Genomic DNA, 59,972 nt, shown 5'->3' with positions numbered 1-59,972 from the left:
ACATGGGGGGAACACACAGTACAGTGGCACCTCGGGTTACAGACGCTTCAGGTTACATACACTTCAGGTTACAGACTCCACTAACCCAGAAATAGTACCCCGGATTAAAAACTTTGCTTCAGGATGAGAACAGAAATCGTGTGTTGGCAGCGGGAGGCCCTATTAGCTAAAGTGGTGCTTCAGGTTAAGAACAGTTTCAGGTTAAGAACAGACCTCCGGAACGAATTAAGTACTTAACCCGAGGTACCACTGTAATGCCCTCTATTCAAAGAAAATAACTCCTGATCTTTTTGGTTAAAATAATACTTAGACCAATCATTTTATCAAGCTCGCTTGATAAAGTGTGGCTGAGGGGGGGGGGAGAGGGAGGGGAGAGAAGAGAAGAGAAGGGGCCTGTTTAAAAATACTGAATAAAAAATGTAAAAAGTTGTGCCTGAAGTGAATACATTTTTATTTTTTATATTTTTTTTGCAGCCAGCGCCCAGTTTACTGTAATAGAATACTTAGGCTTTCCATAGCTGTATTGAGGCTTTCATCAAGCTGAAATAGTTGATGTCTTGTGTGGTTTTATTTCTCTCCCTCCAGGCGCAAACGCTATTTCCGGCGCTCCTTCTGGTGTGGAGGAGGCATGCCCAGCTTCCCATTGGCTGCAGGAGCTTCCTGCAACCAATGGGAAGCCGGCCAGTGTCACGGAAGGCGGTCCCTGCTCTGCTCTGTGCCAGTTTAGCGCGGTGCATGGGAGCCAACCGAACGGGCAGCAGGGGTCCCTGAGCAGGTGGCGGGGGTCCATGGGCTGGTTAAATGACCCCCATGGGCCGCTTGTGGCCCATGGGCCTTAGGCTGCCGACCCCTGTTATACAATAATCCTTTGACAATAATAAAAGTTTCCTGGAAGAGCGGTTGGCTGTTAAACCACTCTGGACATTGTAGCTCTGTGAGGGGAATAGGGGTCACCTAACAACTCCCTTAAGAAACTACAGGCCTCAGGTTTCTTTCAGGGAAGCCTGTTTTAAAGTGCTATATTTCTGCTTTAAAATTTCCCAGTAGTGATGTATGAAAGTGAGAGCTGGACCATAAAGAAGGCTGATCGCCGAAGAATTGATGCTTTTGAATTATGGTGCTGGAGGAGACTCTTGAGAGTCCCATGGACTGCAAGAAGATCAAACCTATCCATTCTGAAGGAAATCAGCCCTGAGTGCTCACTGGAAGGACAGATCCTGAAGCTGAGGCTCCAATATTTTGGCTACCTCATGAGAAGAGAAGACTCCCTGGAAAAGACCCTGATGTTGGGAAAGATGGAGGGCACAAGGAGAAGGGGACGACAGAGGACGAGATGGCAGGACAGTGTTCTTGAAGCTACCAGCATGAGTCTGACCAAACTGTGGGAGGCAGTGGAAGACAGGAGTGCCTGGCGTGCTCTGGTCCATGGGGTGACGAAGAGTTGGACACGACTAAACGACTAAACAACAACAATGTGTAGTACAGATGGAGGCCTCAGCGGGGAGGGAGTTCCACACGCTTTTAGCAGCATTCCCCAACCTGCTACCGTCCAGATGTTTGCACTACAATTCCCATCATCCCTGACCACTGGTCACACCGGCTGGGGCTGATGGGAGTTGGAATCCAACGACATGTGGTTGGGTAAGGCTGCCTTATAGTAAGCAGGGCTATATTAAAAACATGCTTTTATAGAAACGTCTTTACATTCTTGTATGCTTCACAGGAGGATGAAACCTCTCACATTTTTGGTGTCTGGCATCCGTTTACTGGGGGAAATGAAGTTCTTTACTGGGCCAGTAAAATGCGATAACCTGCCTCCCACCACCTCCATTTACCCCAGGGAATTGTGGGTCTTCTCTATTTGAGGTATTCTCAGGGGAGCAGACATTGTTGCCCCACCCCAGCTATTGTGGGTGATGCAGCCCAGCGAAGCAGAATGCTCATCCTGTCAGGTGTCTGAACCCCCTGACCCCCGACTTCTTTTGTGTGGGTTGTGGTGGTGGGCCCCACCCTACTCGATTTCCTTTCTGCAAAATCTCAGCTTCTGCTGCAAGAACCGAAGCGGCGGCATTGTGCCACATTCTGAAATTCAGAAGAAGGAGAGTCGAAAAATGTTGGCCGCTCTGTTGTTCTCTCTCTCCCGCAGGCCGATTAGTAATCGCACCATTCAGAGTTGGAGTTAGCACATTATTAGCAAAAATACGATCTCCACAAACTTGGTCAGATGTCAGGCCTAATGAGGAGAGCAGCTCATTCTCAGGGGTCTTACTCCATTAGAATCAGTTGCTGTCACAGCCATCTAAGTCCCCTCCTCTCTGGGGCTTTCCCCTAGCAATCAGAGACTGGGCCTGAATGCAGCCAAGCTGTCCTCTGCTCATTTTATGCCTCTTCTGGTTCTGGGAGACAAGCAGGGAGGGGAGCTTGTGGCAGTAGGAGCGGGAGACACCCGTGACTCTTCACCAACCTGACTCATCTCTGCCTCTTGTCCTCTCCCCTCTCCCCCTTCCGCTTCTGCCTCTGATTCTGGACGTCTCTCTGCCACAGACTCCCCTTGCTCACTAAAGCCTGTTACCTCTTCAGCTTCTGACACCTCTTCTCAGCCTTATCCCTCTAACCGCACATCACCACTCCCTGGGCTCTGAGCCCTCTTTCCTCGGAAGGTTCCCCAGCTGGTTCCCCCACCCCCCACAAAAAGGTGTTTTTGGGGGGCACGGAGGCCAACATTTTCCTGGGGGAAATAGTGCTGCAAAATCAAACAAGATCACAGCAACCAAAATGGCCGCCATTCTCTCATGATAAAGTATAGGGCATGGGTAGGCAAACTAAGGGCTGGGGGCCAGATCTGGCCCAATTGCCTTTGAAATCTGGCCTGCAGATGGTCTGGGAATCAGCATGTTTTTACATGAGGAGAATGTGTGCTTTTATTTAAAATGCATCTCTGGGTTATTTGTGGGGCATAGGAATTCATTCATCCCCCCTAAAAAAATATAGTCCGGCCCCCCACAAGGTCTGAGGGACAGTGGACCAGCCCCCTGCTGAAAAAGTTTGCTGACCCCTGGTATAGGGTGTTCTGGCTTTTCCAGGACACTTGTGGGGTATGTATTTGTTCCATCCCCTTTTGCTTCTGGCCCCACTTACCACTGGCTTATTGCCCCCAGAGTGGACTGTGGCACCCAGATTTATGCACATACATGCAGCACAGAGCAGCATAATTCCAGATTACAGTGGTACCTCAGGTTACATACGCTTCCGGTTGCATATGTGTTAGAGCTGCTTCCAGATCCCAGCTCACAGAGGATCACGCTAGCCAGTGTTCACTTTATAAAAGTCTTTATTGAGTTACAGTTTCCATTTCCAAGCTGCAGCGTGCAGCTCTACGTCTTAGAAGCTAGACCGGCGAAGCTCCGTCTGAGTCCCTGCCTCCTGTACACCAACTTAATACCCTAGCCTTACTCCACCTCTTCCGCCTTTCCTTCCTTCTCTGGGTCCCTCTGCCCCCGTGGTCTCTTCCTTCCTGGACTCTTCCGACGCCGACCCCCCGGACCCTTCTGCCTCCTTGCGGCGGGCTTTGGGACCCGGCTCCCTTTCCGGGCTGCTTACTGTGCCGCCTTCCTGCGCATTTGAACTTGGCGCGCGCGCCCAACTTTCCACCTTCCTCTTGACCGTTTCCTCGCTCCCCGATGGAGGTGTGGCCAATCCTGACTCATGCCCTCCCGCCTGTGGCGAGTCGCCGGATCCCGATATCTGGCCCCCTTCCTCCCTACTGCGCCCTGTTGGGGAAGCTGGCCCCGATTTCCAACTGCTGCTCTCTGAGCCCCCTCTGGTCCCTTCTTCCTGGGGTGTCTTCCTAAGCCCCCCCTTGTTCTGACCACTGGCGCTCCTTTCTGTGAATCTTCCGATTCACTGGAAAGACTTGGAGATCTCGGGCCGCCGTCATCGCTCATGTTTCCTTCGTATTCCTCCCCTTCGCTCTCTGTTTCCTCCCTTTCCTGTGCCTCAGCTCCTGAACCCCTGACAATATGCTTCAGGTTACAGACTCCGCTAACCCAGAAATAGTGCTTCAGGTTAAGAACTTTGCTTCAGGATGAGAACAGAAATCTTGCTCTGGCAGCGCGGGGGCAGCAGGAGGCCCCATTAGCTAAAGTGGTGCTTCAGGTTATGAACAGTTTCAGGTTAAGTACGGACCTCCGGAACGAATTAAGTACTTAACCTGAGGTACCACTGTAGTTGAGATTCGTGGAATAGTGGGCTGCCCCATCTTCGCTTCTAGTAAGCCACAATTTAAAACAAAAGTAGCTACATGAACCCTTATCCGCCACAATTCAATGAATGCGACCATGCCACGTGGGAAACATTCCGTTTAGGAATTAAAACAAATGACATCTCCAAAGACAGGAAGAGAATCTTTTTATGTGCAACAGCTGCCGGAAGGTTACTGATTGCAAAAAATTGGAAATCAGAAGGAGTACCAACACTCCTGGCAACATAAGACTGGCAACATAAATTTTTTGAAATGATTGAATTAGCAAAAATGACGGCAACAATTAGAATGCAATCTAATCAAAAGCTCAAACAGGAATGGAAATGTGTAGAAGAATACATGACCGAACGATGCTCTAACAAGAATTTATTGATATGTATAGACTGATTTCACAAAATTAAACGTTAAGCAGATATATAAGAATGAATGTTTAATTATTAAGATAGAAAAATACAATCTCAATAATAAAGTTACAAAATAATAACAAGGAAGTCACGCACGGGTGGAGGGAAGACGCAGGGCAAGAAATAAGAAATGGATAAATGTTGGTACATAATGAAATGTGAAAATGCGAATTTACAAATATAATGTATATGTATCATTATGTAAAGATTTCATATACGTATTGCAACATTAATAATAAATAAATAAATTTTTAAAAAATGAAGGGAGAAAAAAAGAATGTGACCATGCCACACCACCCATTTATCACTCAGTGGCTTGTCACTTGATGGCTGCCGCATCACGTGGTAGCTTACGAATGTGAAAAAATCATCAGAGAGAGCGAGTGTTGTATAGTGGCTTAATAGATTGGGCTATAAAGAACGTTTGAATGTTGCTGTGCCCTGAATCCTGGCTGTGGCCTTGGGCTAGCCACTTAGTCTCAGCCTCAGTCCTCCCACCTGTGATATGGGGATAGTAATAGTGACTTAACGTACAGGGCTGCTGGTCTTTGAGCTGTCAAGTGCCTAGCTGAACAGCAATATGTGTTTTTTAAAAAGTTCCTCATGAAAGTGAAGAACAATGGACAGACACACGTCATCGGAGAGGGCATTCCAAAAACAGGGAGCCACCACCCAGAAAGGCTCTGTCACAAAAATTAACACCATTTGGGTAGCTCCCATCAGCTACATGCATCCAAGGGCTCTTTGTGCGCTGCTTTTTAAAGAATACAGTGGTACCTCGGGTTACAGATGCTTCAGGTTATGGACGCTTCACGTTACAGACTCCACTAACCCAGAAATAGTACCTCAGGTTAAGAACTTTACCTCAGGATGAGAACAAAAATTGTGTGGTGGTGGCAGCGGGAGGCCCCATTAACTAAAGTGGTACCTCAGGTTAAGAACAGTTTCAAGTTAAGAACGGACCCGTACAGGTACAACTCTCAGGGATCTGGGATTGGCTGGAGCCACACATCAGATGTGGAGTTGGTGGCAAATCCAGGTGTGCCGCTGTGTAATGTGTGAAACAGCCCTGTGAGTGATGAACACAGGCCAAACACATGGTGGGTATGAATGTGTGAACCGACATTGTGTCTAAATTTGTGTGTTGGTGCTCCCAAAAGGTGGCTCAATATTGTAAGCAGAACGTTAGCAACTGGATCCCCCCCCCCCCAGGAAAGGTTAAATCCCAATTAAAGGGGATGAAGTGTGGGGCTGTGGGCTGGCTTTTGGCTGGCTATGGGTTTATCCGCTATTCCTCTGGGGGGAAACCACTTTTCGGCACTCAGTCGGAGCAAACGGCAATTCGGGTTTTCTCCTGATTGATGTTTGCTCCGATTTAGCACTAAAGAGAGGGGTTTTATTTCCCTTCCCCTGAGCAGTGCAGATAAGCAGAAGTGTGGACAAGCCCTACATTGTGTGGCTGCTGTGAAAAATGTGCTTGCGTAAGGAGCACCCATCTCATAACAAAAACCTATTTAATATAGATTTGAATCTCTGGGAAAAGCTTTGGAAGAGTGATCTGAAGTTCACAGCATGCTATTCTTTGAAGGAGAACTACCTGAAAATGATTTATAGATGGTATTTAACTCTGAGTAGACTTGCTAAAACGTGTAAGTCCGAATCAGATAAATGCTGGAGATGTAATGAGGTTGAGGGTACGTTTTATCATATGTGGAAGACTTGTAAAAAGGTAAACGAGTATTGGGAAATGATATATAATGAATTTAAAAAAATGTTTAAAAGTATCTTACCCAAAAAACCAGAGTCCTTTTTGTTGAGGGCAATTCAGATGGAAATTCCCAGGTGTCAAAAAAGACCATGTATGCTATTACTGCGGCCTGTGTTTTCTTAGCCCCCAAACAGAAAACGAGCGAGGTCCCATCTAAAGATGAATGACAACTTAAGCTGATGGAATACGTGCAGCTTGCAGATTATTATTTTTTTGAAAATATTTATTAAAGTTTTACACATTATATCAAACAAAACAATACACACAAACACAAACAAAAAAAGAACAAGTATAATTTCATAACCTTATCTTCTTAAAACATATTTCACTGACCTCCTCATACCTCCCCTTTCTGCGTTCCCCTTTCAAAAATTTAGTTCAGCAAATCCTCTCCCTTAATTTTATCTAATTATCATCCTTACTTTCCTTTCACTTAATCTTTACAGCTGTACTCCATTTGATTTTAGAAGCCACATTATTCTAAAGTTCATAAATTTTACAATATTTCTTAAGGTTGTTCTTAAATTTCTTCCAATCTTCTTCCGCCGTCTCTTTTCCCTGGTCTCGGATTCTGCCAGTCATTTCTGCTAGTCCCATATAGCCAATCACCTTCATCTGCCATTCTTCCAAGGTGGGTAGATCCTGTGTCTTCCAATACTTTGCGATGAGTATTCTTGCCGCTGTTGTAGCATACATAAAAATATTCTATCTTTCTTTGGCACCAATTGGCCAACAATGCCCAGGAGAAAGGCCTCTGGTTTCTTAGGGAAGGTATATTTAAATACCTTTTTCATTTCATTATATATCATTTCCCAGAAAGCCTTAATCCTTGGGCACGTCCAGATTTAACATATAGAATAAGAGAACAAGAAGAACATACATTTAAAGAAGACTGGAAAATGTTTACTGAATATATGGGTGAAAATTGTGTTCATTTAAAAAGGCTGGCAGCACTAAGATAAATTCAACAGTGTAAATAAGTTTTGATGGATGTAACAATGGATTACTGAATGGTTCAGTTCATGTAAAATATTCAGGGATGTATGGTATGCAAAATGAAAGAGAAGAAGGGGAGTCATTGATTTAAGGTTGTTTAAATGAACGTTTTGAAATGTAAATTAGAAAATTTAATAAAAATTATATATTAAAAAAGCCCCCAACCATTTCAGTGTACCCTGGGGGGAAAGTCATCAGGCTGCCTTGATCATTCCATTCCATTGCTTTTCTGGCGACTGTCGTTCAAACTGGGTTTGTTAACCCAGTTTTTGTCTTGGATTGGCTAAGTTCAGCCTGAGAACACGAAGCCCGTGTTTCTAACAGCTCAGATAGCAATCTTGAGACTTCTCTCTTGCGGGAGCGGAGCCCGTTGTCCTCCGTAGTGAGCGCCTTCTGAGCTCTGCTTCTTCTGCCCCAGTGGTCGAATGGAAACATCTGCTCTGTAAGTTCTGGTTTTGCGCGCTGGGTCCCTGTTTCCTGGTGGAAGCAGAAGTTGCAGCTCGCTGCTTCGTGACATCTGTCACAAGAAGGTGTCAGATCGAAAGCGAAGACAGGCGGCCGAGGACGGATGCCTGAGCGCTTGGGATGTTGAAGACGCCCCAAAGCCCTTGGGACCAAATTGAATAAGTGGGAGAAGGTAAGAGGGGATTAAATGGAACCTGTGAGCCGCTTAGGGCCTGGATCTGTGAAAGGGTGGTGGGAAGGGCAGAGGATTTGGGAAAGCGCAAAGGAATGGGTGAATGAAGAGAGACACTGATATTAGGGGCAGAGAGAGATTTCAGTGAGTCTTCCTGTGAAATGTCTGAGGCTTCAGTCACCTACAAAGTTCAGAGGGCTGGAGCGGTGGAGCAACTGAGCTGTATGAGCTCGACAGTTTTATTTTATTTTATTTTATTTTATTTTATTTTATTTTGTTTTGTACTTCTGCAAGCCTTGGGGTTCTTGTCTGCAATTCTGGTGGCACTCACCACTTGCGTTTGCTGTGTAGCTGCTGTATAGACCAGCTGTCAGAGCACGAGACTCTTCATCTCAGGGATGTGAGTTCGAATCCCACGTTGGGCAAAAGATTCGGGCATTGCAGGGGGTTAGACTAGATGACCCTCGCGGCCCCTTCCAACTCTACAGTTCTGTGCCAGTTGTGACAACTGAGCATGCATTGTGCAAATTGGACACATACCATGGAGTTGTTGTGGTGGTTAAAAAACACCCCATGTAACTTTTTCAGCAATGTAGTGCAGCAGTTAGTCACGTGAGTTGCATTTCTAGGTACAAAATTATCTCAGACACGCTTGGTGACTGTCAGACGAGTCATTGTTCCCTCAGCTTCAGCCACCCGTCTTCCACAATCTCCAATATAGAGATGATTATATTACTGACTTACCTTCCACTGCAGTTGTGAGGGTTTGCTGAGATTTTGTACATGAAGCAGTTTGAATATTTGCAATGCTCTTTTTATCTGCCTGTGGGAAACCCTGTTGTTCCTTAATTTGTTGTTGTTTAGTCGTGTCGGACTCTTCGTGACCCCATGGACCAGAGCACGCCAGGCACTCCTGTCTTCCACTGCCTCCCGCAGTTTGGTCAAACTCATGCTGGTAGCTTCGAAAACACTGTCCAACCATCTCGTCCTCTGTCTCCCCTTCTCCTTGTGCCCTGCATCTTTCCCAGCATTTTTCAGGGAGTCTTCTCTTCTCATGAGGTGGCCATAGTATTGGAGCCTCAGCTTCAGGATTTGTCTTTCCAGTGAGCACTCAGGGCTGATTTCCTTCAGAATGGATAGGTTTGATCTTCTTGCAGTCCATGGGACTCTCAAGTTCCTAAATTATAGATCAATAATGGCAGAAAATGTTTTCTGAGACAGCCTGCCCCCTACTACCAATAATAATAATAATAATAATAATAATAATAATAATAATCCCATGCCTTTTACTTGTCTCTTTTGTTTCGTTCTAGAACACCTCATTTCTTACTCTGGCAATGCTTGTTTTGCATTGTGAAGGAGACGGTAGGTGCATTTCACTCCTTGGTGTCAAATGTTCTCATCCACAGGTTGGGATCGGGGCCAGCCCTGCCATTGGGTAGACTGAGGCAGGTTCCTCAAGGGGCAGGGGCAGAGGTGGGGCAGAGGGGTTTCGATTTCTGGGAATGGAGTTGAGAGATGACCTAACCTGGGGAGAAAAAAGCAAAAACCTGAGAGGTTATATTTTCTGAGAATCGTCTGGAAAAACAATCTCTCAAAGGACCTGTTGATGGCATTTTACCATTGTACTGTTGAGAGTATATTAACTTATGGTCTCTGTGTGTGGTTTGGGAGCTGCACGGTCAGGGAAAAAACAATGCTGTCCAGGGTTGTAAAGACTTCAGAGAAAATAATTGGGTGCACTCTTCCCACCTTGGATCAAATCTATGCTTCCAGGTGCTATAAGAAAGCTGCAGAGATAGCGCAGGATAGTGCGCACCCCAGAAATGATCTCTTTCAGCTTCTGCCTTCTGGAAGAAGGTACAGGGTTATAAAGACCAGGACTAGCCACCTGAGAAACAGTTTCTATCCAAATGCGATTCTGGTTCTAAACGCAGTATAAGGGGTCTCTATAGTATATTGTATTCTAAAATGGGGTTTCAGAGTTTTTAGGGGCTTTTGAATGTCTTACGTAGATTTTTCAGTTTCATTGTTCTCTATGGGACAATGACAATAAAGATATTGTATTGTATTGTATTGTATTGTATTGTATTGTATTGTATTGTATTGTATTGTATTGTATTGTATCGTTAATGCCCATTTAGAACACATGGCTTCCCCCCAAAGAATATTGGCAAGTGTAGTTTACTATCTGCCGGCCTACAATTCCTGGAGGCTTTTAACAAACTACTGTTTCCAGCTTTGTGCCTCAGTGTGGGGTCGGTGGCGCCATAGGAAATGTAGTTCTCCCAGGGACTGTGGAAACTGCACCTCCCATGGACCCCTGAGCTGGGATGTGCTGTTACCCAGGACGTCAGAGCCACAAAGGCGAGAGAAGGCACCCCAAAACTCATTCTCCTCCTCTGCTTGGACCCCTTCACCTCTGCTCTCATCACCAGCAGCAGTGCCTGTTTGGCCCCACAACCATGGATGTTTGGACCGTGAGTGCCATGCAGTGTGCAAGGCCCCGGCACCGAAATTTGTGGGTGCCTGGCCCCTTCATGGGGAATTTTGTGGGTTCCCAGGCACCTAGGTCCCTAGGGAGTTGGCACCTATGTCACCAAGGCATGGGAAATGAGGAGAGTATGTTTTTGGGTAGTAGCTTTTGACGATGAGGTAGGGCATTTGAGACGAGCAGGTAATTTTCTCAAGCCCTTAGATTGGCTCAGGCAAACGTCTTGATTTATTCTGCTGTGTTCTTTTGTGTGTGTTGTGGATGCTTTGGAAAAAAAAAAAGAAATCAGGTAATTTGTGTGAGCTAATCCAACAGGAGCTTGGGATAGGCTGCAGGACTTTTCAAAAAGCATTTTTCCTTGAAGGAAAGAACAAACTCAAAAGGGCACGCGAAAGGGCACGTTTTAAATCTTCCCTTTAAATATTCAAACACAATTTACTTAGATGAAAGGGCGTCATGATGAATTGCTGTCATTTCATGAAAGCTGAATTTAAAAATGTCCTAACTAGAATACAGTGGAGCCTTGGTTTTTCAAGCGTCTCAGAAGCCGAACAATTTGGAAGCCAAACGCTGAAATCTCCCGGAAGTAATTGCTTGCATTTTCGAATGTGCCTCGGAAGTTGAACGGCTTCTGCTGTTTTTCCATTTTTCCAATGGATTTTGCCGACCGCCTATTGATGCTTGGTTTTCGAATGTTTTGAAAGTTGAACGGTCTTCCGGAACAGATTACGTTCGAAAACTGAGGTTCCACACTGTGTGTGTGTGTGTACGTACACACACACACACACACACACACACACACACACGTACATCAGGTTAAGTACTTAATTCATTCTGGAGGTCCGTTCTTAACCTGAAACTTTTCTTAACCTGAAGCACCACTTTAGCTAATGGGGCCTCCTGCTGCCACTGCGCTGTTGGAGCACGATTTCTGTTCTCGTCCTGAAGCAAAGTTCTTAACCCGAGGTACTATTTCTAGGTTAGCGGAGTCTGTAACCTGAAGCGTCTGTAACCCGAGGTACCACTGTGTGTGTGTGTATACACATACATATATACATGCAGTCATACCTTGGGTCACAGATGCTTCAGGTTGCGTTTTTTCGGGTTATGGACACGCCAAAACCCGGAAGCGCCGGAATGGGTTACTTCCGGGTTTCGGCGGTCGCGCATTAGCAGAAGTGCTAAATTGCGCTTTGCGCATGTGCAGAAGTGCCGAATTGCAACCCGTGCATGTGCAGACATGCCGCTGTGGGTTGCGAACACTGTGGGTTGCGAACGTACATCCCTCAAGGATTATGTTCGCAACCCGAGCGTCCACTGTGTGTGTGTGTCATAGCTGTCAACGTTTCCCTTTTTTTAAAGGGGAATTCCCTTATTCCGAATAGGATTCCTCACAAGAAAAGGGAAAAGTTGACAGCTATGATGAGTGTGTGTGTGTGTACACACACAAACACACACATATAAAACAACACCAAAACGCCCACTCTGGAACAGGCTGGCACTGTCTCCTCTCTCTCTCTCTGGCTGAAATAATATCCTTAGGTGGCATCTGTTCACCAGATAGTCTGTGGGCAGTGTTGGGGCCTGGCAAATGTCCATCCATGCCACCCTCTGGAATGGGCGCTGGGTGGAAAAGGTCTTGCTCCAGCCACCTCAGGAGGGGGTGACACAAACTACAGTTAGTTTTGGTTCCAAGGCGAGGAGTGGGGTCATAGGCAAGAGGGACGGGGGGCAAGAGGGGGACTGGGCTCCCTGGCACTGATGGCCTCACATCTTCCCAACTATGCAGATCTCTGCCAAATCACAAAGTGGCTGCTCTTCGGAGGAGGAGCGGCCATTCTCCTGATGCTGTTGGTTATCGTGATCCTCTCCATCTGCCTCTGCCGTGTCTGCAAAAGAGGTAAGGATCTCATTGAGAAATATCTGGGAACAGCCTCTAAAGCAGGAGAGAAAAACTGCCTGAAACAAAGGACGTCCTTTTTTAAAAATCAAAACCTTTTTACCTGAGAGGTTGTACACATGTTGGTCCTCTCTGGAGAATCCTAAACCCTCTGTTCCTGAAATGAGTAGGGAAGGGGGGAACTGTGCTAAAGTTGAGAATATTTTCCTCAAATCAGTCCCGGTCCCCAACACTTAGGAAACCTCAAAAAGTTTATTGGCTCTGCGTTTCGGAGAGACCTGATCTTGGGGGGAAAGGACATATTTCTGTGGTCGCGTATGCAGAAGGTTCTGAATTCAATTCCTGGCATCTCCCTGCGCAAGGCTTCCTGCCTGACACCCTGGAGAGAGGCTGCCAGTCAGTGTAGACAATATTGAACTGAGTACACCAAGGATCTATCTCAGCATAAAGCTGCCTCCTATGTCCATGCAAACTACATCTCCTGGTCTAGCGTGAGGACCAGAACACAGATACAGGGCACCTTTCAGACATCCTTTGTTTTGTGTATTTATTATTTCATACCCTCCAAGTGTCCCTATTTTCTAGGAACATTCCTGGATTTACAGAAGTGTCCTAGTTTCTGATTTGATCCCAGAATGTCCTGCTTCTCCTTAGGATGTTCCTATTTTCATTGGAGAAAAGTTGGAGGGTATGGAGTTATCTGACCCCTGAGCCAAGGAGATAAGTAACTAGGCAACCTTTAGAAGACATCTGAAGATAGCCCTGTATAGGGAAATGTTTTATTATGTTTTTGTTTGTTGGAAGCCGCCCAGAGTGGCTTGGGCAACCCAGTCGAACGGGGTGGGGCATAAATAATAAACTACTTCTTCTTGTTGTTGTTATGGAATAGGATGTCCCTATTTTCAATGGAGAAATGTTGGCGGGTATGTTATTTATCGTATTTCTTATCAAGGATTGCAGGCAAGCAAAGAAAAAGTGATGAAGCAATTTATTAAAAGCTTTAAAATTATAGAATTGTAGAGTTCAAAAGGACCCTGAGGATCATCTAGTTCAACCTGCTTCGATGCAGAAATCTCAACAAAAGCATCCATGACAGATTCAAAACATCTCCAGTACAGTGGTACCTCGGGTTAAGAACTTAATTTGTTCTGGAGGTCCGTCCTTAACCTGAAACTGTTCTTAAACTGAAGCACCACTTTAGCTAATGGGGCCTCCCACTGCTGCCACTGCGTGTTTTCTGTTCTCACCCTGAGGTAAATTTCTTAACCCGAGGTACTATTTCTGGGTTAGCGGAGTCTGTAACCTGAAGCGTATGTAACCTGAAGCGCTTGTAACCCGAGGTACCACTGTACAGATATGGACAGGGAAATAACTCAACCTAAAACCCCCCTGCTAGAATACGAAATCCCACTTTCCACAATGATTTTAGTAATTATTTTATTATTTACACCCCTCACATCCTTCTGGGGTATAAATAATAAGCCACTCTTGGTGGCTTCCAACACATGTAAAAGCACTTGCAGGTGTTTGCGGGGTGGCAGACTGCTTTATTTCCACAATCAGTGCATGTCTTGCCATTTCCTACTGAAATCCTGTTGGCTTTCCACACCACAAGTGTTCTGGGTTACTGTTGTTTTTATTCATAAAAAATAAATAAATTATATACTACTACATTTTTTTAAAAACAACAACAACCCCAAAGCAATTTACAGCTATATATATTCATAACAAAAATGCGCAAACCTTTAAAATCAGAGACCACCAGCCAGCCATTATGGGAAGGTGTAGGGTATAAGCACCTCTCTGGATGCCAATAAGGCACCAAATATACCAAAATGATATGTGGATGACCCAGTGTACATCTACCACTCACATACATATATTTCATCAGTGATATACAGTGATACCTCAGGTTACATACACTTCAGGTTACATACACTTCAGGTTACATACACTTCAGGTTACAGACTCCGCTAACCCAGAAATAGTGCTTCAGGTTAAGAACTTTGCTTCAGAGTGAGAACAGAAATTGTGCTCCGGCGGTGTGGCGGCAGCAGGAGACCCCATTAGCTAAAGTGGTGCTTCAGGTTAAGAACAGTTTCAAGTTAAGAACGAACCTCCGGAACGAATTAAGTACTTAACCCGAGGTACCACTGTATTGTCAAAAGCTCTTGGGGGGAAAACAAACAAATCCAAAGAAATATTCTGGAGGGACCTATAAATCAGATATTTCACTTCGTCAAATACCAGTACTTTTAAGGATCACTTTTGTATACAAGAAAATCCCCATGCAAGCAGCTACAAAGTCTGGCTGCTACTGGGACCCAACGCAACCACATTTTAAGAAGCGGGGGCTGTAAATTGCCTTGGGAGCAACAGAATGTCTTGACAATGTTGCTTGTCCCAGTGACATTGCATGGAAAAATAGGTGGTGACCCTATGCGAGCTTTGCGTGCCTGCATGTAAAGTATTTTTGTGCTTCTGCAAACCTCAGGGTTTTTCCCAAGCCTGTGGGTGTGTGATGATTATGGAGAATGCAATGGCTGAGTGTTGGTTATTAAGGCAGCTACCTGGGCTGCTGCTTGCTGTAAAAAAAATAAAGTACAACCTGAGGAAAGAAGAATATAAAATGAAAGCAAACACTCCTTTAATTCACAATTTTTGTCCTAATAATGATAATAATAATAATAATAATTTATACCCTGCCCATCTGACTGGGTTTCCCCAGCCACACTGGGCGGCTTTCAACAGAATATTAAAATGCAATAATCTATTAAACATTAAAAGCTTCCCTAAACAGGGCTGCCTTCAGATGTCTTCTAAAAGTCTGGTAGTTGGTTTTCTCTTTGACACCTGTTGGGAGGGCGTTCCACAGGGCGGGTGCCACTACCGAGAAGGCTCTCTGCCTGGTTCCCTGTAACTTGGCTTCTCGCAGCGAGGGAACCACCAGAAGGCCTTTGGCGCTGGACCTCAGTGTCCAGGCAGAACGATGGGGTGGAGATGCTCCTTCGGGTATAACAAGTGTTTTTGTTTTCCTTTGCAGGAAAGAAGCAAAAACCTGTAGAAGTAAGTATGGTGTGATTTAGAGACAATACCCAAGTGGGCAGAGGAGGTTGGGTGAGGAAGAGCTGTACACATTTGCAGCATGTAGATTCAGGATCCACAGACGAATTAGAGGAATGGGGAATAGCTCAAAGGAGCTTTATTCTCCGGAGCTTCTAAGGCTTCTAAACTTGCACAACAACCTCTAGGGCATTGTGGAGTCCTGTAGATGTCAGGGCTGCAAGCCCTATCATCCCATGCCAGCCTGCCCAGAACATCACCACATGGGCTATCCCTGCCCATGTGGCTCTAGGGCAAGGCCTCGAATCACCAACCTTCATAATGTTAAGGGAGCATCTCTAGATTCTAAATTCTATCAATACCAGAAGGTCATCCCTGAGATAAATTCAAGGTGTTAGAGCTGATCATTGCGGTTTTGGAATGACTTCTGCTTTTCTATGTGGAGATGGGGGTTTTTCTGTCCAGAGGACTGGAGAATAATTCCAGCCTATGAGGGCACATCTAATGTCTGGTACAGTCCAGAGAAACAAGTTTAGCTCCTCGGTGGAAGCTGGATTTCAGTCAGGTAGCCACCAATCTCCCTAAAAAAAAAAAAAAAATGCAGAAGAAGTGTGCGACCAAAAAAGGACTCCGATTTGCATAAAATTTGAGCAGTGGGATGAAGCTGAATTCCGCTGAACTGTGACCAGAATTGTGGTGGTGGAGGTGATAGGGCTAAATTTGTACTTGCTGCAGAAAGTGGGTGGGTAGAGAGGAAATCAACTGATACAGCAAAGGCCCAAAGACAGATATTTTTATTCCAGTCAAGGGACTAAGGCTGCAATCTTAACCCCACTTACCTATGAATAAGTTCTGTTGAACTCATTGGGGGTTCCTTCTGGGTGGACACAATTGCACAATACGAACCAGGGCTGGATCCAGACCCATCAGAGAAGTGCTCCAGTTTAAAGCGTTGCAAATGTAAACAGGGAAAACAGGTAGAGAAAAATGCATCACCGTCTGGTGGCACAATGTTATATCTCATATACAACGTGTATAAATCGCTTTTTCTTTACCAGTCTAGCTGAGCCCCAGGTCTAGGGAGAGTCAGTCCTGTTGAGTTCCATAGGGCTTACTAACAGGATGCAGTTCTGCAATCAAACAACATTTACCAAAAAAAATAAAAAATGCATCTATTTAAAGTAAAAGTGCGCATAGAAATGAGTGGCGAAAGGAACATGCAAAAATGTATTATACTAGGAAGAACCGCTTGCAAAAAATGTGTACATCACTCAAACCTAAATAGAAAAAAATGTGCCCATTCAGAGAAATTCACACTAAAATGCTGAATAATTTTCATTGGGATCTTTTTGTAAAGCAAGCAAGCAAGCAAGCAAACAAACAAACAAACAAACAAACAAACAAACAAACAAACTGCTTCAGAAATGTGGAGAACTGATTGTAAAAATAGGAAACCGAGAGAAACAAAACTGAATTAAATCCATGCCTATTGTGAGGTCAGGGACACGGGTGGCGCTGTGGGTTAAACCACAGAGGCTAGGACTTGCTCATCAGAAGGTCGGTGGTTCGAATCCCCACAACGGGGTGAGCTCCCATTGTTCGGTCCCTGCTCCTACCAACGTAGCAGTTCGAAAGCATGTCAAAGTGCAAGTAGATAAATAGGTACCACTCCAGCGGGAAGGTAAACGGTGTTTCCGTGCGCTGCGCTGGTTCACCAGAAGCGGCTTAGTCATGCTGGCCACATGACCTGGAAGCTGTACGCCGGCTCCCTCGGCCTATAGAGCGAGATGAGCGCGCAACCCCAGAGTCGGTCACGACTGGACCTAATGGTCAGGGGTCCCTTTACCTTTACCTTTATTGTGAGGTCAGGTGAGGGAAACATATTGCCTCACAGGGGGAGGTAAGAAGAGATGGGTTTGAGACCCTCCCTGACAGGTGAATTCTGCCAATGGTGGCTTCTGCCACCATCCAAGCACTGTGCTCAGGGAACTCCCAGGGGCCAACAAGGATGGAGGAGGAGGTATGGTGGTGGTGGTGGGGCTGAATTTCACGTTCGAATTAACCAGCCCGCTCTTCTCATCTTTTGGCACTCACCGATGTGACCTCTTGCTGTATCCTTCCCTTTCACTAGGGTGTGGCCGGCAATCCGGATGAAGCTAGCTTGCATTACGCCGAATTGCAGAACCTCCCCGATTGCAATAGGGGGCAGTGTGATGGGGGGACCTGCCCAGCCCCTTTGGCATCTCTCAACAACGACTATGCTACAGTGGCAGAGCTAAAGGAAACGGCCGATCAGGGAAGCCGCTGCAGGCCTGAGCCAAACGAAGAGGACGGAACGGAAGGCGCAGTGAGTGGGGACCAGTCGTTCGTGGAACAGGACTGAACTTTCGTTGGACTGGAATGGGAGATTCAGCGAGGGGAAGAAGGTTCTGTGCTTGATGTGGACTGTGTATCTGTTGTGCTCGGATTCTGGCCCCAGAGAAGCTGAAACATTCGGCCATTGGACTGTTTGATGCAGGTTGAATATCTTTGCATAGATCTTGTGGGGAGGGGTGTGCCTAATTTATTTTGCTCCCCCTCTTTTGCATCTTCAAACAAATTGGATTCCATTTTTGCAAAGGGGATGGAGACTTTTCATAGCTCAGGCATAGGCTAACTCCGACCTTCCTACAATCCCCATCATCCCTGACCACTGGTCCTGTTAGCTAGGGATGATGGGAATTGTAGTCCCAAACATCTGGAGGGCTGGAGTTTGCCTATGCCTGCCCAAGCTCATCTCTACAGCCGCTGACACGCTGTCATGCACTTGGAGACCTGGGTTCAAATCTCCAATGGGTTGGGCTTCAGATAAGCCATTCATCTTAGGCTGACCCACCTCTCAGGCTTGAGCCCCATGTATGGAACAATAGGTGGGGTGCAAAAGTGACCAAACGTGAATATATACGAATCATGAAGAAACCTAGAAGAAAACCAATTCTGTGACAGAAAGCAGGTTCTGTATCTGTGCTGTGACATCTCACCAGACTTCCCAGCATGTCAGAGCTGAAAACAGGGAGACTCTTTCTTGTATACTGCAATCATCTCTGTTCTCATCCTACCCTCTCTCATTACACAAAGCTGTTATTTTCCTACTGTACACTATCTTCATTGAGTCTACAATAGCCTGTCTTTTGCTGCCCCTCAAAACAAGGTGCACCAGTAAAACTTACTGTGAAGGTCTCCTCGTTTTATTTTTATTTTTCAAATAATCTTACAACGAATGTGGCTGAAGTGCTGTAGGATGTCTTCAAGTCAAACTCATTCAGCTACGTTCACTGTCTGGTCACTGGAGGAATGGAATGGAGCATCGCCCCAGTGCAAGGAGCATTTATGTGCTAAAAAAAGGTAAAGGTGAAGGACCCCTGACCGTTAAGTCCAGTAGCAAACGACTCTGGGGTTTCGGCACTCATCTCGCTTTATTGACCGAGGGAGCCGGCGTACAGCTTCCGGGTCATGTGGCCAGCATGACTAAGCCACTTCTGGCGAACCAGAGCAGCGCACAGAAACGCCGTTTACCTTCCTGCCGGAGTGGTACCTATTTATCTACTTGTACTTTGATGTGCTTTTGAACTGCTAGGTTGGCAGGAGCAGGGACCGAGCAACAGGAGCTCACCCCATCGCAGGGATTCAAACCGCCGACCTTCTGATTGGCAGGCCCAAGAGGCTCAGTGCCACCCATGTCCCCATTTATGTGCTAGGCTACCCTAATCTCATGCCCTCCAACTTCAGGTGTATATAGAGAGGTGATATTTTGGGGGAAGAGATTGGGGTTTGTTGCTTTGGCAGATAGGCAGCCTATGTTTCAAAGGATGACTGAATGTGCAAATGGAGGGGGGAAAATAAATAAACTCTGAGCATAGAACTGCCACAAATGACGCTCAAGCAAGAAAAGAGAAAGATCCTCTTTTGAGGTTCTGAGCGTGTTGCTCTTTCCTTCTCTCCCACGGAAAAAACGGGTGGGTGAGTTTCAAGAAAAGAGGAAGGCTTTGCACTTCCTCTTGCCTCCTCGGTCAGGAAGCTTTGAAAAGGAGAAGAAAAATAAACTTTGCATGCAGCACTTAAAAGATTTTGGTGCCCTCATGTACAGTGGTACCTCGGGTTACAGACGCTTCAGGTTACAGACTCCGCTAGCCCAGAAATAGTACCTCAGGTTAAGAACTTTACCTCAGGATGAGAACAGAAATCGCACAGCGGCAGCGGGAGGCCCCATTAGCTAAAGTGGTGCCTCAGGTTAAGAACAGTTTCAGGTTAAGAACGGACCTCCGGAACGAATTAAGTTCTTAACCCGAGGTACCAATGTATATCTAATTCAAAATATAAACAAGAAACAACCGTAAAATAAAAATAAAATAAAATAAAAATGAAACAAAACCATCAGTAAGGTGGAAAACAATGTTTACTTTTGTACACTTCCACTTTATATTTGAAAGTAAATTCTGCTACTTTTTCTAATTGCAAAGTCTTTCATCAGATCCTCAAAACGAATCTTACATAACACATCTGCTTCCAACACTTAGCAGAAAAGATGAGGGGCCCAGGCTGGCCCTTGTTGCGTAGTTGTTCTGTTGGGTTTTTTTTAAATATATTTCAGCTGAGAAAACAATAGTTCAGCTGAGCAATTTTGTCACCGTTAATGTGAAAAATCCGGCAATGGAAAATCTCGATGGTGCCCCCTCCCCGCACTTCCCATGATGCCCTAAGCACATGCTTATTTTGCTTAATGGTTAATCCAGCTCTGGCATGTCGAAGGCCACAGGCTTAATCCCCACCATCTCCATGGTGGGCTAGGAGCGAACTGTGTCTGAAAAGCATGGAGATTGTCCCTGCCAGCCAGTGTTCGCAGTACTGCCTCTGCTAAATGACCCCGTGGTCCGGCTCATTCAAAGGCAGCTCTTACGACTGACAACTCTCCACCCATCTGTGGCCTGGCTGATGCAACACAAGGGTAACATGTAGTTCACGCTTAGGAGCTGCTGACTCTCTGGCTAAAATGCAACATAGCTGCCTCTCAGTGCTGGCTGTAAACTGCCCCCTTTCCCATTTTCCTCTTTTGCTCCTCTGCACATAGCCTTGGCAGCTGACTGGGGCAGCCTTTGCCGGCAAGCACTCGAGGGAAGGATTTTAGCACAGGGGCAAATGTCACGCTTTGTATGTAGAATTCAATCTCTGGCATTCCATGTATAGGTTGCAAAGGAACTCTGAAGACCTGGAAAGCTGTTGTTAGGCAGTGTGGACAGAACTGAAACTTGATATAGAGTGGTACCTCGGGTTACATGCGCTTCAGGTTACATACGCTTCAAGTTACAGACTCCGCTAACCCAGAAATAGTGCTTCAGGTTAAGAACTTTGCTTCAGGATGAGAACAGAAATCGTGCTCCGGCGGCGCGGCGGCAGCAGGAGGCCACATTAGCTAAAGTGGTGCTTCAGGTTAAGAACAGTTTCAGGTTAAGTACGGACCCCCAGAACGAATTAAGTACTTAACCTGAGGTACCAGTATACTGAGAGTCGGACTGGGGGTAAGGCAGCTTCCCAATACAGTGGTACCTTGGGTTACAGACGCTTCAGGTTACAGACTCCGCTAACCCGGAAGTAATACCTTGGGTTAAGAATTTTGCTTCAGGATGAGAACAGAAACTGCATGGTGGCAGTGGCGGGAGGCCCCATTAGCTAAAGTGGTACCTCAGGTTAAGAACGGTTTCAGGTTAAGAAGGGACCTCCGGAAAGAATTAAGTTCGTAACCAGAGGTACCACTGTATATCATAAAACAGAAAGCTTAAAATAATTCTCATGAGGTACATAATTAACAACATCCTAGAAATGACTTTAACCCATCAGCTTCTTAAAAAAACAGTGGAAAAGGGGTGTGTGTGGTTGTGAGATGGTGTGTTTTTAACCTAGTGTACAGTGGTACCTTGGGTTACAGATGCTTCAGGTTACAGATGTTTCAGGTTACAGACTCCGCTAACCCAGAAATAGTACCTCGGGTTAAGAACTTTGCTTCAGGATGAGAACAGAAATCGTGCTGTGGCGGCACGGTGGCAGCAGGAGGCCCCATTAGCTAAAGTGGTGCTTCAGGTTAAGAACAGTTTCAGGTTAAGAACGGACCTCCGGAACAATTAAGTTCTTAACCCAAGATACTACCGTACTGCTAAAAAGAGGAATGATTGACAGACATGTACAGGTACAACTCTCAGGGACGAATTAAGTTCGTAACCAGAGGTACCACTGCATCCCTCTTTGTGCTGTCCTGACAGCTGGCTGGGGGAAGCTCCAGGCTCCTATCTTTGCATCTTGGATCTTTGCAGAAGATCCAAGATTCAATCCTTGGCATCTTCAGGCCAAAGGATCCGGGAGCAGGTGATGGAAATACCTTTCTCTTGCCCGAGACCCTGGAGAGCTGCTGCCAGCCAGAGTTGGCAAGAAGTAGGTTTCCCAGTAGGTTTCCAAGCACAATTCAAAGTGTTGGTGCTGACCTTTAAAGCCCGAAATGGCCTTGGCCCAGTATACCTGAAGGAGCGTCTCCACCCCCATCGTCCAGCCGGGACACTGAGGTCCAGCTCCGAGGGCCTCCTGGCGGTTCCCTCCCTGCGAGAAGTGAAGCTACAGGGAACCAGGCAGAGGGCCTTCTCGGTAGTGGCACCCGCCCCGTGGAACGCCCTCCCATCGGATGTCAAGGAAATAAACAACTACCTGACTTTTAGAAGACATCTGATTGCAGCCCTGTTTAAGGAAGTTTTTAATATTCTGCTTGGAGCCACCCAGAGTGGCTGGGGAAACCCAGCCAGATGGGCAGTGTATATTATTATTATTATTATTATTATTATTATTATTATTATTATTATTATTATTATCGTGGTCCATTATTATTGAGCTGGTCCAAGCTAGTTATGTTCCCTATGCATCCCATTCAGTATCTCCCAGAGTTAAGGACGGGTGAATCTCTTTATTTCAGTTTCCAGCAATTTCTCATCTCTCCCATCTTAAGCTCAGTTTGCAACATTTCCACATCAATTTCTCTCTGTCTCTCTCTCTCTCTGTGTTTCTTTTTAAAGATATCCTGAAAATTTGCCAGCCCTTTAGGCCCAACAGACACATTTCTGCAAGCGATTACCCCCAACACAACACATTTTGTGAATGCATATTCATGAGCCTATGCACGTTTTCTGCCAATATCTGCATTTTTGTAGATGCAGAGAAAACTGCATTGCAAAAAGTGCACACTTCGAAAGATTTCAGTCTGCATTTCGGTTTTGCCTGTTGTTCTGGAAAGCGCCGAGTAGGTAGACAGACATTAAGATGTGAAACGAACCAAACATTTACCCCCGATCCTGCCAGGGGTTCGCTGTCCTTTTTATAACACATCCTGAAGGGAAGTGAAATTCTAAAGCAGACGAGCGGGTTTGAAAGGAAACCTGCAAAATTGCAGCATTTGCACAACTCCAGACATACAGGCATTACAAAACTGCAATGCAATTTCTGACCCCTGCAGAGGATCATGGTAGCACAGTTTGCAGGCTATTTTGCTCCCAATGGAATTTTCAGACCATAATATGTTGCTGTTTAGTCGTTTAGTCGTGTCCGACTCCTCGTGACCTCATGGACCAGAGCACGCCAGGCACTCCTGTCTTCCACTGCCTCCCGCAGTTTGATCAAACTCATAAACGGACCTTTGTTGGCAAGGTGATGTCTCTGCTTTTTAAGAAGCTGTCTAGGTTTGTCATTGCTTTTCTCCCAAGGAGCAGGCGTCTTTTAATTTCGTGACTGCTGTCACCATCTGCAGTGATCACGGAGCCCAAGAAAGTAAAATCTCTCACTGCCTCCATTTCTTCCCCTTCTATTTGCCAGGAGGTGATGGGACCAGTGGCCATGATCTTCGTTTTTTGATGTTGAGCTTCAAACCATATTTTGCGCTCTCCTCTTTCACCCTCATTAAAAGGTTCTTTAATTCCTCCTCACTTTCTGCCATCAATGTTGTGTCATCTGCATATCTGAGGTTGTTGATTCTTCCGGCAATCTTAATTCCGGCTAGGGATTCATCCAGCCCAGCCTTTCGCATGATGAATTCTGCATATAAGTTAAATAAGGAGGGAGACAATATACAGCCTTGTTGTACTCCTTTCCCAATTTTGAACCAATCAGTTGTTAAGCAGCTTCCCATGGCAGGGATACATACTGGGACAGCTTGGTCAACAGAGCAGGAGATTCTTAATCTAAGGGTCTTGGGTTCAAGCCCCTTATTGGGCAAAAAGATTCCTGCGTTGCTGGGGGTTGGTGCAATTCTATGAGTCTATGTCCTCCAGGCCAGCTTAAAAGGTAAAGGTAAAGGGACCCCTGACCATTAGGTCCAGTCGTGGCCAACTCTGGGGTTGCGGCGCTCATCTCGCTTTATTGGCCGAGGGAGCCGGCGTACAGCTTCAGGGTCATGTGGCCAGCATGACTAAGCCGCTTCTGGCGAACCAGAGCAGCGCACGGAAACGCCGTTTACCTTCCCGCCGGAGTGGTACCTATTTATCTACTTGCACTTTGACGTGCTTTTGAACTGCTAGGTTGGCAGGAGCAGGGACCAAGCAACGGGAGCTCACCCTGTTGCGGAGATTCGAACTGCCGACCTTCTGATCGGCAAGTCCTAGGCTCTGTGGTTTAACCCACAGCGCCACCCGCGTCCCCCATGGCAGCTTAGATCCCATTAATTAAAGCTTGCCTGGCTGAGCTGTCCTTGGTCCTGCAGAAATGGGCTGCAACCTCCACCTGTTGCTTTGTAATGGATTGGTTGGGGGCCAAAAGACATGTGACTTTTAATGCCTTTTTTCACAGGATCAAATCCTTTCTGTAGACCTGGTCACAAAACAGGAACCTAAATGGCGCTTCTTCTTTTTTTTGCAAGTATATATAGTTCAGTCATTTAAAAATATTTTTAAACTGGTGTGTGTGTGTTGTGTTTTGCAGAGATAGCACAACCTTTGAGTCCTTAGAGAGGTCTTATATGCATGTGTTTCGAACCCGGGGCCCTCCAGATGCTACTGGACAACTACTCCCATCTTCCCTAGCCATTGGCCATACTGTCTGGGGCTAATGGGAATTGAAGTCCAGCAGATTCTGGGGGACTGCAGCTTGGGAAATGCCTAATAATAATAATAATAATAATAATAATAATAATTTTTTATTCCTGGTTTAAAAACTGGGCTCAGGGCGGCTAACAGCAAATATAAAACATTGATTAAAACGTGACTTAAAAACAGCATAAAACAGCATAAAATACAACATAAAATGCAGCATCAATATCAATAAAATTCAAGAATCATTGGTTCAGATCATTGGTTCATTTGCTTTCTCCAGAACCAATTTAATTTTGCTCTGCAAGTCCTAAAATCAGGGGTGGAGAATGTATTGCCCTCCGGAAGTTACAGGACTACAACTCCCATCATTCCTGACCATTCACCATGCTGGCTAGGGCTGATGAGTGACCCTGGGCTGGAAATATTGTTAAGATGCCAGGCTCACACAACCTGTTGCAGGCCTGTCACCGTTAAGAGGCTTCTTGCCTGTAGTTCCCTCCTTTGGCCAGTTGGTGGCACACAAGCCAAACAACTGCCTGACTTCTCCCAGGTCACAGATTCAAGGCCTGACACTTCTGACACCATTTCCTGCAGAGTCTCCAGTACACATTTTGCAAACACTCATCTCCTTACTATGCTTGTAAGTATACAGCAGCCCCCAAACAGCACACACATGGTGCGAGCCAGCATGCGTATGTGAATGTACTGTCAGCAAAGCAACCTCCACCTGCGTGTACACAGGTGTTTTAAGGATGCACATACATACATAATCCATGCTGCTGCAAATAATAACGATGTACACACAGCAATCGGTGTTTTGCCTCTCTGTCGTGTTCTAGTATCATATCCTAGTGTAAACCCAGGTTAGCCCTAGTGACTGAGCATTCAGTGCCCCTTAGTGGATCTCTGTGCAATGATGTTTACGTAAAGTATGTTTCGAGAGGGGAAACTGCAAGTGAAACCTTTGAAAGACTTCCACGTTTTCAAAAATAGCATCCAGCAGAGTTTTACTCGATGGCTGGGCTCCTCCTGGGGCTTTTGTTGTTGTTTAGTTGTTCTGTGGGTTAAACCACAGAGCCTAGGACTTGCCAATCAGAAGGTCGGCGGTTCAAATCCCCGCGACAGGGTGAGCTCCCGTTGCTCGGTGTCTGCTCCTGCCAACCTAGCAGTTCAAAAGCACGTCAAAGTGCAAGTCCTTTTACCTTTACCTTTAGTCGTTTAGTCGTGTCCGACTCTTCGTGACCCCATGGACCAGAGCACGCCAGGCACTCCTGTCTTCCACTGCCTCCCGCAGTTTGGTCAAACTCATGCTGGTAGCTTCGAGAACACTGTCCAACCATCTCGTCCTCTGTCATCCCCTTCTCCTTGTGCCCTCAATCTTTCCCAGGGTCTTTTCCAGGGAGTCTTCTCTTCTCATGAGGTGGCCAAAGTCTTGGAGCCTCAGCTTCAGGATCTGTCCTTCCAGTGAGCGCTCAGGGCTGATTTCCTTCAGAATGGATAGGTTTGATCTTCCTGCAGTCCATGGGACTCTCAAGAGTCTCCTCCAGCACCATAATTCAAAAGCATCAATTCTTCGGCGATCAGCCTTCTTTACGGTCACCTCCATACATCACTACTGGGAAAACCATAGCTTTAATGGGTAGCCATATTCAAACTCTGATGAAGACTTTGTGGATAGTGTCATTATACACTTGAGTCACCAGGTGGCGTTGTGATCTAGGTGGAAGCAGGTGTTTTCCTGTGTCTACCCTGTCCTTGGTTCAGACAGCCAAATAGTCCTTGTTCAGGTTCTTGCCTGGCATGCAGTCTTCCATGAGAGTCTCTGAGGCCGCATGATGGAACCAGGGCATTGAAGCCAGTAGTGCAGCAGACAGATGGCATTGCTGTGTCTTCAAGGGAAAAGGCCAGGCTTCTAGGATTTGTACCTGGCCTGGATAACCCAAAGACTTCAAATCGCCCGCCAGTTGCTGAAACTGAGTTGCGTACAGTGGTGCCCCGCAAGATGAATGCCTCGCAAGACGGAAAACTCACTAGACGAAAGAGTTTTCCGTTTTGGAGGTGCTTCGCAAAACGAATTTCCTATGGGCTTGCTTCGCAAGACGACAATGTCTTGCGAGTTCCTGCTGGTTTCCCCCCCTCCCCCCTTTTTCTAAGCTGCTAAGCTGCTTATCAGCTGATCCGATCAGCAGATAAGCCGCTAAAAGCCGCTAATAGCGCTAATCCACTAATCCTTCAATGGGCTTGCTTCGCAAGACGAAAAAACCGCTAGACGAAGAGAATCACAGAATGGATTCTTTTCGTCTTGCGAGGCACCACTGTACATCTTGATCCCTTTCTGCACGTCAAGACCCTAAAGCAACTTGGAACCAGGTTACCTGAAGAATTGCCTCTCCCCCATATATCCCAGCACTCCTCAGATGGAGTGCTGCTGAGTGCACTGCGTGTTCTCAAAACAGAGCTTTCGGTGTTGCTGCTACTAGCCTTCTGGAATCAATTACCGGCTGAAATTTGACAAGCGCCGGACATCATGATGTGAAGCCTGTCCCTGAAGTGCGATCCGGCCATTTATGAAATATTAATTGTGTATCTGTAGCAATGCTTTCAGAATATGTACGGCTAGTATTTTATCTTACCTTTGTCTCGCTGTATGCCGCTTCGATGGCCTCAGGCCAGCAAGCAATTTATACCATTGCAGCATTAATAAGTTAAAATTAAAGGGAGTTCTGAGGACCGAGTGCAGAGAGTTCCAGAAACTACCCAGCCTCAGGCTGCAGGTCCACAGGGACGCTGTAATAAAAAATTTAAGGTCTTATATATATAATAAATGCTCATAAATGTACCAACCAAGCATGTACATATAGATATGTGGACTACATGTCTGGAGCAGCACAGGAAGACTGCCCTGAAACCATGTTGACTCCCAAACTGACCAAATGTTTTCTCAGCAAGGAGGGAGGGGGTGAGGGAACCTTCCCATTGTCTCAGGAATTGGGAAATCACCATCTCAAAGGAATGGGCAGACTACCAGGACAGGCAATCAGATAAGGCATTATCAGATAACCTGGCAGACAGGAAAAACAACAACATTCAAATGTCTGTTGTAGACCGCCTTTTCTGTTATGTAGGTATGGTGTTTGTGGGGGGTGGTCTTGGGCTTACACCGCTTCTGTGATGCACGTATGATGTATGGAGGGGTGGTCTTGAGCTCCAGGGCAGGGAATTTAAAATGTCTATATAAGGGTAGGCACACCTTTGTTCCTCCTCCGTCCTCCTGCGTGTGAGGGGAGCACCCTGTTGCAACAGTTCAATAAAGATCAGGCTTACTAGCTGCTTTGCTTCTCAATATTCTCTAGTTGGCCTCTGTTATTTTCTCCTACCAATAGAGAACCCACTTAAGGGCTCTATATGGGCTCATGGATACCCCATAAGGGAAGAAGGGCAGATTTTGTTTACAACAACGCCATCCCTGAGCAGGTTTGAAATAGGGCTACGTCAGCTCCCACCCTGTTGAGGATCTGGCCAGAGGGCTTTCTCTCTATGTACAGCAGGTGTGGGGATCCTCAGGCCATAGGAGACTAAGGCAGCCTTCCAGGCCTCTCTGTTCGACCCTCAGGACCCTAGGCCATGCCCTTCTCCCAGGCTACTTGCCTTCTCCTTAGGCCTCATCCTTCACCACATGCACTGGGTTCTGCCCAACTTTGGGGGGGTGCATGTGTGTGACATTGCATGGCAGGAAAAGGCCCACTAGGGCCCATTGCATCCATAGGGTGGCCTGCTGGGGCCCGTTGCAGCCACAGAGGCACAGGTCCAGGGCAGCTGTCTACCAGCTCCATCTGGTACGCAAGCTGAGACCCTACCTGCCCGCGGACTGTCTCGCCAGAGTGGTGCATGCTCTGGTTATCTCCCGCTTGGACTACTGCAATGCGCTCTATGTGGGGCTCCCTTTGAAGGTGACCCGGAAACTACAACTAATCCAGAATGTGGTAGCTAGACTGGTGACTGGGAGTGGCCACCAAGACCATATAACACCGGTCCTGAAAGACCTACATTGGATCCCAGTACGTTTCCGAGCACAATTCAAAGTGTTGGTGCTGACCTTTAAAGCCCTAAACGGCCTCGGCCCAGTATACCTGAAGGAGCGTCTCCACCCCCATCATTCTGCCTGAGGTCCAGCTCCGAGGGCCTTCTGGCAGTTCCCTCATTGCAAGAAGTGAGGTTACAGGGAAGCAGGCAGAGGGCCTTCTCAGTAGTGGCACCTGCCCTGTGAAACGCCCTTCCACCAGATGTCAAGGAAATAAACAACTACATGACTTTTAGAAGACACCTGAAGGCAGCCCTGTACAGGGAAGTTTTTAATGCTTGATGTTTTATTGTGCTTTTAACATTGTGTTGGGAGCCGCCCAGAGTGGCTGGGGAAACCCAGCCAGATGGGCGGGGTATAAATAATATATTATTATTATTATTATTATTATTATTATTATTATTATTATTATTCTGCAAGGCTTGCCGTGGCTGTGGGTAAGTTTGCCAGGACCTGCCACAGGCCACAGAACATTGAGGGGGCCCGGACCGCTCCTTGAAAATCTGGGAGGGCTCGGTCCCCCGTCTCCCCATAGATGTTGCCACTGCTGTTCACCAGCCTTCCTCTACCCTCTCCTTGAGTGACTTATTGTCTGGCTGGAAACTTTTCTTGAACTGTGGGGAGGCCTCCTGCTCTCCAAAACGGGGAGATGCGTCTGTGCTATACAAAAATAAAGTGCCGCGTCGGGGTAGAATTTCAACGATTAAGATGTGTGTACTCCCAAAGATGTTATTCTTATTTCAGATGATTCCAATACTTAAAGGGACAATGATTTTTAGAGAGTGGCAAAGAGTGATTTCAAGATATATCTGTCAGGGCAAAAAGCCAAGAATTCAATATAAGTTACTAACAGATGCAAGAGAAAGAGGAGGCTTTGCCCTGTCAGACTTGAAACTTTATTATGAGGCATCATGTCTCCGTTGGTTGAAAGAATGGATAAAACTAAAGAATACAAAATTGTTGGATTTAGAAGGATTTGATAACAGATCTGGGTGGCACTTATGGTTGGAGAAGAAGAAGAGTCATAAAGCTTTTGAAAACCACATCTTCCGGAAATCGTTAATCGAAGTATGGGACAGATATAAAAAATTACTGGAATCAGGAGTCCCACACTGGTTGTCCCCATTAGAGGTCATGTGTGTTAAAAAAATTAACATGAGAGGTAATTGGATTACTTATGGAGATCCAGTGGTTAAAGATGGAGAGAAATGGAGATTGAAGCCATATGAACAAGTAAAAGAATATGTATTTGATTGGTTGCACTATTATCAGATAAATGATATGTTTAAAAAAGATGTGAAAGAAAAGGGTTATATAGAAAAAGATTCAAAATTCCAAACAGAAATAGTTAATAACGATTGTAAGATAATCTCAAAAATGTACAAAATGTTGTTGGAATGGTATACGATGGACGAGGAAGTTTAGTCGGTAATGATTCATTGGGCCACAGATTTTGGGTACAATATATATCTTGAAGATTGTGTCAAAGTATGGAATGATAACCTGAAGTTCACTGCATGCATTACGCTAAAGGAAAATGTTATGAAAATGGTATACAGATGGTATATTACACCAGTTAAATTAGCAAAAATGTTTAAAACTTGTAATAAGTGTTGGAAATGTAAAGAGAAAGAAGGAACCTTTATTCATATGTGGTGGGAATGTAAGAAAGTGAAGGGGTTCTGGGGGATGATATATAATAAATTAAAGAAGATGTTGAAATACAGTTTTGTAAAGAAACCAGAAACCTTCCTTCTAGGAAGAACAAGAAATGAAATAAATAAAAGGGACTGTAAACTTTTTCAGTATGCAATAACAGCAGCGAGAATATTAATGGCCCAAAAATGGAAGCAGGAAGAACTACCGACTCTGGAGGAATGGAGAATGAAGCTAATGGATTATGCAGAACTGGACAAATTAACAGGGAAAATTAGATATCAACGAGATCACAAGTTCATTGAGGACTGGGAAAAATTTTCAGAATATTTGAAGAGTGTATGTGATGAGCAAACAACGCTAGTGGGTTTTAAAGAAGCTTTGTGAAAAAATAAGGAATATTGAAAGAATGTAAATAAGGTTATAAAGGTATTTTTAAAAGGCGATACTAAATTTGAAGAATGCGTAGACAAAAAATTTAAATATGGATGATTGTCAGAGAAGCTGAGGGAAGTTCAAAAGATGAAAATATGTTATTTGGGAAATTGTTTGATTGGAGATATTTGTGTAAAATTTAATAAAAATCTATTCAAAAAATAAATAAATAAAGTGCCGCGTCAGTTGCTGTTCCCAATTTCACAACTCGCCTCACCTATCCCTGCCTAAGGTTGCGAGAAGATTGCCCACCCTTGCTATAAGACTTGCCTTCCCTCTCAGTAGGGAAGATTCCCTGGGTCCTGAACGGCAGGCCTCAGGCCAGATTGCGCATTGCCACAATGAGAACCAGGAAGGGCCCGTAATTTGATTCAGCAGCAGAGTACAGTGGTACCTCAGGTTACATACGCTTCAGGTTACATACGCTTCAGGTTACAGACTCCGCTAACCCAGAAATAGTGCCTCGGGTTAAGAACTTTGTTTCAGGATGAGAACAGAAATCGTGCTCCGGCAGCGAGGCAGCAGCGGGAGGCCCCATTAGCTAAAGTGGTGCTTCAGGTTAAGAACAGTTTCAGGTTAAGTACGGGCCTCCGGAACGAATTAAGTACTTAACCTGAGGTACCACTGTACTTGCTTTGTACCCAGAAAGCCCTGGTTTCGGTCCCTGTCCTCTCCAGTTAAAAGTATCAAGAACTGAGGGATGGAAAAGACCTTCTGCTCAAGACTCAGGTGAGATGCAGCTAGCCAGAGGAGGTTAAGTTTCCCCAGGATGGTGCCTCTCAGATTTTTTCGGACTACAACTCTGAGCATACCAGCTAGTGCCAGTGAGGAGCTGTAGTTCAAAATGTCTGGAGGGCATCATGTGGGGGGAAGCCTGGGAAGTGGCCCCTTTGGCATTGTGCCCTCTCTAGGGGCCCTCTTACTCCAGGCCCCACTGCTGCCACAAACAGTCCCACCATTTAAATTTCCCACAATGCCCCAGGGCAATGCTGTGGCAGGGGCAGCTGGGGAAATTCAAAACAAGGCCGATCACCTGATGTATTTGTTGTTGCTGTTTCTAAGGGGGTGCCCAGGGCGTGTACCAGTCAGCTCCTGGGGTATTGGCAGCTGCCCATGGGTGCCAAGTGGTGACATTAGACCCGTTTCGACCTAATACAGTGGTACCTCGGGTTACATACGCTTCAGGTTACATACGCTTCAGGTTACAGACTCCACTAACCCAGAAATAGTACCTCGGGTTAAGAACTTTGCTTCAGGATGAGAACACAAATCGCGTGGCGGCAGTGGCGGGAGGCCCCATTAGCTAAAGTGGTACCTCAGGTTATGAACAGTTTCAGGTTAAGAACGGACCTTCGGAATGAATTAAGTACTTAACCTGAGGTACCACTGTATGTGGAAATCCCAATGTTGCAACAGGATCGCAGACATACAAAAAACACATACAGCTCATGGTCAGTGATTCTATACTTCTAGTATTATTATTATTTTCTGCATCAGTCCACAAAAAGTTCTGCCCATGGGCAAATGGGCACCAGCTCCAACTTTCCATGAGCTCTTTCCTCCACGAAAAGATTGGCGTGCCGGTGTGGCAACAGAGCCAGATTTAGGGTGGCGCGGGTCGTTTCCCCACACAGGCCGACGAGCCAAGGGGGTGCAAAACTGAGAAGATCCACAATTGAGAAGATCCACTTGGGGGGCGCCACATTTTGGCCTCACGCAGGTTGCCATATTACGAAAGATTTTCCAAGTCCGCCCCGGTGGCAAGTCCACAGCTTTGCCAGCATTGGTGTTAGCGTCAGGCCAATCCATCTCTCCCGCTTTGGGGCTGCATACATCCTAAACAGTCCGCCAGAGGAAGTCCAGGAAGAAGGTCTTCATCTTTGGTTCCTCCTCTCCTAGACGGGCCTCCTCTCCAAAGAACGAAAGGCAAATATGGCTGGTTTACACAGGCCCGTTGGGTTGGTGTCTGTCAGGCTGTGACAAGGTTTGGTAAAGCAGGGAGCGGAGGAATCTGGGATATGAGTCCTTCTCCATCAGGCCGTATATGCGTCTCTGAGCCTGTTCGAAGCACGAACGAGTGGGTAGCAAAATGTTCCGATTTGTGATGTCTCTGGTCTGGCAGTCAAGGTTCACCTGCAAACATGAGATGGAAGCGGTCAGGTTACATGCCAGGAAATGGTTATTGCTACAGCGATTTAAACAATGCCTAGCACACAGGGAACCAGGCAGAGGGCCTTCTTGGTAGTGGCGCCTGCCCTGTGGAATGCCCTCCCACCAGATGTCAAGGAAATAAACAACTATCTGACTTTTAGAAGACATCTGAAGGCAGCCCTTATTATTATTATTATTATTATTATTATTATTATTATTATTCAGTCATAGCTGCAGGGGAGAATTGGAGCACTGAAAACAGGCATCTGTGGGTCGGGATGGAGAGGCGTGGCCAAAACGGCAGTAGGATACCAAAGGTAGCGTCAAGCAGGGAGTTGGGAAAAATAAAAATAAATTACTAGGTCCGGATTAACTCATAGGCAAAGTGCAGTGTAAAGCAGAGGTGGAGAACTGGCAGGAAGATGATTTGGTGACTTGGGTCACATCCAACACCATACAGTCAAACCACATGACTTCCCCCCCAGATGACGATGATACATTCATATTCCACCTCAAGGTGCTATACACCTGTGATGGGATGATGAGCTGCTTGTGCGTAAAATCGTAGTCCCTCAGAGTTTGTTCAAGTCCACAAACCTCTGTCTGTGACGGAGCCCCTCAGACATGGCTCCTCTAGTCACTCGCAGATTCCGACAGTGGCTGCTTTCGGAATCGCTTCCAACATAAAAGCTCCTTAACGGAAACACGTCTTCTGGACTCGCGGCGTGACAGTTTCCGGCGAGGAGTAGGTGTCCCTACAGGAGGTCCAGAAACCTCCCCACTGTTCTCGCTGGACGTTTCCCTGAGCTCTCCCTCTTGCTCGCTTTCCCTCAGAGACCCACCTCTCCCCCTGCTGGTTCCTGCTTCAGCTGCTGGGTCTCTCCCAACCTCCGTGAGCCCTTCCACCACCTGTCCCTCCGATGGCAGTTCCCTGACATCCCCCTTCTCCTCCTCTTCATTTTTTCCTCACAACGATCCTGTGAGGGAGGAGAGATAGTGACTGGCCCAAGGTCACTCAGTAGGCTACTTGGATGAGTGGCGATTCAAACTCTGGTCTCCCAGCTCCTAGTCCAGGACTTTACCCACACCATTACAGTGTAGGGCCGGCGCAAGGTGAGGCGACCGCCTCAGGTGACAGAGTTCTGCGGCACAGCAGATCCCGATGCCAATCTTTCTCCCCCACTCCTGTTCCTGATTCAGAACTTCCCTGACCCGTTCTTCCCTGGCGCAGAGGGGGGGGGGGTGCCATGTCAAGGTCTGCTTCAGGTGGCGAAATGTCTTGGGCCAACCCCTGGTTAAGACAACCTCACCCATCCCTCTGCCTCCACCTCAGAAAAGAAGACCAGCTCATTCAAAAGGCATTTTGGGTGAGGGTAGTTTTGGAAGCGTGCTTATCGAGCCCAGTTCTCTTACCTCTTTGGGGGCATGGATGGTGACGTATTGGTCATAGATCTTCTTGGCGCTGTCCTGGAGTTTGTCGCAGCCTCGCAGCTTCCGGTAGTCTTCGCACGCTAGCCAGAAATCCAAATTCTCTTCGCTGAACTCTGACTTGAGGAAAGCGTGGAAGACAGACCGTCCATCTGCAGGGAAGAGGGATGGAGGAGTCAGGGGTTTCCCCTCAAAGAATCCAAATTATTTTATTGGAATAAAGGGTGCAAATGCTTTAGCTGAGATTTCGGCATTGCAGCAGGCTGGACTGGATTACCCTTTAGGTTCCCTTCCAGCTCTACAATTCCACGATTCTATGAAATTTCTGTACATACCGTATTTTTTGATATATAAGACGCACCTTTTCCCTCCTAAAAAGTAAGGGGAAATGTGTGTGCATCTTATAGAGCGAATGCAGGCTGCGTTGCTTTCGCTGAAGCCAGAACAGCAAGAGGGATTGCTGTGCAGCAATCCCTCTTCCTGTTCTGGCTTCAGGGATAGCAGTGCAAAGCCTCTTCAACAACATTTGATTCAGAATATTTTTTTTCTTGTTTTCCTGCTCTAAAAATTTGTGGTCAGGTGAGTCTTATAGAGCGAAAAATACGGTAATTGTTTTCTGCTTCGGATTTTCAGCTCTTGTTTCTTGGAAAGGGAAAATGGGAGGGATAGTATTTCTATGTGGATAAAGGGTAGTAGGCAAATGTAATCAATAATAATTTTATTAATTTAATAATAATAATAATAATAATAATAATAATAATAATAATAATAATAATAATAATATAACATAATATGCTGTGGCAGCTTTTCTAAAGACTTTTAGTGGTTCTGAACCACACACTTACATGGATGAAGCAGTAACTTTTCCAGAGATTCAGCCCATTCTTGCGCCTCCTCAGCAGTCGGCCTATAAGAGAGAAAGTGTCTGAGCTACTGGGAACCAGCTGCCCTCTGAGCCCAGAAGCAATTTGGCCAGAGTTGCATAAGGCCTCCCAGGTCCTACTCTTCACAGCATGGACTGGGGAACCTGTGGCATTCTGGATGTTGTTGGACTACAGATCCCATCTTGCCTCGCCACAGGTTGGTGGTAGTTGCACTAAAGGAACGCTGATACAGTGGTGCCCCGCAAGACGAATGCCTCGCAAGATGAAAAACTCGCTAGACGAAAGGGTTTTGCGGTTTTTGAGCTGCTTGGCAAGACGAATTTCCCTATGGGCTTGCTTCGCAAGACGAAAACGTCTTGCGTTTTTTGCAAGTTGGTTTCCTTTTTCTTAACACCGTTAATACAGTTGCGACTTGACTTCGAGGAGCAACTCATAGAACGCGGTGTGGTAGCCTTTTTTGAGGTTTTTGGTGATTTTTGAAGCTTTCCCAAAACTTTTCTGACACCGTGCTTCGCAAGACGAAAAATTCGCTAGACGAAAAAACTCGCGGAACGAATTAATTTTGTCTTGCGAGGCACCACTGTATTCTTCTGTGAACTCCTGTGGCGCCTTCAGAGGGGAACTTCAGGGCACAGGTCTAGACTCCCACTCGGCAAAATAACCAGAGCCGGCTTGCTGCATTGTGAGGCAAGGGAAGTAATGCGTATTGCTGTCTCAAGAGGGCCACTCCTCTTAAGATCATTAAGCCATGGGCCATTTTTGATAACTGCACCACAGCTCAAATCTCCGTCTCTATCCGGCCAACCCATAATTCTACTAGATTCACTCGCAGAAATCAGGCAGATAATCAACAACATCGAGACGAACACACATTGCCTGCACTGCAGACCACTCTTAAAAGAGATTTGGCCCCAGACCAGATCTAAATGGCCTATAGCTCTTCCTGGAAGAAGAGGTTAAGTGGACGGGTTAACAAGAAGGATTAAAAATTAAAAACGAAAAACAATGTGATTCATTGCTGGCTTATTACAAATATATTTTCCCCATTACTAATCCATCTCCTCCCCACGCCCCTCCACCTCTTGATTTAAAAAATGCCTTCCTTTGCCATTTCCGTCCAGGTACTTAGTAGGAGGACTAAGAGCTTTCCATGGAATCATAGACTTGCAGGTTTACACCCTGTTATGCAGGACCGGTCAAGTTGTGCAGATGCCCGATGATCGTCTTCCAAAGCAACTTCCCTATTCTGAACTTAAAAATGGAAAGCGTAATGCCGGTGGTCAACAAAAGAGGCTTAAAGATGCTCTCAAGACAAATCTAAAAAAATGTAGTATAAACACCAACAACTGGGAAACACTGGCCTGCGAGTGCTTTAGTTGGAGAACAGCCTTTAACAAAGGTGTCATGGGCTTTGAAGATGCTCAAAATCAGGACGAAAGGGAAGAAGAAGAAGAAGAAGAAGAAGAAGAAGAAGAAGAAGAAGAAGAAGAAGAAGAAGAGTAGTAGTAGTAGTAGTAGTAGTAGTAGTAGTAGTAGCTTGGATTTGACATCCCCCTTTATCACTACCCGAAGGAGTCTCAAAGCGGCTAACATTCTCCTTTCCCTTCCTCCCCCACAACAAACACTCTGTGAGGTGAGTGAGGCTGAGAGACTTCAGAGAAGTGTGACTGGCCCAAGGTCACCCAGCAGCTGCATGTGGAGGAGCGGGGAAGCGAACCCAGTTCACCAGATTACGACTCTACTGCTCTTAACCACTATACCACACTGGGGAGAAATGTGCTAAGAGGAAAGCACGCTTGGCAAACCCTCACCGCGATCAACTCCCGCCCGGAAACCTATGTGCCCACTGTGGAAGGACGTGTGGATCCAGAATTGGCCTCCACAGTCACTTACGGACTCAGTATTAAAACTGCGCTCATGGAATACAATCTTACTCTGCTACCAGCACTGGTGATGCAATGGTGTACACCTGGGGCAGCAGGCTTTTCTAGGGGGACGGGCTAGTATGCACGGCTCTGTCCTGCAACAGAGGGGAGTAGTCCAGGGAGGGGCTTATGAGAACAAGCCAGGGCTGCTACTACTGTCCTGGCCCAACATCTCCCACATCTCTTCGTCTAATGGTAGGGCCTGCCCTGACAGAGATACAGAATAATAACTGTATGGTCCACTGAAGTCTCACCCCCCCCCTCACAAAGAAACACACATACACACACACAATTCTTGTTAGAATAAGAAAGCTAAATTACCTTAGGGATTGAATTTCATTACCCCCTGAGCTCCATAACCTTAGGAAGTTTCTTTTATTTTTCCTCCTTTTGAAAAGAAAGAAAGAAAGAAAAAGTAAATAAAATGCAAAGAAGAAGAAGAAGAGTTTGGATTTGATATCCCGCCTTTCACTCCTCTTCAGGAGTCTCAAAGCGGCTAACATTCTCCTTTCCCTTCCTCCCCCACAACAAACGCTCTGTGAGGTGAGTGAGGCTGAGAGACTTCAGAGAAGTGTGACTGGCCCAAGGTCACCCAGCAGCTGCATGTGGAGGAGCGGGAAAGCGAACCCGGTTCCCCAGATTACGAGACTACCGCTCTTAACCACTACACCACACTGGCTCTCGACACAGTGGAAGCCAACCTTCAGATTGGTGTGGGGCCTGCCCCCCCCCCCGGGGGGTATTCTGCAACACATCATTGATGCAACAAGAGTGCATTAGAGGTGCATTTATATTGGCCCATCTGCACATTGTTTCTCTTTCTTAGTTGCTCTGCGGTGCTCCTCTGATGTTAGTGTCCAGGGAGCGACTCCTGAGCTTCTGTGCAACAAAAGCAGGTTGTGGGAAACAAACCAGAACATTGGGTACAAAAAGTTACAGGATTGCATCAGGAAGCTATGGGCCATGCACCAACTGGAAAAGAAGTAGTAAGTCCAACCCAAGACATTTTCAGGCAACGAACAGTATTGAAAGGTGGAGCAGATGAGCCATTGGCCTGATCCTGTTCTTATCTCAGTAAGTCCTACAAAGTAGATCTACAGTATTACCCCCATTTTCCACATGTAAGGCAAGATTGGAACTTTATCAGAAAGAGGTGTTAGAATCTCTTTAGCATTTTATAGCACCTTTCCCTGCAGAAGTGCCTCAGTAGATACCGTATTTTTCGCCCTATAGGACGCACTTTCCCCCCTCCAAAAATGAAGGGGAAATGTGTGTGCGTCCTATGGGGCGAATGCAGGCTTTCGCTGAAGCTTGGAGAGCGAGAGGCATCGGTGCGCACCGACCCCTCTCGCTCTCCAGGCTTCAGGAAGCTATCCGCAAGCCTTGGGAGCCCGGCGCGACTTCCTGGCTCCTAGGCTTGCAGATAGCGGCCTGTTCTGGGGGCTGGGGTCGGGGGAAGCTCGGGGGAAATAATTTTTTTTCTTTATTCCCCCCCCAAAAAAACCCCTAGGTGCGCCCTATGGGCCGGTGCGCCCTATAGGGCGAAAAATACGGTATGCTCTTTTGGTCATCTTTACAACAACCTTGAAAGGTAAACTGCTAGCATTTATCGTTGCCGTCTTCCGGACCTGGGGGCTCGGGGATTGTTGTCTGCATTTGTTCTGTCTTGAGAGACAATGGACTGTGCCTACAGGAGGTGAAGCCAATCTGCTGCCTTAGCATCACCAAAGTGACCTTCCCTGGGGCGCAAGCCTGGGCAGCGTGTCTGGAGTTCTTGGGCTGCCCAGATGACAAGACTCCCCTCTTGGCCTTGCTGATGTGGTCCAAAGGAAAGCAGAGCAACAACATTTTGCTCTGTATTTGATTTTGATATTTGGTTGGAAGCCGACCAGAGTGGCTGGGGAGACCCAGACAGATGGGCAGGGTATAAATAATGAATTATTATTATAAATTATGATAACATTTGGCACCAACTTGGCTGCAGGAGTTGCCAGAAGGAGGCTTGGAAGGCACCATCCAACAGTCTTAGGGACTCTGCTCTGAATTTGTGTAAGATTTACTCTTTAGTCTTTTCTTCTCCTGAAGATCTCCCACAAAGCAGTGGAGGTTTAAGAACATCATCATCATCATCATCATCATCATATAATAATAATAAAATTTTAATTATATCCCGCCCTCCCCAGCTGAAGCTGGGCTCAGAGTGGCTAACAATAAAAGTAACACATCATTCTAAAATCAATTCATTCTAAAATCAATTCAAAATCAAATTCATGGCATCCATTGGGCTAGAGTTCTGTGAGGATTACCAAAGGAGGGGGTCAGGCTGTGCCCTGGCCAAAGGCCTGGTGGAACAGCTCTGTCTTGCAGGCCCTGCGGAAAGATGTCAAGTCCCGAAGGGCCCTAGTCTCTTGTGACAGAGCGTTCCACCAGATTGGGGCCACAGCTGAAAAAGCCCTGGCTCTGGTTGAGGCCAGCCTAACCTCCCTGTGGCCTGGGACCTCCAAGGCCATCATGGTTTTCCTTCTCCTAGATGGGCTACCTTCCCAGGTTGATGAATCCCATATGCCACTCACTTCCCTCTACAGCACATGCAGAAACAGCCTTCTTGACCACTGGACCCACTATTGGGTCCTGTTTGCTCAATCCGCTGGAGCCCTAACTCACCAAGGGTTGAAGGCCCATTGGCTGCCTTCACCTGGCTTAGCCGGCCAGATGAAATTCTGCAGGCTCAGGAATACAGTTGTACCTCGGTTCTCGAACGGAATCCGTTCCGGAAGTCCGTTCGACTTCCGAAAACGTTTGAAAACCAAGGTGTGGCTTCCGATTGGCTGCAGGAGCTTCCTGCACTCAATCGGAAGCTGTGGAAGCTGTGACGGATGTTCAGCTTCCAAAAAAAGTTCGTAAACTGGAACACTCATTTCCGGGTTTGTGGCGTTCGGGAGCTGAAACGTTCGAGTCGCAAGGCGTTTGAGAACCAAGGTATGACTGTAGTACCCAGCAAGTCGAAGGAGGAGGTGAGATTTAAACAAGGATCTGGAAGATTATAGCTCTGCTTTTAGTTACTCAACTCACCGGCGGCGTTTTTGCCTCTGTTGTGCCTGGCAGTTGCTGTCACCTTCTGATCCCAGATCCGATTCCACACTTGACGCCAGAGACTGAAACACAGAAACAAGAGTTCAAGTTCTGTGATTCCCCAAGAGACCCAGGGTCCCACAACCACTTCCAGAGGCCATGGGATTTTATGCCACTCCCTGAATTTCACTGAATTCAGGGCTAGAGTCACCTCACCTTACGCACAGGGCCCTCTTTATATCTTGAGATATAAAGCCCAGACATGACTGGGAGTGGCCGCCGAGACCATATAACATCGGTCCTGAAAAACCTACATTGGCTCCCAGTACGTTTCCGAGCACAATTCAAAGTGTTGGTGCTGACCTTTGAAGCCCTAAATGGCCTCAGCCCAGTATACTTGAAGGAGTGTCTCCACCCTTATCGTTCAGCCCTCCACCCTTATCGCTCAGCCCAGTATACTTGAAGGAGTGTCTCCACCCTTATCGTTCAGCCCAGACACTGAGGTCCAGCGCCGAGGGCCTTCTGGCGGTTCCCTCACTGCGAGAAGTGAAGTTACAGGGAACCAGACAGAGGGCCTTCTCGGTAGTGGCACCCACTCTGTGGAATGCTCTCCCATCAGATGTCAAGGAAATAAACAACTATCTGACTTTTAGAAGACATCTGAAAGCAACCCTGTTTAGGGAAGTCTTTAATGTTAGAAGTTTTTATTCTGTTGTTAGTGTTCTGTTGGGAGCCGCCCAGAGTGGCTGGGGAAACCCAGCTAGATGGGCGGGATATACATATCATGATTATTATTTAGGTTCTCAAAACATTTAAAGGGGGGGGATGGGCCCTCTGTAAAGGTCATCCAAGACAATTCTCCTTAATATATAAATGTTGTTACAGTGGTACCTCTGGTTAAGAACTTAATTCATTCTGGAGGTCTGTTCTTAACCTGAAACTGTTCTTAACCTGAGGTACCACTTTAGCTAATGGGGCCTCCCGCTGCCGCCGTGCGATTTCTGTTCTCATCTTGAGGTAAAGTTTTTAACCCGAGGTACTACTTCCGGATTAGCTGAGTCTGTAACCTGAAGCGTTTGAAACCCAAGGTTCTACTGTATTGATTATTATTATTCAATCAGTGAGTCACTTAACTCACAAGAGGTTTCAAAGACCCATCCCCTCACAGCACTCTCAGCCACAGGAGTCAGTTAAGCTACAATGGCATAAGCAAACCTACTAGACAAAGGACTTTGCCTCTCAGATCCTTTGCATCACTTATTAGTCTCTGGTCCCTCTCTAGAGAACACAGGAGTCCAGGCTCCCAGGCCCTTTGGTATAACCCTTCCTTGGTAATGAATTATCAGCTTTCTATTTTGCCTCGGGATGTGCTTTTCTGTCTCGTTCTCTCTTTTTTTTCACTGCAGGAAATTCCAGAGATTAAAACCATTGGGAACAAAGACACTAAAATATTTATACAACCCAGCTAAAATAAAATAAAATCTGGGCTCGCAGTTTCTCCTGGAAGTGGTGTGCGGTGGCGGGTGAGTTTGTGGAAAGAAGAAAGATGGACGTTAAGCAACAAGTAAGAGGACCTTAAGGTCCATGAATAGTCATAGTTTAGAGGTCCCGGGCCCTAAGGAAGTCAGCCTATCCTCCACCAGGGCCAGGGCCTTTTCAGTGATGGCTCCGACCTGGTGGAATGCTGTCCCATGAGACTAGGGCCCTTCAGGATTTAACTTCCTTCCGCAGGGCCTGTAAGACAGAGCTATTCCGCCTGGCCTTTAATTTGAACTTAGTCTGATCTTTTATTCCCCTTCCTTCCTTCCCTCCTCACCTTTTTATGAAGATTACCCGCTCTGGGATCCCACAGCTAATTCTCCCCTGGTCTCCTCACTGGCCCAAATAGGACTAATTTAGCCAGCTAGCCCTGGTGATCATCTAATGTCTATTGGATGGATTTCCCCCCTAAATTGATTTTTGAATTCTGAATTTATTGTTATTCACGTTTTATACTGCACTTTATGCTGTTTTTTGTTGCATCAATTAAGTGTTTTAAATTTGTTGTTAGCCGCCCTGAGCCCGTTTTTCTGAACCGGGAAGGGCAGGGTATACATAAAAATTTATTATTATTATTATTATTAACAAAAGGGCAGTGACGTGCGAGGAGGAGTAATGGCCGCCCACTGACTTTGTTGGACCCTCCGAAGAGATTCCTCAAGTGCTGCTTGGCCGCCGCAACTCTCCCTCTGAGGCGTCGCTCTTTCCTCAAAGACTTGGGGGACGGCAAGCTCCACCCGCTTCCTGTTTTGTCCACCACCTCGGTCTCCCCTGGGCATGGCACCCCCTTTTGGTCCAGGCGGCCCTCGCTGCGGGATCGCCACACCCCTCCGGGGTCTTGCAGGGGGATCTGGAGGCAGGTGGACACTTCTTCGCCCTCCAAGAGGATGCTGGGAGGGGAGGGTTTGTCCTGACTGGCAGCCTCCTGGTCACCCCCGGACTCCGACTCCTCGAAGCTCTGGTGCCGGCTTCGGAGGGTGCTCCTGTGCCAAGGGAAAAAATCGCAGTCTACCAGGCAGCCTTCGGAGCCACATTTCTGGAGGGGGCTTAGCATCTGTGTGTGAGAGAGAGAGAGCAAGAGAGAGAGAGAGAAATTATGGCTATTTTGGTTTAAATGTCCAGTAGCCCAACTACTTGGGACGCGGGTGGCGCTGTGAGTTAAACCACAGAGCCTAGGACTTGCCGATCAGAAGGTCGGCTGTTCGAATCCCCACGACGGGGAGAGCTCCCGTTGCTCGGTCCCTGGTCCTGCCAACCTAGCAGTTCGAAAGCACGTCAAAGTGCAAGTAGATAAATAGGTACCACTCTGGTGGGAAGGTAAACGGCGTTTCCGTGCGCTCCTCTGGTTCGCCAGAAGCGGCTTAGTTATGGTGGCCACATGACCCGGAAGCTGTACGCTGGCTCCCTTGGTCAATAAAATGAGACGAGTGCTGCAACCCCAGGGTCAGTCACGACTGGACTTAATGGTCAGGGGTCCCTTTACCTTCACCTAGCCCAACTACTAACCTACAAACAGCTCAGCCGGCCTGCTTTTATAGGCAGCCGGCGGACAACATTGTAACAACAACAACCCAGGGTTTCCTGCATAAATTAACTGATGTGGACCTGAGTGAAAACTATATACACGATACCCCTGGTGGCCAGGGTCAGAAGTTCAACACATAACATAACCAGCCCTACAAAGAGGTGAGCTAGGGAAGAAGAGTTTGGAAGGAGAACGGTTGAGAAAACTGAGGGGAAAGGGGAGAAGGACGAAGGATAGTATAAGCAATTTCAGAGAATTCTATGGTATCATCATCATCATTATTTATTGAGTTTATATACCGCCCTATACCCAGGGGTCTCACAGAATAAAATCAAGATACAAAACCACAAAATACCTAATAAAAACAACAACCCAATAGCTCCGTCCCCATAAAAAACACATTTTAAAAGGAAATAGGATGTCAATTGGATCAACCAAAGGCCTGGTTAAAAAGAAACGTTTTTGCCTGGTGCCTAAAGGTGTATAAATGAAGGCAGCAGGCGATCTTCCCTGGGGAGAGCGTCCCACAGACGGGGAGCCATCGCAGAGAAGGCCCCGTTCTCGTGTTGCCACCCTCTGATGGGCCATGCAAATGCTTTATACAAAACATGAAAACAAGGAAAGCTTTAGTCTTTGCACAAAACAGGGGTGCCTTTAACCAGGAGTTAAAGGGACGACCAAGGCTGGGTTTACACAACAATTTGAAAGAATCGTCCAAAGCATTGTATGCACATTTTCTAATTCAGTATTTGTCAAGCTTCCTATTTCTTGGGGGTGGGTCTCCACATGAGTGTCTCTCTTCTTTTTGCCACAGGGCCCCTGTGAACTCCGGAGGATGAGGGGAAGTTCCTACAGAGTGCCAGGGGCACGTCAAGTCTTCACACTCTCTAGATCGCCAGGCTAATGGCCAGTCAGAAAAAGATGTTATTTTGAGCCACTCAAAATTTTGAGCCACCCAGGCTCTGAGCACCTTCCTCTCTTCACTTAAGCTACAATCCAATGCCTAATTTCCTGGGAGTAAGTAATCACCCCTGGAATCGGTGGGGATTACTTTTGAGGAAATGCGCAGAGCATTGCGCTGTCAGGCAATGGCCTGCAGGGATCCCATCCATTTGCTCTCAAGCTGGGAATCTCTCCAAGGCAGAAAATATCTGAGAGAAGCTCATTAAAGAATTATCTGGCCGGGACTTGGCATCAATGATGGAAAGGCATGTGGGGATGAATTGTATTCCTCTTGGTCATGGGTAGGCAAACTAAGGCCTGGGCCCAATCGCCTTCTAAATCCAGCCCGTGGACGGTTCGGGAATCAGTGTGTTTTTAAATGAGTAGAATGTATCCTTTTATTTAAAATGCATCTCTGGGTTATTTGTGGGGCCTGCCTGGTGTTTTTACATGAGTAGAATGTGTGCTTTTATTTAACTTGCGTCTCTGGGTTATTTGTGGGGCATAGGAATTCGTTCACTTCCCCCTCCAAAATATAGTCCGGCCCCCCCCCCCAAGGTCTGGGGGACAGTGGAGCGGCCCCCTGCTGAAACAGTTTGCTGACCCCTGCTCTTGGTGCACCCACCCTTTATTACCATCGCTTTCCAGAATATCACCTACGTCATAGGCAACTGTACTGAACAGCAACAGGGAAGGCTGGTCGGTTAAGCTAAATGGGGGTGGTGCCCCACCAACCCCAGCCTGGGCTCCCACCTGCCTGCCATCTTACAACCAGTCATGGGGGTGACAACAATCCCATGACTGCAATCACAGCTCAGGAATTCTAACATCCACTGCCTGTTTTCTCCTCCTCCTTCAACTCAGGATTGCCCTTGCAGAACATAGCAGGGAGCAGGTGGAAGAGAATTCAACTCTTCCTTGACTCCACCAACTGCCCAAGCGGAACCAGTCACCAGAAGTAAGGCCAAAGAAAGGGGATAAGATCAAGGCTGCCTGTGGAAGATGCTTCATGGCCAAGCAGGCATTTGATCTGGAATCATTCCAAATCATCACTCCCTCCAATCTTCATCCAATCTAGTTTCTGGCCTGGTTTTTGCCCGTGAAACAACATTGGTTGTCCTGACAGGTAACCAAGGCTAGGACGAGGACCTCAAATCTTTAAGCAGGGGCCTTACCCAGACACCCTGTTTCCGGACCATTCGCCCCGATTTGCCAGCACCAAATTCACACAGAGGTTAAAAAGCAATGCTATTTTTTTCATAGAATCATAGAGTTGGAAGAGACCACAAGGGCCATCGAGTCCAACCCCCTGCCAAGCAGGAAACACCATCAGAGCACGCCTGACATATGGTTGTCAAGCCTCTGCTTAAAAGACCTCCAAAGTAGGAGACTCCACCACACTCCTTGGCAGCAAATTCCACTGTTGAACAGCTCTTACTGTCAGGAAGTTCTTCCTAATGTTTAGGTGGAATCTTCTTTCTTGTAGTTTGGATCCATTGCTCCGTGTCCGCTTCTCTGGAGCAGCAGAAAACAACCTTTCTCCCTCCTCTATATGACATCCTTATATATATTTGAACATGGCTATCATATCACCCCTTAACCTCCTCTTCTCCAGGCTAAACATGCCCAGCTCCCTTAGCCGTTCCTCATAAGGCATCGCTTCCAGGCCTTTGACCATTTTGGTTGCCCTCCTCTGGATACGTTCCAGTTTGTCAGTGTCCTTCTTGAACTGTGGTGCCCAGAACTGGACACAGTACTCCAGGTGAGGTCTGACCAGAGCAGAATACAGTGGCACTATTACTTCCCTTGATTTAGATGCTATACTCCTACTGATGCAGCCCAGAATTTTGTTTGCGTGCAGGTTACATGACACTGAGCGATGTCATGGTTGCCCAACGCTTTCAAGTGCATCTTCCCACACTTTTCTGACCACAAAAATCCCGCCGTTCCAGTTTGTTTTGGAGGCGGGCAGGCAAACATTTTTTTCAAACTGCATTAAGATGAGTCTGGCCATTGGTCCACCTAGCCTACACTGGCTGGCAGAGGCTCTTCAGGATTTCTAGCTGGGATCTCTCACAGCTTTTCCTGTAGATACCAGGGATTGAACCTAGAATCTTCCGTATGCAAAGCCAGATACTCTGCTGGTGAGCTATGTCCCTTACATTCCTCCAAATGCTATAGCTTGAATTTGCTGGTATATGATGGAATCATACCAGCAAAACAGTGAAGGAACCAGCCAGACCATCTCTGTGGAGAGTTGAAGCCAGTTCTCAATACAATCCAAATAACTTTATTGTACTAGTCATTGGAGGGACACGGGTGGCGCTGTGGGTTAAACCACAGAGCCTAGGACTTGCCAATCAGAAGGTCGGCGGTTCGAACCCCCACGACGGGGCGAGCTCCCGTTGCTCGGTCCCTGCTCCTGCCCACCTAGCAGTTCAAAAGCACGTCAAAGTGCAAGTAGATAAATAGGTACTGCTCCGGTGGGAAGGTATACAGCGTTTCCATGCACTGCTCTGGTTCGCCAGAAGCGGCTTAGTCATGCTGGCCACATGACCCGGAAGCTGTCTGCAGACAAACGCTGCCTCCCTCGGCCAATAAAGTGAGATGAGCACCGCAACCCCAGAGTCGGTCACAACTGGACCTAATGGTCAGGGGTCCCTTTACTAGTCATTGGCCATGACAAATGTGAACCAAAAATGAATACAGTAGATGCTTGGGTTGCGAACGTGATCAGTGTGGGATGCACGTTTGCAACCTGCAGCAGCTCGTCTGCGCATGTGCGGGTTGCAATTCGGCATTTCTGCGCATGCGCAAAGCGCGACCTAACGCTTCTGTGCATGCGCAACCCCCAAAACCTGGAAGTAACCTGTTCTGGTACTTCCGGGTTTCAGCGGGTCCATAACCCAAAAAAGCGCAACCTGAAGCGTCTGTAACCTGAGTTATGACTGTACAAGCAAAATGGGGTCGAAGCTGGTTAAAGCATACTTCAGGGCAGGACTGGGGGACCCTTTTGGACCTGGGGCCCAGATCTTTATCTGCCCTCACCCCACTGACCAACTTTGACAGGTGGACTGGACAACTCGCCTTGTAATCGTGTGATGTTGTTAAGAGACCACATGATTGACAGATCTGATGTCACACCCACCTGCCAGAATCCCTTCCCAGTGACATAGCCAGGCCATAGCTGTCAACGTTTTCCTTTTTTTAAAAGGGAAATTCCCTTATTCCGAATAGGATTCCTCGCAAGAAAAGGGAAGAGTTGACAGCTATGAGCCAGGCCCATGCTTTGCAAGCCTCCTTCATGCTGCTCCTTTCCACCTCCAATGGTGAGTGGGCAGGTAAGGAATGCTATAAATCCTACAAATAAATCCTACAGATAAATAGGTTTTGTCATAAACTTCCAGGCTCTTCTACAGCAGAACCTGAAGCGTTGGCGCATGTCTTCCCATGGCTCCCCTTACCAGCTACGCTCCCACCCCAATTAATGTGGTAGTGGGGGCATTCAGTGAATGGTATGACGTCATTCTTCTGCAAGTTTCCCTGCTCTCCCCTCTTTCTCTCCAGACTCAACTTCACTGGTTGCTATTGCAGGACAGTGTGGCGGTTGTGTTATACCTTTAGTAACCCTACACTTTACAGAACGAGGCAGGGGACACAGCCTCTTCCAGACAGCCTGTTTATGGAGCGTGCATTTGGATTTCAAAAGCCGCTTCGCGGTAAAAAGAGCCCCAAACCCACATTAATTGCACAACCTGATGATTATCAGCTTGTAGTCAGAGAGAGATAGGCTTTTTCCACTGGCAGCAGCAACACTGTGGAATGTCTTCCCTGCCAATAACCAGGAGACTTCATCTGTTTAGGTCTAGGACATAGCAGTTTGGACAGGCACACCTCCCCCCCCCCCCGATTTCCTGAACCTCTTGCGTTTTATTGCTTTTAATGGCTGTTCTAACTCTTTTTATTGTTTGCTGTTTTTATGGGCTTATTTTATTGTACGTTTTAATGGCAGATCTTTTTCTTTTTTTATGTTCAGATGAAATTGCTTAACTGCGTATTTTCATTATGTGCGTTAATGTTATCTGCCAGTTTTTCTCCTTGTTTAAATAAAAAAATATATAACACACACACACACACACCTTCTACCTGTAAAACTGTAGAGAGCTGCCACAGCTTTGGGGGTGCTTTTTGGGAGAGCTCTCAGCTTGTCCCCTCTGCTTATGGCTGCAGCTGCATCCTGTATTGTGGGCACAGCAGTCGAGCCAAATTGACATTTCTGGTGCTGTGCTTGCACCAGGCTGAACTATCTCCTGTCAGCCCCCCTCTCAGTAACCAGGAGTGACGCACAGCATTGAGAAGCCGGAAGATCAATGCAGCCTCACCAGCAGTATCCCACCGGTGTCGCCCCACTGACTGCTACTATGCTTATCTTACTGTTGAGGTGGCCAATAGTGTGAGTGTCTAAAAAATTCCCATTGGTCTGCCCTCTGCAGCCTTCCTGGGTGTGCGGGAGAGAAACCCTCCCATCAGACTTTTTCAGATCAGGAAGCGCAGGCACCAGGGGAGGCTGCTGAACACTGGAGAAATGTTTAGTTGGAAGGGAGAAACACACCCGCACCTTCAGGTCCCTCACCAAAACAAACTAAGTTCAAGACCCCACCCCTCACACAAGTAATAAAGAAACACTAAAGCTGGAATTAAGATTGCCGGAAGAAATATCAACAACCTCAGATATGCAGAAAACACAACCTTGATGGCAGAAAGTGAGGAGGAATTAAAGAACCTTTTAATGAGGGTGAAAGAGGAGAGCACAAAATATGGTCTGAAGCTCAACATCAAAAAAACAAAGATCATGGCCACTGGGCCCATCACCTCCTGGCAAATAGAAGGGGAAGAAGTGGAGGCAGTGAGAGATTTTACTTTCCTGGGCTCCATGATCACTGCAGATGGTGACAGCAGCCACGAAATTAAAAGACGCCTGCTCCTTGGGAGAAAGGCGATGGCAAACCTAGACAGCATCTTAAAAAGCAGAGACTCTACCACTGAGCCCTTGCCAACAAAGGTCCATATAGTAAAAGCTATGGTTTTCCCAGTAGTGATGTATGGAAGTGAGAGCTGGACCATAAAGAAGGCTGATCACCGAAGACTTGATGCTTTTGAATTATGGTGCTGGAGGAGACTCTTGAGAGTCCCATGGACTGCAAGAAGATCCAACCTATCCATTCAGAAGGAAATCAGCCCAGAGTGCTCACTGGAAGGACAGATCCTGAAGCTGAGGGTCCAAGACTTTGGCCACCTCATGAGAAGAGAAGACTCCCTGGAGAAGACCCTGATGTTGGGAAAGATGGAGGGCACAAGGAGAAGGGGACGACGGAGGACGAGATGGTTGGACAGTGTTCTCGAAGCTACCAGCATGAGTTTGACCAAACTGCGGGAGGCAGTGGAGGACAGGAGTGCCTGGCGTGCTCTGGTCCATCGGGTCACGAAGAGTCGGACACGACTAAACGACTAAACAACAACAACAAATTAATCCTCAAGCGCCCTGAGAAAGGGGAAACAGAAGCCTCTTTCACAGGGAAACTGGATTCTTTCTGAGGGGTGCCCTGGGGACTTTAAAAGAGAGCAGCTTATAAAAACCAGATCAAATTCAAATGGTATCCAAAGTCTCCTCTCTTGCTTATGATGCCTCAGAGAATGGCTGCCAGATCATAAATGGGCATTATGGTTTGACTCGGTAGCAGGAAGCCGTATATGCTCGTGTCCTGGAGCCTCCATTTTGGCCAACTGAAGTCAGGAATGTTTTCCCGCCTCCTTTTAATCCTGTTGTTTGATTTCCATCATTCTTTAAGTGCAGCGCGGACAGGCTCAGCTTGCGAGACATTTCAGATGTGGTGGACTGATTTAGTGGAGAGGAAACTTTTAAATGTCGATGGTACTCTTGGTCTCTCATACACCCTCAAACACAAACAAACATGCCCGCCTGCCCTGTGTTCAGTTCTTTCTGGAAGATTCTTTGGGTGAAAGATTTGTTCACCTTTTGGCAAGGGGACTAAGTATTGCCCCTGGTGGGAGGGAGGGAGAGAATTTTTACCTCAGGACAAATTTTACCAGATTAACTGTTCACAGTGTATGCACAGTTGTACCTCAGCTCCCAAACGCCTTGGGAGTCAAATGTCCTGTCTCCTGAACGATCAAAAACCGGAAGCGAGTATTCCGGTTTTCAAACTTTTTTTGGAAGCTGAATGGCCGGCGCGGCTTCCACTCTTGTTTCCAGTGTGCCTGCGCAATCGGAAACCAATTGGAAGCCACAGACTTCCGGAACAGATTCTGTTCGAGTTCCAAAGTACGACTGTATATGTACATTATTATCATTTTACTACAGTATTGTTATTATTTCCTTTTAGTACCACCTTTCACCATCACGTCCCAAGGCAGGTGGCAGAGATTTAGAATTCCATATTAAAAACAGTTGAAGCAAATTACGGCCACAGAAATGGAATGTGTCCTGGAAACCCCCCCCCCAAAAAAAAACCCCAAGGCAGAGAGGTGTGTCTTCTTCAGCATAGAGCGGAAACGATATAATAAAGGTTGCAGATGCAATTCTGTGGGGAGGGAGTCCCACAATATTGGGGCCACCAACACCTGAACTGTTCTGGGTGGGGGAACCACTAAGATGCCCCCCTTGGACCAAGTGCGTCTACTTTATAGGGAAGGAGGAGTCTTTCAGATATTTAGGGCCCTATGTCATTTAGGGCTTTAAACAATAATGTGACAGCAGAGGGAAGGTACTGGCCTGACCTCTGGTCACCTGTGTCATACTGAGACAGGCAGGAGAAGGGGTGAGTAGGAGGAGGAAGAGACGACACAGTGGAAATACACTGGGTTGGCTGCCTGACCCCTCCTGTTCCCCATCCCTGTATACAGCAGCAACATGAGCAATGGGAGGTCAAGTGAACGACTGCCCACACAGCCATATGCTATTGCATGTGTGGGAAATACAAACACGAGTGTGCGCACACACAGACAACATTGCTTCCAATAGGATGTCCAACACACACACACACAAAAACACCATGGGAGATACCAGACGTTGTCTATCCACCAACAGAATGAAGAACCGTTTGTGAAATAAAACGGTTCTTGTGGAGCTGCAGTCTAAACCACGGAGCCTAGGGCTTGCCGATCGGAAGGTTGGTGGTTCGAATCTCCGCGACGGGGTGAGCTCCCATAGCTCAGTCCTTGCTCCTGCCAACCTAGCCGTTCAAAAGCACGGCAAAGTGCAAGTAGATAATTAGGTACCGCTCCAGCGGGAAGGTAAACGGCATTTACATGTGCTGCTCTGGTTCTCCAGAAGCGGCTTAGTCATGCTGGCCACATGACCTGGAAGCTGTCTGTGGACAAACGCCGGCTCCCTTCGCCAGTGAAGAGAGATGAGCGCCGCAACCCCAGAGTCATCCGCAACTGGACTTAACGGTCAGGGGTCCCTTTACCTTTAACTGTGCAACCTTTGGAAGACAACTAAAGGCAGCCCTTTTTAGGCAAGGTTTTTTTTTTTAAAAAAAATGCTTAATGTTTTATTATGGTTTCCTATATGTTGGAAGCCACCCAGAGTGACTGGGGCAACCCAGTCAGATGGGCAGGGTAATAATAATAATAATAATAATAATAATAATAATAATAATAATAATACATAACAACAACAACCACCACCAGGGTTTTTTTTCGGGGGGAACCTACAGGAATTGAGTTCCGGCACCTCTTTTTCTAGAAAAATAGCACTAATAATAATAATAATAATAATAATAATAATAATAATAATATACTTCTCTCCCCTGCCCCCATGGCAACACCTGTGCCCCACAATCTGCTCCTGACTCTCAGGAGCAATTTTAAGGAGGCACATGGGGTGAGATCCTAAGAAAATAAGATAAAATGAATCCTGTTCCCGCTGCTTCCTGTTCTCACAGTGACCCGCAAGCAGAACAGCAGCTCAACAGCTCCTCTCCATGCTTCTGTGGTTTCCAGCAACTGGTATTCGGAAACATATTGCCCCTGACAGTGAAAGGGGGAAGTCCCATTGCACAGGCAGACTTCCACTCAGGCAATGTTGGCTCTCGTTCCGTATTATTTACATATCCATTCGTTATATTTATTAGCTGCCGGATAATGTAGATTCACTAGGTAACATAAATGCAAAACTAAGTAAAAGAGTGTGTACATATATACAGTGGTACCTCAGGTTACATACGCTTCAGGTTACAGACGCTTCAGGTTACAGACTCTGCTAACCCAGAAATAGTGCTTCAGGTTAAGAACTTTGCTTCAGGGTGAGAACAGAAATCGGGCTCCGGCGGCGCAGCAGCAGCGGGAGGCCCCATTAGCTAAAGTGGTGCTTCAGGTTAAGAACAGTTTCAGGTTAAGTACGGTCCTCCGGAACGAATTAAGTACTTAACCTGAGGTAACACTGTACACACACACACACACACACACACAAAACAGCAGTTAATTCAGTATACATCGTCCACGCGAAAAGCCAAACCAGCACAAAAGAATAAAGGAATTGCCAACTTACCACAACTTACGTTTACAGATCAGAAAAGCTAAAAGTTGAAAAGTTAAAAAGCACCATCTCACCCGCTATTACACAACAGAGGTAATGTTTTAAAATGACTGTACAGCGGAGTCTGTAACCTGAAGCGTCTGTAACCCGAGGTACCACTGTAATAAAAAAATATTTAAAACAGTTATGCAAAAGCTAATGAAATGCCTGAGGAAAGTGTTCCGCAACCAGGGAGCCGCCCCTGTAAAGGCCTCAGACGCCATTTGGAGGAACAGCAGGATACAGAATCATAGAATTCGAATCATAGAGTTGTGGACTTGAAAGGGACCCTGAGGGTCATCTAGCCTGACCCCCTGCAATGCAGGAATCTTTTGCCCATCGTGGGGCTCAAACGCACGACCCGGAAAATAAGACCCTCATGCTCTACTGACTGAGCTACCTGGGCAAATAAATAAATGTAACAAATAAATAAACGCAGCACAGACCACTCGCTCCTGGAATCCGCTCTATATGGCGAAGAGCTAGAGTTCATTGGTAGAGGGCAGAATTTGGTAAATGCCTATCCGTCCCTTTCCCCGCAGAGTTCACAACAATGTGCAACTAGCCCAAGGTCATGCCTGACAGTGGATTTGAACCCAAGTCTCCCCCGTCCTAGACCAAACTATACATACTGCAGGTCCTTGCATGCAGAAGATGCGAATGGGTCTTGGGAGGACCCTGCCTGAGACCTTGGAGACACACACAGACACACACATATTGGTGGGAAGGTGTTGCCATCCCCTATACAGTCATAAAGGTAAAGGTAAAGGTAAAGGTAAAGGTAAAGGTAAAGGGACCCCTGACCATTAGGTCCAGTCGTGACCGACTCTGGGGTTGCGGCGCTCATCTTGCTTTATTGGCCGAGGGAGCCGGCGTACAGCTTCCGGGTCATATGGCCAGCATGACTAAGCCGCTTCTGGCGAACCAGAGCAGCGCATGGAAATGCCGTTTACCTTCCCGTTTACCCCCTATTTAACTACTTGCACTTTGATGTGCTTTTGAACTGCTAGGTTGGCAGGAGCAGGGACTGAGCAACGGGAGCTCACTACGTCATGGGGATTCGAACCGCCAACCTTCTGATAAGCAAGTCCGAGGCTCTGTGGTTTAACCCACAGCGCCACCCGTGTCCCTTTATACAGTCATACCTTGGGTTACATATGCTTCAGGTTGAGCGTTTTCAGGTTACGCTCTGCGGTGACCCGGAAGTAACGGAATGTGTTACTTCTGGGTTTTGCCACTTGCGCATGCACAGATGCTCAAAATGACATCACACGCATGCGCAGAAGTGGCGAATCACAACCCGCATGTGCGTAAACGCAGGTTGCATTCGCTTCTGGTTGCGAACGGGACTCCGGAACGGATCCTGTTCACATCCAGATGTACCACTGTAACATGCAGCTTGGCTCACTTGCTTGAGTCGCCTGCGCAGAGTCCTGCCCCATAGCCATCTGTCTGTGGTGCACCTGTTCGCAGCTTATGGCACCGTGGTTTACCAGGCACACGGCACACTGGTTTGCCATGTCTTGGAGGACTTGGGTGGTGCACCCGCCCTCCCCAAGCGGGTTGGGTTGGCAAATCCGTGGCTGGAAAGTAATCACTGGTAATAAACGGATGCGCATTCCGCATTCTGCCGTGGCTTTTCCTCTTCCTCGTCCCCTCGCCTTTCTGGGACAAGCCAGCCTTCTGTCGCTACAGGGAAAGAAGAGTTAATGCATGTGTGTACCCCACGGGACAGCAAAAGGTCAGGGACGGAGTTTCTGGCTTATGTCTCTGCCAAGACGTAAATCATGCGCTTGCAGAAAAGTCGAAGCAGGGAAGGGAGAAGCCCAGCGCTGGTGCCCTACAAGCCTGCCTGCCCTCTCTCCTTCCCATAGCTGTCAACGTTTCCCTTTTTTAAAAGGGAAATTCCCTTATTCCGAATAGGATTCCTCGCAAGAAAAGGGAAAAGTTGACAGCTATGCTCCTTCCCCGTCTTCATCCAGTGCGCATGGGCACACAGCCCACTGCCAAACCGGCCCAGTCCTCTCTCCCCATCCCTAGAGGCTCTCTCCCCAGAGCCACTCATTTCGTCCATCCGTCCATCCACCCTGAAAGGTCGAGGAATGTCCGGAACATCAACAACCACTGAAGGAAAAACCAAGGGGGCCATCTGAAGGGACTGCGATAGAAGAGGCTTTTCCTTTGCGGCAAACTTGGGCATGGGCACATCAGCCGGCTGGGACACTGCAAGGATGGGAGACGAGGAGGGTGAGGACTGAGAGAGGGAGAAAAACAGCCCCCACCCCTCCAGTTTCATACCCTTCAACATTTCTCCGATGAAAATATGGGCATCCTATTCCATAATTATAATAATGATATTAAATTTGTTGTTAACACCCCATCCATCTCTCTTGGTTGCCTCACCCACTCTGGGCAGCTTCAAACATATATAAAAACATAATAAAACATTAAACATGATTTTTTTGTGTGAAAAACAAACACTTCTCTATACAGTGGTACCTCAGGTTAAGTACTTAATTCGTTCTGGAGGTCTGTACTTAACCTGAAACTGTTCTTAACCTGAAGCACCACTTTAGCTAATGGGGCCTCCCGCTGCCACCGCGCCGCCGGAGCACGATTTCTGTTCTCATCCTGAAGCAAAGTTCTTAACCTGAGGTAATATTTCTGCGGAGTCTGTAACCTGAAGCGTATGTAACCCGAGGTACCACTGTACAGGGCTGCCTTCAGATGTCTTTTTTTTTTTGCTTTCCTGCACTCCTTGATAATAAATATGATAAATAACATACTCTCCAACATTTCTCCGATGAAAATAGGGACACCCTCCTCCATAACAATAATAGTAATTATAATAACTTTATGATTTATACTCCACCCATGTGACTGGGTTGCCCCAGTCGCTCTGGGCAGCTTCCAACAAACAAAAACATAATAAAACATTTTTTTAAAAATTCCCTATACAGGGCTGTCTTCAGATGTCTTCTAAAGGTTGCCTAGTTACTTATTTCTTTGGCTCAGGGGTTGCATAACTGCAAACCCTCCAACATTTCTCCAGTGAAAACAGGGACGTCCTAAGGAAAAGCGGGACATTCCAGGATCAAATCAGAAACCGGGACAGTTTCCAGGGCTGTCCTTGGAAAATAGGGATACTTGGAGGGTCTGCAATTTGTGGGGAGCAAGGATTGCACCCACAATCTGTACCTTCCAGGAACAGTAGTTTCGGGCAAGCTTTTTTTTCTAGCTGGGCAGAAAAGTCTAAATGGGCCTTAGGTGTTCGTTTTTCCGGATTTGCAACTGGGTGCTACTATTCAAGGTGTTGCTCTTATTATATAAGGCACTTAATAACTTGAGAGCAGTTTACTTACTACATCGCCTTGCCCCACACATGCCCAACCGACCGCTCCAGTTGGCGGGATTGGCACTACTGGAGGTGCCTACATAATATTTCCCCGTAAATTTCTGAACTGCCCTTCATCCGAAGATCGTAGGGCAGTTTACATTATGAAAGCACAAAAATGTGCAGGATAATAACAAACATAAATGCTAAGCCCCCCCCTCCCAATAGTAGCCGTTCTGCTTTTGTAAGTGTGGCAACGACTGGGCTTTGGAACTCCTTGCCACTTGATATTAAGCAGACAGCTTCGCCGTACCCTTCTCGCACCAGCTAAAAGCACTCCTGTTTAGACAAGTCTACCCAGAGGATTAGAAAGTTGAGGTAATTTTAATCCGCTTTAGTATTTTAAGTTTTGTACGTTTTAAAGTAAGGCTTCCTTTCCTTTCCTTTCCTTTCCTTTCCTTTCCTTTCCTTTCCTTGTTTTATCTTTTCGTAAACCACTTTGAGGGTTGTTGGGGTTTTTTTGTGTGTTTTTTTAAACAATCAAGTGGTGTGTAAATTTTCTGGAATAAATAAATAAATATTCTGGGGAGGGGGGGTACTGTTTTCATTGCATGTCTGCAAATCGCCTTAGCACATATCTAAACTGTGAATAATAATAATAATAATAATAATAATAATAATAATAATGGTGACAGTTCTGCATTTCTGCATTTCTGTTTGATGTAAAAATATTATCTGATCTCAGTCTTTGAGAATGGGGAGAGGGATATGGCAATGTTGAGATGGAGGGAGGGAGGGATAGATTCAAAAATGGGGACAAAACTGGGGTCACAGAGATTTAAGAAGGGAAGCTAGATGTGTCTCTGACAGCAAAGGGGTTTTTTTAAAAAAAAGAGTATTCAAAGTGCTACAGCTGCCATCCTAAATCAAATAGGATATCCTTCTGAGTAAACGTGGCTAAGATTGTGCTGTTAACAGGATTTGCTGTGGCTCAGGTATGGACCACAATAAATCATTTGCCTCTCAAAGTGCTGGAAGATTTCCACCCCACCCCCCGCCGCCGCCCACTCCTAGGCAAAAAAAGAATGAGGAAACTGATTCAATAAAGATAATCAAAGTGTACTGACACTGCGTGCCTGTCATATATTTACAAAACACATAAAGCATGCTCCCCCTTTCCAAAGAACCGTAGTTCACTCCTCACAGAGCTGCTATTCCCACCACCCTTAACAAAACTACAGTTCCCAGCCTGGGGGGTGGGTGGGGCAGGTTTTGCCTTAAATGTGCTGTGTAGACGCAGCCTCCCTGTCCGTCTCTGTCTGTCTTACATGAAGAACAGTGAGGCAACTGATTCCCTCCAGACAAAGTATACAGAGAGTCAGCAAGAGAGAGCAATTGATTGAATCAGGCTGGAGAGAAAGAAGAAAAGACAGAGAAATAAATAAACACAGGCTGGCACTGGCTTTTCCTGCTCACCTTTCTGTCTCTCACTCGTCTGCAGTCTTTTCCTCTTCCTTACTTTCTCTCTTCCCCACACTTCCCCTCCTCTTCTGGGCCACAGGAGCAGCCAAACCTCCGCCAGCTAGTTCCTTTGCAGCTCTGAACAGCCTAGTGCTCAAGTCAGCTCCTCCCTCAATGCTCAATGGGAGTGGCAGAGTGCCTGTGTGTGTGTGTGTGTGTGTGTGTGTGTGTGTGTGTGTGTGACCCTGGGCCTTTGACAGTGCAAAAGTAAAGCGTGACATCACGAGGCACTCCCCAGAGATTTGCGGTGGTGGTGACTGAATGGGGCACAAGTGTGTCATCAGGCAACGGAAGTGTTGCAGAGTTAAACGCCACCTCAAGCCTAGTCACTTTCTCCAAGTGCCTCTGGAGAACTGTGTGTATCAGGCCAGGGGGGAAAACAACAAAATCTCCCCATCTTGGGTGGGAAAGCTGGGGCAACTCGATCTCTGCCTGTTGCTCAGCTGCTCAAAGACACATTACTTGCTTACAGTGCAGCAGTGGCGTAGCGTGGGTTGTCAGCACCCGGGGCAAGGCAAGTAATTTGCGCCCCCTAACCCGTGGATTTGCGCCCCCTAACCCTAACCCCCAGATGTTGCGCCCGGTGCGGCCGGTCCCCCCTGTACCCCCCACGCTACGCCACTGGAGTGCAGGCTGGACCGTTACGGTGAAGGGGGGCACTGCCCCACCAACCTCGGTCCAGTATACCTGAAGGAGCGTCTCCACCTCCATTGTTCTGCCCGGACACTGAGGTCCAACTCCAAGAGCCTTCTGGCGGTTCCCTCACTGCGAGAAGCCAAGTTACAGGGAACCAGGCAGAGGGCCTTCTCGGTAGTGGCACCCGCCCTGTGGAACACCCTCCCACCAGATGTCAAAGAGAAAAATTACTACCAAACTTTTAGAAGACATCTAAAGGCAGTCCTTTTTAGGGAAGCTTTTAATGTTTAATAGGTTATTGTATTTTAGTGTTTTGTTGGGAGCCGCCCAGAGTGGCTGGGGGGACCCAGCCAGATGGGTGGGGTATAAATAATAAATTATTATTATTATTATTATTATTATTATTATTGACCTCAGCCAACCCCCACCTGCCAGCCTTTGTATTTTTCCCCCCACCAGCTACTGGCCTCCTCCTGTTTCGTCTCGTTGTGATTTCTTATGGAACTTGGCGGGATGGAGACAAGGCTTCGTCTGGCTTCATCTGTCTGTCATCATGGTCTGGCTGAATGCAGAGGAATGCTGGGAGGCACCAGTTGGGAGACCCCCAAGGGAAGAAGACTTAGAGCCCAGGGAGCGGTGGTGGATTGATGATGAGTGGTCAGAGCAAGAAGAGGGAGCAGACTGGGAAGAGGAAGGTTGGAAGCTGAAAAGGCAACAGGGTTTAGTGAGCAGGGAGAGTCTGTAGCAGAGAGCAGTCCAGAATCAGAGGCAGGAGAGGAGATGGGCCAGGAGACAGGATGATGGAGGCAGGCTGCTGAAGAAGCCAGGGGGTCTCTTCCTCCCACTGCAACCAGCTCCCTTCCCCTTTGGTCTCCCAGAACATGCAGAGGAATGAAGACATAGGAACAAGATGGAGGAACCTCAGATTGCTGGGGAAGGACCAGTGGGGGTGGCAGGAGTCTTAGAGAGTGGTGGGAAAGCAGGGACCTTCAGTCCTTGCAAGTGCCTCATTGGGGCAGGACCTACTGGGAAGAGTTGCTGTCATCACAGCGCCTGAGCAGTTTTGGTTTCTTTGAATAAAGAGTTAACGTCACAGAGACCAGGTGTTTCACTGCTGACTTGCTCCTGGTACTGCCGATGGCTCTGGCGCCCTCTGCTGTTGGCCTCCTGGCCTTCTTCCCTCCCAGTCCTAATGGGTACCCTCCATCACTGCCTGCATCTGATGATGGGTAAGGGCAATGAGGACAAGCTCCCTGGGCCTTTGGTAATAGTTGTGTCAAAACAAGGGAGCTACTGTATGGGCCAAAATCCTTCCCCGCCTCAAACCCCACTGGATTGCCATACCAGGAAAATATGCACTTCCTGAAGCTCTGCTCATCGTGACACATGTGCCCAAGAGCAACTTGGTGCAGATACCCGAAAGGAATTCCATAGCTGATCTGAGCAGCGCATGACTCAGGTTGTGATGTGATATTTGTTGAGGGGGCAGAGGAGCAGGTAGGAAACGTCACAGGAGCTGATCCTGCCACATCCCAGTCTTTTGAGCAGCGAAGTGAGGGCCTCACCTCAAGGAACTCAGGGCAGGAAGTAGGAATTTAAACCAAGAACTTGTCTGCTCACCGTTAG

The 59,972-nt window shown here is 46.9% G+C and overlaps 1 protein-coding gene and 2 long non-coding RNA genes across 3 annotated transcripts; 2 read left to right on the top strand and 1 right to left on the bottom strand.

Moving 5' to 3' along the window:
- Window positions 1–7,812: 7,812 nt before the first annotated feature.
- On the top strand, window positions 7,813–12,465 carry LOC309525376. Its single transcript, XR_014216197.1, has 3 exons — window positions 7,813–8,066; window positions 9,380–9,431; window positions 12,350–12,465. It is a non-coding gene; the product is annotated as an uncharacterized lncRNA (long non-coding RNA).
- A 2,986-nt stretch (window positions 12,466–15,451) lies between these two features.
- Window positions 15,452–18,742, top strand: LOC309525500. The gene is made up of 2 exons (XR_014216355.1): window positions 15,452–15,526; window positions 17,655–18,742. It is a non-coding gene; the product is annotated as an uncharacterized lncRNA (long non-coding RNA).
- Window positions 18,743–32,249: 13,507 nt separating this feature from the next.
- Window positions 32,250–57,825, bottom strand: LOC309525107 (regulator of G-protein signaling 3-like). The gene is made up of 7 exons (XM_082210504.1): window positions 57,666–57,825; window positions 42,421–42,843; window positions 40,251–40,333; window positions 37,500–37,565; window positions 35,215–35,276; window positions 34,355–34,521; window positions 32,250–32,923 (listed from the first exon to the last, which is right to left on the bottom strand). Exons 2-7 carry the CDS (start codon window positions 42,841–42,843, stop codon window positions 32,732–32,734), a joined length of 993 nt encoding a protein of 330 aa, XP_082066630.1. The 5' UTR covers window positions 57,666–57,825; the 3' UTR covers window positions 32,250–32,731.
- Window positions 57,826–59,972: the final 2,147 nt, after the last annotated feature.

Source organism: Podarcis vaucheri (assembly GCF_965113315.1).
Source record: "Podarcis vaucheri genome assembly, chromosome: 2".
Classification (NCBI taxonomy): domain Eukaryota; kingdom Metazoa; phylum Chordata; class Lepidosauria; order Squamata; family Lacertidae; genus Podarcis; species Podarcis vaucheri.
This window is presented reverse-complemented; position numbering and strand designations above follow the sequence as displayed.

Excerpts from the sequence above, each read along its gene's own strand:
- LOC309525107 (XM_082210504.1), bottom strand. The coding sequence starts at position 42,843 with ATGCTAAGCCCCCTCCAGAAATGTGGCTCCGAAGGCTGCCTGGTAGAC. Across the intron at positions 40,334-42,420 it reads TCTTCGGAGGGTCCAACAAA|TCTCTGGCGTCAAGTGTGGA; the intron begins GTCAGTGGGCGG and ends TCTGTGTTTCAG. Across the intron at positions 35,277-37,499 it reads AATGAAATTCAATCCCTAAG|GCCGACTGCTGAGGAGGCGC; the intron begins GTAATTTAGCTT and ends TCTCTCTTATAG.